The 72,089-nt window shown below is 38.6% G+C and overlaps 2 protein-coding genes across 2 annotated transcripts; both read left to right on the top strand.

The window, feature by feature from the left end:
- The first annotated feature begins 6,314 nt into the window (after nt 1-6,314).
- LOC128864415 (sodium-independent sulfate anion transporter) lies at nt 6,315-20,420 on the top strand. The gene is made up of 6 exons (XM_054104063.1): nt 6,315-7,477; nt 16,038-16,258; nt 16,330-16,651; nt 18,983-19,144; nt 19,216-19,502; nt 19,570-20,420. The coding sequence occupies exons 1-6, from the start codon at nt 6,979-6,981 to the stop codon at nt 19,990-19,992; spliced, it is 1,914 nt and encodes a 637-aa protein (XP_053960038.1). The 5' UTR covers nt 6,315-6,978; the 3' UTR covers nt 19,993-20,420.
- A 20,168-nt stretch (nt 20,421-40,588) lies between these two features.
- LOC128863965 (GATOR complex protein MIOS) lies at nt 40,589-45,004 on the top strand. Its single transcript, XM_054103405.1, has 13 exons — nt 40,589-40,779; nt 40,879-41,052; nt 41,109-41,249; nt 41,966-42,076; nt 42,137-42,326; nt 42,394-42,611; nt 42,687-43,170; nt 43,232-43,322; nt 43,402-43,683; nt 43,748-44,025; nt 44,087-44,279; nt 44,350-44,555; nt 44,636-45,004. The coding sequence occupies exons 1-13, from the start codon at nt 40,665-40,667 to the stop codon at nt 44,724-44,726; spliced, it is 2,574 nt and encodes an 857-aa protein (XP_053959380.1). The 5' UTR covers nt 40,589-40,664; the 3' UTR covers nt 44,727-45,004.
- The last annotated feature ends 27,085 nt before the right edge of the window (nt 45,005-72,089 follow it).

A 72,089-nucleotide genomic window follows, 5' to 3' on the forward strand; every position in this document is an offset into this window, starting at 1 on the left:
CCACTAGTAATTTTACTGATTTTCTAAAATATTATATTAGTTGAAACATAGTACGACCATCACAAAACGGGGTGTCACTTTTAGATTTTTTAAGAACACATAAAATATCAGCTGATCACAGTACTGCTGTTAGCCCCTATATTTAATAATATTTATAACCTACTCCGACTTTTCACTAAACACACAACTGCTTTCACCGAACACAAAACTATCAAAGAAATTTTTTAGAAACGTCACCTTCCAATCGGCACTTGGCAGGACGCGACGCAGTGTGCGAATATACCAAATACATACTTATATATACGTTAGCTCACTAAAGGCATCTGGCAAAAAACGAGCAGAAGTTTTTATTTCATTTAATAATAATTCATGTGAATGTGCACACAAATGGAATCTAGTGATTTGACTAGTTTGTAATAAAAAAAGTGTAAACACAGAGTAATTCAGCAATCATTTTTGACTAGACTATTGAAGTAAATGAGCGATATGTATCAGGTACTCGTATAAAAAACGTGTACAAAAATAACTACATATGTGAAGTTGTCAACTGCTAACTAACACGTACAGTGGGTGCTAGTGAAAATCGTACACCTGCTTACTTATTTTATTTTATTTTTTTTTTATTTGATTTTTTGCTATTATTATTATTATTTTCTTGCAATGTATTTAAAGTTGACAGTTTATCATCTAACAAAAACCACCCAACACCACATACTTACTTATTTAATTAGCCGTAACAACCACTTACCGAATTACATCCTTTCGAATAATGTCTCGCTAGGTGTCTCTGTTTTCGACACACCTTTTCCAATTTCTTAAGCCAAGATTTGTTCCTTCCACCCGACACGAAGATGTCCTGTTCGCCGTTGACGGCCAATTACCATCACAAACATCGCAAACGCAGTTCCAATATACGGACGACATGACCCAGCCACCTTCGTCGCTGCAGGGTGACTTGTTTGACTATGTCAATATTTCCGTAAAGCTCATACAGCTCGATCGAATGCGGGAACAGTCATCTACGTGAGCAGGGCCAAAGACCTTGCGAAGTACTTTCCTCTCGAAAAGACTATATGAATATATAGCAAAACCTAGTTAAATAATGGTTCCATTTTTTTTTTTAATTTTAAAAGTCCATCAAATTTCATCAAATTTCGAAACTTTAAAGTCAAATTTTCAGCAAGTCGCAAGTTTGGCGTAGCTTCTATTGGTAACAGTGAAGGTGTGGCCAATATCAGATCGTTAACCAGCTCTCAGTGAATTTTAAAGAATCAGCTGATTGACTGAGGTAACCGGGGTCATGACAGCGGTTTGTTCAAGAAAAAACTGGGATTGTGTTAGTGATATACGAAAAAATCAACACAGCCTTAAACTTCGTTGCCGTACGAACAACGATTGATAGAACGAGTGTCTGAATACGTATGAAATGAGCGGATAGAATTCTGATGACGAGTGCCCGATGACGAGGTTGCCAAAGTTTACTCGCTTAATTTCGTTTTTATGCATAGCTGAAAGTCCCAGGCTGGCAGATTTACCAAGTTTGGCCAAGGATGATAGAATACAAGGGTGTGTCCTCCAAATTCGTTTTATCGGCAGACTCCCATAAGTAAACACAAGGAAGGCAATTACTTGTTTGTGAAGAGGAAAAGTAAGCGAAAGCAATTGAAACTATCAAGCAAAAGAAATTATGCGCAGGCACACCCGCATACTTTTCACGGCGTCATCCGCATAAAAACGCAACCAAACTGCATTTGGAGACTTTATTTTCATTTATGCTTTCACAACTAATCGCGTGGCACCTTGTTATCATCAGTTTTTTTGTTCACAAACCACAATATTTACAAGCCATTTACTGAATTTTCACAAACATGTAATTTCTCTCTTTTTTGTTTGGATTGTTCGTTGGCTTTGTATAGGAAAGGAGCCTGACGTCAGAATTGTGAAAATCGCTGAAAACAAAGTAACTGTTTTGGGAGGACGCCACCTTCAGTATTCAATTCGCCTTGCTCATAGTTTTCTCGGCAGTCAAATTCTGCCTGCTCATTTCACAAACTCGTCCAATCAGTCATTGTTCAGAAGAGAGTAAAGTAACGTGGGCGTAGAATATGTTGATTTTTCTCCCTGTTATGTCAGCCCATCAGCTGATTCTGTCAAATTTGCTGAGAGCCGGTTAACGGTCAGATAAAATTACACTGGTTTTAGGAGAGATAAGTAAGGGACAAGTTCCCCATCACGATGGGCTATGAGCTTGAGTGTATCCCACAGTAGACAACCTGTTCAACCCAACCTCACCTGGTATTCATTGTCAGTTTCGGTGCTATAAAGTTTTTCACTGAATATTTCCCACCCGAGCACATTCATATAATTTTTTATTTTAATAATTTTCTATATAGAAAATGCGCAAAGCTGTCAGCCAAAAACAGAGCTGTGCGGTTTTCACTGGCACTTACTGTATATGTAAACTACATTCCTTTTTGTTGTTTTCTATTTTTTTTTTTTTTTTGCTCAGCTTACGATTTGTTTTGATTTTTCTACATCTTAATTAACGTTGTTTAATAGATATTCAAACGAGAAGAGAAACATGTTTGGTTTTTATTCTAAGTTTCTTTTGTTGTTGTTTATTTTTTAGCAAGTTTTCGGTGTGCTGATGTAGTTAATGTGGATTAGCTCCAATTTTAACGATTTTATTATTCACAATACAGTCACTATGCCAAAGTCACTCCAATTACTCAACACCCTAAATTGGTAGGAAAGGGCAGGTTTTACTCATGCCCCGAAATTATATTGAAATGAAATTTACTTTCAATTTTTAAGGCAACACAGAACCAAAGTTAGTATGACTTGACGAATCTATTCATAATCTCAGTGCGTATTTTTATAGAGGAAAGATCGTTCTAAGGTAGGTATAAAATAAAGTGAAAGTGATATACAAAAAAATGTATATAAATTAATCGAATCCGAATCAGTTGACATTTTTATAGCCGAATGCTTTTTCAAATTTTATTTAGCTTTTCATTCATTTGACTCCCATAGTTTCTTCTAGTTTTGATGACTCTACCCTTTCATGGACAAATCAGTTGACTAGAATAATAAATGGTGGTTAGGTTTCAAGGGCCGGTGTTGATTTTAAATAAAATACAATTTTTTTAGGAAATTATTATCATTTCTCTTTATTATGATAATATTGGTATGGCTCAAATTCGCATGGAACAAAATATCGGCCAAATGGCTGCCGCAGTCCCGGCGGCACACCTCCATCCGATGGTCTAAATTTTCGATGACGCTGAGCCATAATTGAGGTTCTATGCCGTTAATGTGCCGAATTATCTCATATTTTTGCTCTTAAATTGTTGCTGGCTTATCGACGTACACCCACTCAGACTTTAAGCCGAAATTGTTTTACGCAACGCCTTAAAATAGTTTTCTCAATGGTTGAATATTCGTGACCTTTTTGTTTTTTTATATTCCTTGATAGAGGTAGATGACATTCTCAATTGAAAATAAAAAACTGTTTAAGAAAAATGCCCTTAGCATGCCCCGAGGTTAGATTACCGCCTGACAGCCTCTATAGCATTTTTATTTTCTCGTTTTTTTTAAGTGCTGATTAGCTAACATCAAATTAGTTCGCTCATTGTGAATTTATTAGAAACGCCTTCACAAAAACTCCACCGTAAATATAGAAAAACAATATCGGCATTCTTTTTCAACCGACATGCAACCTTCGATATTGCTTATCATTTACATCAAAATATCCTACTTGAGTTGATATAACCAAATAAAGGGTGATCAAATTGGAGGTACTTTCTCCAATACTGTTTTTTTGACAGATCACGCGTGACCACTGTCAAACTAAATATATAATTTTTTCACTATTCATTGACATTTCATCATGGAAAGACGTCTCAGTAACGTTTACAAATCGCAGAATTGTATGAGTATTATGAAAATCGACGCTCTGTGAAAACTGGTAAGCCCGCGCTCAGATAAACTTATGATGTACTGCAATGAGGCCCATTGTTTTGCTTAATGAATAAGTAAACTGCCATATTTGGGCTGAAGATCAACCCGAAACTATTCAAGAACAGCCCATTGAAAACTACCGCTTGGTGCGACCTATGGACTGGAGGAATCATCTACACATAATTCTTCAAAGACGAGGTTGGCGCCAATGCAGGAGTAAATGGCGAACGCTATCGCGCCATGATAAACGACTTTAACATGCCAGAAATTGAAGCCCGTGAACTCCATAGCATTTGCTTCCAACAAGACGGCGCACTTGCCATACAGCCCGTGAAACAATGGAACAATAGACTTACTGAGTCGTCGTCTCGGTGAGCAATTTATCTCTTGCCCCTGGATTGACCACCAAGATCGTGTAATATCACAACACTTTTATGTATTTGTGGAGGGGTATGCAAAGTCTGAATGGTTTGTGAATAAACGAGCTTCGATTGAGGCATTGGAAGCAAAAGTACTAACGTTATTCAAGAGATACCGGCCGAAGTCCTCCAGCGAGTCATACCAAATTAGTGTTTACGGATGGCTGAATTATGGTGCACTTACGGCCAACATTTGAATGGGATTGTCTATAAAAAATAAATATAATTAATTATTCTATACAAAAATAATAAAGATTGCCCAATTAATTAGAATTTTCGTTGTTTTATTTTAATTTAAAATCCGATACCTCTAAATTGATCACCCTTTAGTGGTGTTGTAAAGTAAAAAACAGATAAAAAAACGATGAAAAAGATGATGAGCTCCTGGAAAGTATTTGGAAAACTCTTGCCTAACGTCAACCGAGGCGAGTTCAAATTAGGTAATAGCTTTATAATTTCCATTTGTGGAACAACATCAAGACGCACACCACAAATAGGAGGAGGAGCTCGGCCAAACACCCAAAAAGGGTGTACGCGCCACTTATATATATTTGGCCAGGTCGATTCGAAAATCGCCCATTGCTCTGTGAAAATCATATTCTAGGGATCAAAATAAGAAACTTTGCCGAAGGAACCATACCTTTAAAACGAATTCTGATGTCCCCCAAATTGGGTCGAACTTTTTAGTTTCTTTTCTGAAATTATTGTATGAGGAACCCCCCAGGGGACTTCCAGGGGGTGTGCCACTGGCATGGGTGGATCGGCCGTCCAAAGTTAGTGGGGGTCGGTCATACATTTGGACTCGATTGCAGCACTCTAAATGGGTCAAAATGGGATTTTTCGTTCGACCCAAATTGGGGGACATCAGAATTTGTTTTAAAGGTATGGTTCGTTCTTCAAAGTTTCTTATTTTGATCCCTAGAATACGATTTTTACAGAGCAATGAGCGATTTTTAAATCGACCCGCCCTAATACATATATATATATATATAATAGCAGTAGAATGGCTGATTTGTTTTTTTTCTGCGATTTGATGGCTTATATAATAAAGTACTCTGCGTTTTTGTTGTTTGTTGTTATTTTGATTGAAATATTGATACTCAAACTAATAAATTGCAATAATAAAGAATGTGCAAAAAAAAACTTCCGTACGACGTTTTCCCCTGTAGGAATTCCTCTAGCCCGTTATTATATCTGATGCGATGGATACTATTTTCTTCTCGTACTGAACCCAGTCTTCTCAGTATTATTCTTTCCAATATGCCTAATTGTGTGACTGTATCTGTTTTCAGTGTCCACGTTTCACATCCATGTGTTGTCACTCAGTGTTTTGTATATTTTGGCTTTCACTCAAGAGTTTGCTTTTTAAGAGTTTAACTAAACTTCATTCTTGTTATATTCACTCATGTCGCCGACAGTCGATCCATCTGATAAACATATCCCGAAGTTATCTGCTAGGTGGATGCCATTCAGGCATTGACCAAAAACACTTATCTGGCCAACTTCCGTTTAAGTGCTGTACTCAAAAATAAAAAATAAAATGAGTATGCGTACGTCCCCATACATTCGGGGGGTCAACAAAAATTGACAGTCATGCCCATCGAGTTGAACGTGCGTATCGATTATTTGCTTTTACCTTTGCTACTTTTTCCCCAAAACTTTTGACAAAGCGCAGTGATCCTCAATGAACGCAGAAGGATCGTGTGCGACAGCGTTTCAAAAATATTATCTCCTATATCAGAAGATAAATAATGATCAATGCTTTCATTAAGTTCATTAATTTAGGTATTCGGCTATCTAGGCAGTGACAATGTATTATTACGTGTACTAAGCGACCGTTATGTTAGCATGCGATCGCAAATTATCACTCTGTTAGTATAAAATTTGTGAGCATGCAGCGTTTTGGGTTATTGTTTACTCGACAACCATCGCATTGCCACCGACTACCGATAGCGCAGCGCGCGATTCTACTTTATTCTCTGTATTAAATAATAAAATTCACACTTGCAAGAACGTACGTACATACGAATAGGGATAGCGGGTGCAACAGCCAACGGTTGGCTACGCTGTTTTAAGCTTCCATTAACAAGCGATTATATTTAGAGTAAATACGACAATTCTCAAACCAGACAATAAAAAATCACAATGTAATAAGACGCGGCGAATGAGTATAAGAGCAGTAGCGTTTATTTGATGCAACAATCGGCTCGGCAGCCAAGTGAAATCGAGCGGCGGGAGCAGGTCAGACGACGCACATTTAGACGGTACGCGCACATCACATCAAAGTTCAAAAGCAAAACGACGCGTGATCAGAACGGAACTGTGCGGATTAACCAAAGGCGATTGGTCCAAAAGAAACAAAAACCAAAATTTTGATTTCAAGATATCATTTCACATTAGTATATGCATACATACATACATACATAAATACATATGCATGAGCGATAAATGCTTAAAAAGTGCAAAAGTTGAAATTTAGTGCGTAATAAAAAGCCACTGGAAAACATTTTCCAACAATAAACAATTGCTAATCATATACAAATTATTGTTATTAAAAAATTACTAGTATTATAAGAACTATTAAATTGCTTCGAAAAAAATGACGACCTTCGACAAGGGCGATAATGGTGCAAAGGCGCAAATGTTGCCGCAAGATGCCACAAAAATTATTATGGAATCGGCGAAACCTTTCACAAGCGATGCGCTGCGACGCAGTTCAACGCCACACACAGCCGTTGGAAAGGTGAAAAAGGCGCTGAGAAGTCGCCTGGAAATACTCAATTGGATCTGCGATTACAACACCGAATGGGCCATGAGCGATTTAATTGCTGGCATAACCCTTGGCTTGACCATAATACCGGAGAGTATTGCGTGCGCCCTACTTGCCGGACTACCCGCGCGCTATGGCCTCTGCTCGGCCTTTCTGGGCTCTTTTGTGTATTTGATATTCGGTTCGATTAACAAAGTAATCATCGGTCCCACCAGTCTAGTCGCCCTGGTCAGCTTGCAGTTCACTGTGGGCAAACCAATTGAATTTGCCATACTCCTCACCTTCCTGACGGGCGTTGTTGATTTGATAATGGGAATATTGCGCGTGGGTAAGTTGATTATGTGGTAATAGTTATAATTTAAGCCGTTGAATTAGCGTTGAGCTTCTTCTCGAGTGGAAGCTTAGTTGTTGCTGATAAAAATCCAGACTGTCAAGAGTGCAATACCAGTGAAAATTGTGCCCATAATTAGTCTGATAACAACCTGATTACACAATGAAAATCACATTTTTTTAAGGGAATAAATGCGCAACGCTTAGCACAGTTTTTTTATATTCTAAATACTAATAATTTTTTAAGAGATAATCAATAAATAATTATAATTAATTAAAAAAAAAAACTTGAACCGGTTTGGTCAAATTGCAGCATATGATAAACGGTTGAGTGTCACTTTTTATGAAGTAATCACAATGAAAAAGTAATTGATTGCGAGGTATTTATAAATGTAAAATTACTTGCTTGATTAAGTTTTTATTAAATAGCACACTTATTATCATATTTTACTTAGCGGTAATCGAATAGTAAGATATTTAGAAACTTTTATGTAATGAATACTATTTTTATACTAAAATATGTAATGATTACTATTTTTTTATTAAATAATCAGCCACTATGGCTGCATTTATCTGTTGAGATTGTCGCCTATAAAAATGAGCTGATTTTGAATAGCGATTACAATGCAATTGCCTGGTAGTAATTAATTAAAATAGTCATTGATTACATTAGTAATTGATTACAACATAATTGAAATGCTATTTTGGCCATGATTTAGGAGTGCAAATTTTGATTTCCTGCTAATCGCGACTAACTATTAAATAAGCACAATCATAAAGTAATCAATTAACAGTATTTAAAATATTAATCATTACTTTTTTGATTCAGTTTTGTGTAAAAATGTAGAATAAGTGCCAGTTAGTAAATAAAAATTTAGCTGTGATTTCCCAGATATACTGAGCGAATTATTCATAATTAAATCATTACTTTTTTACTTTTCCTTAAAACAGTTGAAAAGTAAAGGAATATTAATTAAAATTACAGTCGGTGTAAGTTTTTTATTCCGATTACAAACATGCGAAATATGTTTTTATTTATTTTTTTATCACTTTAATTGCAATGTGGAAATTTTGTAATTGAAGATCAATCATTATTAATACAATCACTCGCTGATAGGTTAACTAAAAGTATATTTTTTTAGCATCAAACAAAATATTTTGGTATAAAGTATATTAATTATCATAAAAAATAATCTGCCATTCGGAGGTGGCATATATATTAACTGAGAGTTCTTTAATTTCTTCTTTTTTTTTTTTTTGTTAAATGTTTGTGAATTTTGGAGGAGAAGCTCGGCCAAGTACGGGGAGTTGGAAAATTTGAAGTCCTTTTTTTAATTCGTTTAATTTTTGTGATTTTTTAATTTGGTAAATTTTTGTGAATTTTCTAGGAGGAGCTCTCGGCAAAGCACGAAAAGTTGGAAATTTTCATATTTTTGATAATTTTGGAGGAGAAGCTCGGCCAAACACAGAAAGTTGGAAATTTAGTTTTTTTTTCATTTTTTAAATTTCTGTGAATTTTGGAGGAGGAGCTTGGCCAAGCACTGAAAGTTGGATAGTTTGGATTTTTGTTTTTTTATTTGCTACATTTTTGTGATTTTTTAATTTGGTAGATTTGGTAGATGAGTTTTGGAGGAGCAGCTCTCGGAAAAGCACGAAAAGTTGGAAATTTTTATTCTTTTGTGAATTGTGGAGGGAGAAGCTTGACCAAACACGGAAAGTTAGAAATTTTGTTTCTTTTTCTTGAAATTTGTTTAATTTTTGTGAATTTTGGAGTAGGAGCTTCACCAAGCACGAAAAGTTGGGAATTTTGATTATTTTTTTAATTTATTAATTTTTTGTAAATTTTGGAGGAGGAGCTTGGCCAAACACGGAAAGTTGGGAATTTTTTTTTTTTTATTTATTAAATTTTTATGAATTTTTAGAAGTAGCTCGGCCTAGCACGGAAAGTGTGAAATTTAATTTTTTTTTTACGAAAAGTTGGGAATTTTGATTTTTTTTTCATTTATTAATTTTTTGTGAATTTTGAAGGAGGAGCTCGGCCAAGCACGAAAAGTTGCGGATTTTTTTTTTTTTTTTTTTTATTTATTAAGTTTTTGTAAATTTTGGAGGAGGAGCTTGGCCAAGCACTGAAAGTTGGATAGTTTGGATTTTTGTTTTTTTATTTGCTACATTTTTGTGATTTTTTAATTTGGTAGATTTGGTAGATGAGTTTTGGAGGAGCAGCTCTCGGAAAAGCACGAAAAGTTGGAAATTTTTATTCTTTTGTGAATTGTGGAGGGAGAAGCTTGACCAAACACGGAAAGTTAGAAATTTTGTTTCTTTTTCTTGAAATTTGTTTAATTTTTGTGAATTTTGGAGTAGGAGCTTCACCAAGCACGAAAAGTTGGGAATTTTGATTATTTTTTTAATTTATTAATTTTTTGTAAATTTTGGAGGAGGAGCTTGGCCAAACACGGAAAGTTGGGAATTTTTTTTTTTTTTTATTTATTAAATTTTTATGAATTTTTAGAAGTAGCTCGGCCTAGCACGGAAAGTGTGAAATTTAATTTTTTTTTTACGAAAAGTTGGGAATTTTGATTTTTTTTTCATTTATTAATTTTTTGTGAATTTTGAAGGAGGAGCTCGGCCAAGCACGAAAAGTTGCGGATTTTTATTTTTTTTTTTTTATTTATTAAGTTTTTGTAAATTTTGGAGGAGGAACTTGGCCAAGCACGGAATGTGTGAAATATTAATTTTTTTTTAATTTACTAGATTTTTGTGAATTTTGTAAAGTTGTTGTAGAAAAAAAATTAGAAAAAATAGGTAAAACTTGTTAATTCGTCGCGCTCCTATAATTGTGAAGACAGGTGAATCACTGTTTTTTTTTATTAAGATGTCCTATGATTCTTTTTTCTTTTTGTGTTTTTTTGTTTCTGTTTTAATTAATCGTTCTTACAAGTTGATATTCTTGAGAGTTAATTGTTGGTATTTTAATATTTTTGTTTTAATTGTAAAGCCATTACGGCCATACAATATAATAGTAGATCGAAAAGTTATCATTACTTGATGATTACGTTAGGCTTTAGTATAGTTTTTATTATTCTGTTTCCGAAATATTAAAAACCCATTTTTTTCGAAAGTAATTAAAAACTATTCATTTCTTAATTTTGATTCGAAAGTAAGTAAAATACAACTTCATTCTGATTTAGGAGAAATCCAAAAAATACAGTAATTATTTGTTATAAAGGGTGGTTAAATTTCAAGGGCCGATGTTGAATGTGAACCACACCTAAACGTCAACGACACCGTTGGACTCTTTCTTTGGGGTTATTTAAAAGAAAAGGTGTACGTCGATAATCCAGCAACAATTTATGAGCTAAAGGATGAGATAATTCGACACATTAACGGCATAGAACCTCAATTATGTCTCAGCGTTATCGAAAATTTAGACCATCGGATGGAGGTATGCCGCCAATATCATACCAATAGTATCACAATAAAGAGAAATGACAATAATTTTATAAAAAAAATTGTATTTATTTAAAATCAACACCGGCCCTTAAAACTTAACCACCCTTCATAAACAGAAATAAATGGTAGCTATTTCATTATGACCGCTCAAACATTCGTTCAATTGCAGCTTTTTTCATGGCAGAAATTCAGTCGGATGTTTACCATTGCCTGTCGAAGGGCGACCGCTATTAGAAACATTTTTTCATTTTTCTGTACCATGCATGGAGATTCGAACCTACGCACTCCCAAATGGGAGGCACGTACTAAGCCATTCGGCTACGGTGGTCGCTTCCTAGTTTGTGATTCTATTCAAAATTTATAATAAACGCAAATTGATTGATTAAATTTTGAGTAGTTTACAATGAATGATTACTGCGCATGATATTTAAAAATTTGGTTATTATTTGAGTATCAAAGTTTTCATTATTATAAATTTTTTTATTGCGAATTGCCCTATTACTTTTTTGATTTTGTTAGCTTATGGAAATAAGTAATTTTTTTTATCTAAAAGTAATTGATTCTTGAATTAAAATATTATTTTTTAGGTAATCATTTGTTTATTTATTACATTCTCTCTTATTTTTATTGTCCATTACCTAATTACAAATATTCAGGAAAGAAATCAATAAATTTTGATTACTTACAAGTTCACTTGTAACTGAAAAAGCACTGAAAATGTAGCTGAAGCATAATTAATTGCATAGAAACTATTTGCAAGTAATCAAATGTGATCATTACTTATTTGATTACAATTACATTACGTAGTGGTAGATATTTTCACTTTTTATTAAAACGCAATTCAAATGTAATCAAATAATTAAAATTTAATTACGACTAGAGCTAGTACTTAACTACTGGTATTTAAACGTAATCATTACATTATGTGGTGAAATTTTCACTTTTTATGTTATCAAACAATCAAAATTTAAAATACTAATACTCAAAACTAATGATTACATTCAAGTATTGTAATTAAATGTAATTATTACTTTTTTTGATTACATTTACTTTTTAAATCCCAACAGCCCCAATTGGTGCAGCAAAAACCCCCTAAAAAATTCGCAATCGCAATTGAGTAATCAAAATGTAATTATACATTTTTTAATTGCAATTGAATATAATCGTTATACTTTTTAGCATAATAACAAACTAATTTAGTACTTTATTTAGTACTATTTTTGGGTTAAAACAATATTTTTTCTTTCATGTTGTTTTAGCTGCTCCAACTGTTATTTTTGCGATCTTCTCGAGCACAGCCTTTACGCATTGCTAAGGGCAACAAACGTAAAACAATCGTTGAAATTCCTCTTAACACCTGTATCAATGAAATATTTCTACTTAACTCATAAATCCTCAGCCTAGGTCTAGGTTAAGCAGTGACGCCTGTAATATTCCGTTCATTGCCATCAACAATGCCAAAGATCTACTAATTATTACAGAATTTGACAAACATCAAGTCTCGCTTTTGCGTTCTGACAAACAGAACAACAAAACATGTGTACATATGTACAGATGTCGAACGCATGCATATCCAAAAAACCAAAACACACCGCTTTTTTGTATGGAAATGTGTTGCCAATATTTCTTACCCACATACGCAATACCAGTATTTTCAAATGCATCTACATACAAATGCAAATTTAATATATGGATATATGTATATTATGTATATGAATTTGTGGGTATGTATGTCTGTATGTATCGCTGAATCGCCTGAGGGTGGGCGAATGTACGCAGAACTTCAAAACCGGCTGTACAAACAGGCGCACTCTCGGCTCAATCGGTGGGCGCACACAGCAGTTGAAGGTCGGTGTGACGCGCGTCGTACAATTGACATAAATGCAGCACCGTTGACGTGCACAAAATTTGTGCAGCTCAACATAGCAAGTAATAGGTACTCGAATTTGATTTAAAGAAGCTTTGCGAATTAGATTTAAATGGCTTGTGGTTCAGCGGCGCACAAGAGTTTGGCGCTAAGCGTCGTTAGCAACAGCGACAACGTGTTTTGATTATATTTTTGATGGGAATAGCATTTTGAGGAAGGGAAGATTTCAAGACTTTTCTCTTTTTGTTTTGCTTTAATTAATTTGTCTTATATTGAGAACGAGCAAGCTTTCTGTGTAGGCAGGCAGTAGACCTACCGGCCGTCTTGCACACTGCCAACGCCAACGGCAATTACTGGGAATGATCACCCTTTCTCGTTTATAAGTATTTTGTGATATTAGTCATATCCAGCTTGCATTGCTAAGGTCAACAATTTTCGTTGTTGATTAGCTAAAAGCTGCTTTTTGCATACAAAATTTGTCCAGCTTCTAATAAAAATGGAAAGAGTGCAGCTATCGTTCACTTTTTTCGAACAAAGGGAATGAAACGGCGGAAATATCAGAAACTCAAATTTCATGCCTCTATCCTTATAAGCTCTTTTAAACCATACACAAATAGTATTTTAGACCGATTGCTCTTAATTAAACCTATTCATCTTATCTAACCCAAAGTTAGAATATTTAAAATATTTCTTTTGATGGCAGGTGCCAGCCATGAGTAAAATTAAGTGATCCTTTTTTGCTATGTACTGATTTCGATAAAACAAATCCAACAATATGTCCTAAGCAACGTGCAAAGTTACCCATGAAAACCCCGTGAAAATTCCTCTATCATCTAGGTATGTAGTTTTTGAGATTAAAGCGTTTAAGTAGATAGAAAACATTTCGGCAAACCTGTTTCTGATAGGTTCCAATATATACTCTTCCATTAAAGCTGACTATCACACACTATTGATGATCACACGACGAATCGTCACCGACTTGAGCTCTCTTGCACGACGATTCCTCGTCTAGTGCTCGTAATATCTACATTAAATCTCAAAAGAATAGTGATGCAACACAACCATCAATAATTTAGAAAATTTGTTCAATAAATCTAAATGTTCCGTTAACTCTCTAATGCTAATGAGAATTTAAAACATTACATAAATGGCTTCTACTGCCACAGCTAGAAGTATTTTCCCTTGGACTTGTAATTTTCAAGATAAATTTGCCTGTGCCATCAGGATCGTCCAAATACGAAGTTTTTCCTGTGTCATCATCATGAACTGTGACTAACTCCAGTATGTCATACCAGTGCTTAACAACATCGACTAAGTGTCTTGGAAATTAAGAATGATTTTTGGTCCAATAAGAATGGATGATGGTACCTATAGCATCCGGCACAACTCCGAGCTAAACGATTTCACTCAGAAGTAGACAGTTGTGCGTTTCGTTAAAGCGCAGCGCATAAGATGGCTAGGTCATGTTACCCGTATTCCTGCTGATTGTACCGTGAAGAAAGCCATGCCAGGAAATCTAATGGGCGTAAAGGCCAAAGGCAGATCGAGGATCGATGGATAGACGCAGTGGAAAACGATCTCAAGGACTGGGGAATACGTATCTAAGAAGCAAAAGTTCAAAATTGACCACTTTGGCGGAACTTTGTGAAGGATGCTTTGGCGCACCCCCTGTTGTAATGTTGTGAAAGAAGAAGAAGATTACCATGCATCCCGAGTTCGACCTAATATTTATTTGAAAATATATTGATTTGAGCAGCTCTTAGTAGCCCATTATTTTTGGCAAGGTATTTCTTTACCTGCCTTATATTTGTTTTAAATATAAGACCAAGAGAATGGTAAAACGGATTTTTAGAAATATGGCGGTGCCAAAACCATTCGCAGAGTAATCTTTTCGGTATAAAAAGTGGCTTATAATATATTCCAAGAACTCCTCCGCCTTCATCGCCTATCAGTGAAAATCCTCTCAACTTCGTTTCATCCGTCCCGCAGATTAGGGCATCCAGATAGATAGACTCTTTGTTTAAGTCTTCTTCTTGATTGGCGCGAGAAGCGCTCACGTGATTTTAGCCGTGTTTAACAAAGCACGTACGTGGTTTCTTTCTCGTGCTCATGGAAACTCTCCAAGTGAAGCCAAGTCCTTCTCCACCTGAACTTTCCAACGCAGAGGAGGCCGTCCTCTTCCTCTGCTACCACCAGATGGAACCGTATCAAATACTTTCAAGGCCGAAGCGTTTGCTTCCATTCGTACGACATTACCCTGCCTACGAAGCTGCAACGAAGTTCATTTAGCTCAGTGAGTAAAGCGAGCCATTACCTCTCGGAAACTCTTTGAACAATAATAACATTCCTATGTCCCAGAGCTGAAGAAAGAAGCTAAAGCTAGCCTATACTAGTATCTAGAGAGCTTTTTAGGAACTTACGTAAGACCAATAGTCAAGACTCAGAATTAACAATCAAGATGTAGTAGGAGTGGAACCGCATATAAAAAGAATCCATGTTTGTAGTTCTGAATTGGCTTTTAACAGATTTAGTACTCGAGTGTGGACTTGCAAAGCCATATCTACCTAAATCATCATCAACCTATTTTGTCTCGAATGGAACATAGAGCCTCAACGAAGTTGTAAGAGGATTTTAGAAATCTACGTGGTACACCCTAACGACCTAAGCAATCACGGCTTAAGAACTGTAACTCCAGCAGCATTCCCAGTATATGAATGGAGAATGCTTATGCTACTACAACAACAACAACGACGTATCCAATCCACGCGGGAGGCTTGATCAGGTCTAACGAGCTACTTTGACATATACAATTTAAAGTCCTTCCAAAGTTCGCAGTGTTTCTCTCAGAGCGAGCGGCTGCAAAAGGCGTCTGTTCTTCAGGTTAGAAGCGGTCTCATGCTATAGATTTTACGGTCACCTTACCCGTGGAGCTCACCAGATCTCCCTTAAGCTTGTAACTTATGGATGTACTCCACGTTTTTCGAGTTACAGACATAAACACATTAATTTAAACCCGTGAAGAATGCAATTTCTAAGGGGTGCCCACAGAATTGTGGAAATTCCACCTGCTACGGTCAGGTTTGGAAGTGCAGAATTTCCATATAAACAGGAAACCTCCATACCAGCCTCAATACCTTAAGTTATCAATCTCAACCCGTTTAATGCGCTATAATCCTTTGTGCATAATAAAATAATATTTACTTCTCAAATCATTGATTGCTTCTTTTCCTATCATTTGCAGGTGTTATATTCGAGTTCCTCTCGGTGCCAATAATTAAGGCTTTCTCCTCCGCCACCGCTATACTTGTCATCGAATCTCAGATAAAAGTAATGTTGGGCGTAAAGTACCTCGTGTCTGGCTTTATTGGTTCTGTTGCTGCGCTGGTGCCACGGCTGCACGAAACTAATTTCGGTGATCTTGGAATGGGTTTGTTTGCTGTTTTCTTTCTGATCGGACTTGCGGTAAGTAGTTTTATTCTACGTTCAACGTTGATTCACTTATGTAATATGCAAATGCATTCTTCTCTATATAGCAATTGGAAAAATTGGCTGAAAATCCAAAGATGAATCCAATAGTGCGAACCATCTTTCGTTATCTATCCTTCTCGCGCAATACGCTAATAGTCATAGTCACCGGCACTATTTCCTGCATTTGGCTTAGCCAAGAACACTCCGCACCTTTTACGCTGAGCAAGAATGCGCTCGCCGGTCTACCCAACTTTACAATTCCAGATTTTTCAGTAGAAACACCAAAAAAAACTTACACATTTGTCGAAATGTTAGCGGAATTGAATGTTGGCATTGTTGTTATACCCATCATTGGAATACTTACGAATATCTCGATTGGTAAACTGAGTAAGTACGGCAAGCACTTAAATGTGATAATTAAAAAGTAATATTTTAAGTAGCGGGGTATTACAGCTTCGTCTACATAATGGCATATGCAAGATAACTGTATAATGTCTCGATATTAAGTGGGGTATGGAAAGGGAAATAAACATTAAGCGCTAAGAAGTTTCTTTAAGTGGACAAAGCTTATTATTTTTCGACAGACCCTCTCTTCTTATCGAATTTTTTACTGTACTGCAAAAATTTTCAATTGGATTTAAATCCAGAATCACTTCAGTGCAGTAATCTATAGGAATTTTCTCAAAGCACTACTTTGAAGGTTGTAGTGAGTCGTTTTGAAAACCTGATCTAACCGGCGCATTATCTGCAGCGTATGGTGGCGTGGTATTCTGAAGAATTTCAACTTGAATTGAATGCAATGCAGTGATCCAACACCAACGTATAGTATGAAAGTGATAACCATGTCACTACCGCATTTAGTGAACCAAAGAGTATGCCACCACTTTTCTTTAGACCACAAACAATTTGTTATTCAAATCTTAATCTTTGTTACTAGTTAGTTAGCTTTGCCTCTTTTCTGGGGGCTCGGGTTTTCATATAATTTACTTATACCTGTAATTTATTTTTATTTATTTATATTCGATGAGATTTCTCCGCATTTTAGTGAATCCACATAAAAGTTTAGTTCAGTTGTAATTCATTCTGATCAGATAAATGTTTCTTCCTTTAAAAGTTTTACCATGCTATTTTTTCGCGGCTGCCGTAGCCGAATTGTTGGCGCATGGCTACCGTTCGGGAGTGCGTAGGTTCGCATCTCCATGCATAAACAACAAATAATGGAAAAAGTTTTTTCTAATAGCGGTCGCCCCTCGGTAGGCAATTTCAAACCTGCGAGTGTATTTCTGCCATGAAAAAGTTCCTCATAAAAAGCATTCCGTTTAAATTCGACTTAAAACTGTAGGTCCTCCCATTTGTGGAACAACATCAAGACGTACACTATAAATGGGAGGGGATGCTTGGGCAAAAAACTAACAGAAGTGCACGCGCCAATTATTTATTTATTTGTATGCTATTTTTTCTGTGTAGGTATAGGCGTCATTTTTGGATCTCGATCCATAATTAAATTAATAGGAACCCACGTTACTACATTTTCTACCATAGTTTTCAAAACTTCTCTCATCTCTGTGACTTTTTATAAGAATTCTCAGTTGTGGGTATATAAACCCTTGATATTCTACCAAGTCACTGGACTATTAGACCTGATCTAGAGAGAGAAAAAAACAATGTTCATGAATTTAAATTTTATTAAAAATACTAATTTTTACCTCTACTCTTTCAACGAAAAATTTCCTAATATTATCACTTTATCTAAATTCTGAAAAATCCCGCTTCCCTTATTATTTCGCATGATTCAACGCTGACCGTCTTGATCGGGTAGCAAAGTCTCACGAAATGTATATACAGACTGTGCCAGAAAAAAAGGAACTGCGATTATTCATGAAGTATAGAATATATATATTTAAAATTCTTTTTACATAAAAATATGTACAAAAGTACGAGTGGCGTCTGGAGACAGAGAAGGCCAGTTCAATACTGTAATGCCATATTCTTCTTTTGTTTTTTCTCAAAGTGTTTTCCTGAGAGCAGTGGTTTTAATGATGTGGTACGGTAGGATATGTTCGCCTCCTTCAGTCGACGTTCGATGGTGTTGATACCCTTGTCTGCAAGAACTGATTGTGTTTGGCGTAGTCACAAAGAAGCGTCCCGCTTAAAAAGTTGGGCAATCACTTTAACCTGCTTTTTTGTCTCACTTCAAGCCGCGATCAGAAAAGTTTTTGTATACCTTATACAACAAACAAACACAACAACAACAAACAAACACAACAAACTTTTATGATTAATTATTATTATTAATTACTTTTGCAGCCGCAGCGTAAGATAATTTCGGCCCTTTCGAATGGGTGCATAAAAATACCGCCTCAAAGCGCTTCGCGTACTTCTCACTCCTTTTTGTTTAGTTGCGTTTATCGGAAAGTTTCGAATGACACTAAGCACTGGCGTCGTAGCCCTTGAGTGGGACTATCACGCAGCAAACAGCAGAACGAAATATATCTTGAAGTTACAAGAAAACAACCGGTTCTTTTCTTCTGACACACTCTGTAAATACGAGTATTTACACATTTATTTATTTATTGGAAACAGGTTACCTTTCCTTAGTGGGCAAGTTCTGATTATTTGTATTGCTATTCTCATTAATTTTAACTCTACTGTATTCTCATAAATTTCCAGTGATGTTTACCTTAATTTTCCAACACTTTTTCTCTTTTTCCCATGTAGCTCCCAAAGGCATGGTTGATGCTAATAAGGAATTGATTACTGTCGGTCTATGCAATCTCGCCGGTTCCTGCGTGCAATCCATGCCTGTGTCAGGCGCCTTTTCACGTTATGCCATCAGCAATGCTTGCGGTCTCAAAACTCCAATGGCCAATTTGTATCTAGGTAATATTTTCACTTAGATTTAAACGCATACGAATTTTAATTAATCACTCCAAAAATCTCTCACCCAATAGGAGTCATTGTTTTACTGGCGCTGGGCTTTCTGAGTCCCTACTTCAACTACATACCCGAATCCACGCTAGCCGCCATTTTGATGTGCTCCATTGTAACTCTATTGGACTTCCAGCTGCCGCGTCGTTTATGGCGCGATGCCAAACGCGATTTCTGCATTTGGGTGTTATGCTTCACTGTGTGTATACTTTGTGGCGTCGAGGTGGGATTGCTGGTCAGCATTATAGTGACTGTATTGCATTTGCTGTTTCTATGGGCACATCCCGGCATCTCAGTACATGTGGAAGAGGTAAGAGTAAATGGGGATGGAAAAGTGAAATTTGTGCACTTTTATTTTCACACAAAATCTCTTGCAGATAAATGAGTTTCAATTCATACGTGTCACACCCACTGGCGTCATCTATTTCCCCGCCATCAATCATTTGCGTTCCAAAGTGCTGAAGGCGTGCGAACGGGTGAATTTTAGTCTACCTGTAGTTATGGATTGCCACAAGATCACAGGCCTCGATTTCACTGCAGCGCAAGGCATTTCAAAACTACCAGATGATCTGTGTCAATCGGAAACGAATAATGGGCCCCTCTTGATTATACACCGACTCGGTGCGGACAAACAGAAGCTAATTCAAACCACTGCCAAATTGATCTTTTGTGATGATGAGGAGAAATTGAATGAATGCATAACTCAAGAATCAGTGAAGAATGGAAATATGCCACTAAAAGAGCAAGTGATATCCACAAATGGGATACTTGGCGAAACCCAATTAAATTTGCATTATTAGAGCATAGCAGAAGGGGGAGAGACGCACTGCAAGTCAGTCTATGTGATATGTACGAAAATAAAATAAGTAATAATTGGGACAGACAAACACTTGCACACCTACACTCATACATACATACATAAATGTATACCGATATATATATATATGCATATATGTGTGTGTGTGTGAATATGAATGAACGCTTAGCATGTCCGAGTAATAGCCAGTAAGTGTTAGCTAGTTACTATGTACACATATAATGGATCATTGTTGTTATCGACGCCGTAGCCAGAGAGTATTGGAATGTTTGTGCGCGCATTGTGCAAATATTCACTTAGTTATAATTTCAATTTAACAATAGTAAATTTCTAATGTAAATAAATATGCATATGAATATAGGTATGTAGAAAGTATTAAGGAATATGAATGAAATAAATTAATACAATTGTTGTAAGTATAAATATTTGCACGCCTTTTATTGTCTACAGGTAATTTGGTGAGGAAATGGGAAATAATGGGTGTCTCATTAAGGGCGATCATTTTCAAATTTAAAAAATGTGTGTTGATATGAAGGTATTATATATACGTATATTTTATGCATGTATACCCAAATTAATGAGTAAATCAATTTAATGGGTGTTCCATTAAGGCTGCCAGCAAATTAAAAATAAAATTCCATGTAAATATGTATATACACATATTGCTTAGTCTATGAAAAAAATCGAAAAATCGTTATAATGGGTGTCTCATTAAGGCTGTCAGCATATTAAAACACAAAAAAAATGCCCTTTAAATATGTAGCTACACATTTTGTATTGATGTATAGGTAGTTTAGGGAAAAATCATTATAATGGGTGTCCCATTAAGGCTAACAGCAAATTGAAACAAATTGCACTTAAATAGGTATCTACAAATATTGTATTAGTCCATAAGTAGTTTGGTAAAAAACTCGTTATAACGGGTGTTCCATTAAGGCTGTCAGAAAATTAAAAAAAAACAAATTCCATGTAAAGGTGTATCTACGCATATTGTATTAGTCCATAGGTAGTTCACCGTATACCTTATTATAATGGGTGCCCTATTAAGGCTGACAGCAAATAAAAAGCTAAGAAAGGCCACGCAAATATGTATCTACACATATTGTTTAGTCTATAGGTAGTTTAGTTAAAAAAAAAAAAAATAATTGGCGCGTACACTTCTGTTAGGTGTTTGGCCGAGCTCCTCCTCCTATTTGTGGTGTGCGTCTTGATGTTGTTCCACAAATGGAGGGACCTACAGTTTCAAGCCGACTCCGAACGGCAGATATTTTTATGAGGAGCTTTTTCATGGCACAAATACTCTCGGAGGTTTGCCATTGCCTGCCGAGGGGCGACCGCTATTAGAAAAATGTTTTTTTAATTTTGCTTTCACCGAGATTCGAACCAACGACCTCTCTGTGAATTCCGAATGGTAATCACGCATCAACCCATTCGGCTACGGCGGCCGCCCAGTTAGTTAAATAATCGAAAAAATCATTATAATGGGTGTCTCATAAGAGCTGACAGCAAATTAAAAAACAAAAAAAATTCCAAGTAAATATGTATCTACAAATATTGCATTAGTATAGGTATATACGAGTATATGGGTAGTTTAGTGAAAAAATCATGCTAATGGGTGTCTCATTAAGTCGGGATATTTCGAAATGACGAAAAAAAAATAAAGTGTAGATATGGAGGTTACACATGGAAAGCAATATCCAATAAAATTACATTATGGGCTCAATTATATACCTTAATTGAGTGACAATTACGAGGGTAGCTAACTAAGTTTTGAGATTAAAAACTGAAAGTAAATAGTTTTGGTCAAAAGTCGCTAAACATTCGAAATCGAACGTGCAAAAAAAAGAATAAGGAAGTGGCTGCAAAATTTTTTAAAATATTTTCGATGAAGATCAATAAACTTTTGTTTGCGTTCTTCAAAGCTCGCGATGTACCATAACTCCTTTTTTTAGTTGAACGATTTTCAAATTATACGTTAGCCAACGTGAACAAGCCTGGAAAAAGCGGTGGCTGCAAATGTTTCTTACTAAAAATCGAGGCGAGTCAATCGGCACATTTTTGTTCGGTTAATCCACATCTGGAGTCGTAGGCAAATAAAAATAATATAGAAATGTTCACGATTCAATTCCCTTTTAGAATAAGCTTATTGCTTTAAGTAGTTTTAAATAATACAGATTTCAAACGTATGACGAGACGTTCTGATGACCATTAAAAATGTGAGCCCTGAGATGCCCTTATCACATTTTAATTCAAGAATTGTTTTTTAATTACTAAATATATAGTACAACTTTTCTTTCGAAAAAAGCTCAAAAGGGGAAATGTTGAAAGATTTTTACAGGTATAGCCAATATCAGACCGTTAACCGACCTTCAGCGAATTTGACAGAATCAGATGATGGGCTGACGTAGCAGGTGATATAAATCGGTTTGGTTATGAAAAAACTGAAAAATAGCCATTGACTTCGTTGCCGCCTGAACAACGACTAATTGGACGAGTGTGTGAAATGAGCGAGCAGAATTCGGGAGAAATGAAGGCAAAACTAAATATCTGAAGGTCTCCCGCAGGGAAGAAAGACGAAGTCCTGAAAACATCCAAATCGGCACATTAACCTTTGAAGGTGTTGAACACTTCAAATATTTGGGAGTGTTAATAAAAAATGGCAACAGTAGTTACGGCACAATACAAGACAGAATAATGGCAGCAAACAAAGCATATTACCCCCACACAAAATTGCTGAAGTCCAAACTGCTCACCCGTGAATGTTAACTCCGCCTCTACCAGTCAATAATACTACCAGTGCTGTCTTACGGCTACGAGTGCTGGACATTGACAAGCAAAGACGAAAGTAGCTTAAGAGTTTTCGAACGAAAAGTACTCCGAAGGGTGTTTGATCCCATACGCTGCAACTATGGAACGTACCGAATACGCTACAACGATGAGTTGCTAAACTTATGCCAGGGAGAAGACGTCGTGAAATACATTAGATCCCAAAGGCTCCGATGGTTAGGGCACACTGTGCGCATGGAAGACAACCGCCCCCACAAATCTTTTTTATCAACGAATTGTCTAGTGACCCCAGCCCGGGGACGTTCCAGGTTTACCTGGCTTGACCAAGCTATAGCCGACCTGAAAAGCTACGAGTTAGGAGCTGGAGATCTGTTGCTATGAACCGTGCAGATTGGAAGAGGATTGTGGATGAAGCTAAAGCTCACCCTGAGCTGTAATCGCTACCTGATGATGATGATGATGACTACAAACTGTTTGCCACCGAAACTGTTTCCCGTAACCTTTGTCCCCATAAACGTATAAAATCTTCACTTTGGGCATTACGTAAGCATCAAATTTTGTAACGTGAACAAAATCTACGACGAGCGGTTGCTTTGAAATATGCTTTGATTGCAAGCGCACGTTGCTTACCTTGCCCACTGCGACATCGTCACAAAATAATAGGCACGAATAACGAAACTAACGAAGCACTTCCCGCTCATACACTTAGGGAAAATCTTTAAATTTAAAACCTAACTTTGCCACCGAACACCCTGTATATAAGTGACTAAGCCTCATGAAAGAGAACGCTTCTCTCGGATCGTTGGAGTAAAATTCAACATTCGAAACTTTGTCGGCTCCACTGATTAGATACGATTTGTGGGGGCTTGGTCAAGTCCAAGCATTCAGTCAGGAAGACCTTTGTACTAAACCCGTATAGAATGCAATAGAAAGAATAGAGAGACTGGTTAGATACAATACGGATGATAAGACGAAAAAAATGGTTTGAGGTCACTCGTCTGCAAATCTTTTGGATTCATTGATGAATCTTAAGAGATTCGGAAGAGAAACTTTATCTCTACTTAGTACATTGCAACTTAACAGCCTGAGGCTGGTTCTAGAAAACGGCGGTCAGGTATAGAGAAAATGCTCTGCAGTATCCTCATTCTCAGTCATATGGTGACCACAGGCATTGTGGCTTGTGATTACACCCACCAGTACTCTCAGATCCTTCCTATAATACCATTGGCTTAGCACTGTGACATTAAATATAAATAAATAAATAACCAAATTAGGACGTTGAGTCTCTAAATCTAAATCTATTGTAAATCTCTTGACCAGCAACAACACTTCACAAGCATAAGAAACACGGGCAAACACACAGTTCAGCAACATTTCCCAAAAACGTGTGGAGAATATTTTACGGCCTTACAGTAAAAACAACCGCAAAATACCACAAAATATGGCTTACATTGAAAATAAGTGCTCTTAATGGTTTACCCTTTTTTTAATTATTGAGCTGCAGTTTCGTCTAATTACTACGCTAATAGTAATACTAATTAAACACAGAACTACTCGTATTAATAAGTAAATATTTGCTGTCGTTAGTGATTCATTAAACATATTTATGTTAATATAATAAATAAATAACAATAAATGGAATTAATTTACGAATTAGCGTTTTTGTCGATTCATTCGGAACTCTGTCTAGCCTGTCCTTTGTTGTTGCTATGAATTGCATTCGAATGGAAAACTACCACAATTATTTCTTATTGAATTTTAATAGATAATTATGTACATTGAATACAATTATGGACGCCTGCTTGGCATACCGGCCATAGGTGTTGAGCTCGATGTCCAACGCAGGCATTCGTAAAGCAACAAAAGCCGTTTTTCTGGCAAATAACAGGAACGATCTTTTTATAAGTGCCATCTGCCATTCTGAGATGGTAGCTCCATATCGCAGATCGTCAGTAAGACGCATACCAAAAAATGAAAGGCAAACTTGGCCTGAAAACCACTCACGAATATTTGTTTAAAGTTTATACAAAGAAAAAATAAAGGCAGAATAAATATGAATCGAGTACTACAATATAATTTGTATTATTCTAATGAGCTGAAGTTTGCTTTAAATTTTCTAATGAAAACTAGTGCTACCCAGCTCACACCAGTTAAACTGCTTCAACCCACCTTTCTATATACATATGTAAAAATGTGGATTGAACTATTTTACATTCAATTAAACCTGAAGTGCGTGAAATCAAACAATTTAAGACGCTATTCTCGATTCAGCTACACAGGTGTGGTTAATTGGTTGAGGTGGTGATTCATCCAGAATCCAACTGGCGCTTCCGCACCGTTTTATTGCCACATCCTCGTTACCAACTTGTTTAACGGTTATTTACAGTATGAATATATCCAGTATGTGCGGTTTAAGAATCGTTATTAGGTTGTTGACATCTAAGCCAGACAGTGGTTCGAGTGTCTCGAACAATGATTTGTCCAGAGTTCACATTCTTTCCTTCCAAAAGGGAGAGCATTCACAGAGGAAATCGAAAAACGTTTGCTTTTTCTCTGGTTCTTTACAACTGTGATAGTGTGTATGGTGAGGGATACCCATTTTGGCTGCATGTTCCCCAACAGACCAAACGCCAGTTATGACTGCCGTGAGTCTCCAAGCGTCCCGTCGTTTCATGTTTATCATTTATGGCGTTTGCTGGTGATTGTAGGTGGGCCATGACGTAATTCATTTGAGATCCCCCTCTTACCAGTTCATCTACGTTTTCGTTACCTTCAATGTTTCAATGTCTCGAGACCCAGATTAAAGTAACGTTGTGGTTTTCACTCAATGTGGTAAGGCGATTCCTACTTTGTTCCACCAGTTTAAAGGTTTTTGTAGCCGAATCCAGTGCCAGGATTGCTGCTTGGCTATCCGAAAGAATAGCGATATTGGCCTTAAAAGAGAAATCTGCCTACAAGCTTCCCGGATTGCCAGTACTTCCAGCTCGTAGACACTGCAAGCATTATCAGAATATATACGTGCTCCAACACCACAATTCATTTTAGTGTCATCTGTATAGGTTCCAAGTTAGTGTCGAACTTGTCAAGTGAGAATTCCTTACTCTATTTCTCCTGAGATGGAGAGGGAGTGCCAATATTCCTGTTGAATGTTACCCTCGGGATAATGTAATCAGTCCTCTCCTAGGTGTACTGAGTTTGTTGCAATAATAGACTGGCATGACTATAAATTTTTCCATCCAGCGCACCGCTTCATTTAACCTAAATACATACATGTTTGCCATCATCTTGATATGTAGAGCTACCGGAATAACGTATGTCAGTGTATTAGGAGCCACCCTGGGGCATGATCTGACTCCCTAGGACTCACGTGGATACAAACCGACAACTGAAGACAAGATAACTGAGCGCAAACGTACGATAGCAAAGTGCCAAATAGATGGAATCCCTCCTCCAAAGGCCGATGGACATATAAGATGATCCCCAAACTAAGTGAATTGATATGCAGAAGCGCAGTCTTTCTCGCGTACCCTCAGGGTTTTAGTGTAGCAAATAATTTGACCTGCCCTGTGTGCCACAGCGAAGATGAGAGTGCAGAGCAAGTGACTTTTCACTGCGCCAGATTTTATGAAGAGCGTTTCGAGCTCGCAAATGTCCTCGATGTCGTCCCCACACCAAATAACCTTCTAACGCAAATTTTGAACTCGAAAGAGAAATGGGTAGCAGTAAACAAATTTGCAGTGAGTATAGTAAAAAACAAAACGGAAGCACAGCGAATGCGACCCATCTAGAACACCCAACAGATGCGTAATCCAAAAAGGCCATTTTGAAACAGCTCTCCTGTGGGGGTGACTTGAACAGACGACAATTTGCAAAGCGTGAGGTAAAGCCTCAAGACGAACCCAACCAGACGACAAGTCGATATCAAGCAATGATACTGGAACTTTTCGATGCGCCGTCGGTCACAAAGTAATGGAGACTATTGTTGGCATATATCCTCCAATTAGGAGAGGAACCTGAACGCAGGTATCTGCTGTGTCTAAAAGGCATAAACACGGCTCCACCTTGATGAAACGCTCTTGGCAGTGCCGAGGAGGAATCAGCCAAAAGGGAAGGAATGTTATAGGGTTAGTAGGAGCATGCCAAACATACCACTGGTGCGACTTCACCTTTTAACCTCCCCTGAAATAAAGGGCATGATCTGATTGCATCGACCGTTATTGCACAGGTGTGAAGATCAGAATAAACTAATAAAAGGAAGATACTAACAACTATAGTATTCTACCCTATCCAGTCAGCCCTTATGCAAGCATTAGAAGAAGTTTTAAAACCAAAACTCGCCTTTCGTACTCATTTTCTATACCGAGGCATATCTTTACAATGAAATGAATATTTGTGCGCCAATTGGCAACTGATCATAATTTCTTCTGTTGCTTCTCTTCTTTTTTCTTCAGCTTCTTAGAACCTAGTGAGACAAACTAGCATTTCCGTATGAACGTGGGGGTCCCTTTTTAATGGCCCTATGTGTGAGTATGTATGTATGTATTAGTCTTTATCATGTTAATGAACACGCCTAAAAATCTCTTCAAGCACTTAAGTGTAAATACTTGTTAAACTTGGAGTTAATATTTCATTTGGATTGATGTATAAATATGTGCATATGTATTAACCGCATACCGTTATTGTGTACAAGGTGCAAATAGATATGTCACTTTTAATAGCAGAGCGGAAGATTCTCACGACTTTTCCACAGAGCAATATTTTGTAACAATAGCGATATTTAGCACATTTGCATTGAGTTGCTAACAGCCTACTCGTTAGCGAGTGTAAGTGATAATTTGAGGTAAACAAATAAAAAGGTTTAGGTCACGATTGAGGAAATTATAAACCGGAACAAGATACACTAAAATATTGAATTTTCAGTGTAAAAATGAAATGGAAATTTATGCAACAATTCTCTTTGCGCACGGAAAACCTTTGAACAATTTCAATACGTTCTGTGGTTAAATGTCAAGGTTAAGTAAGTATAGGGTTGTTCAATAGGTGCGCTTCAACTTTTTTCCGATAGGGAGGGCGAACGACGCAATATATTTTATTTTTCGCTTGTCGTTTGTAAACTTCATTAGTATACATTTCATCATGGAACGCTACACACTTGAGCAACGATTGCAAATCGTGCAAATTTTTTATGAAAATAATCGTTCTGTTGCTGTTACTTTAAGAGCATTACGGCCATTTTACGGTCCATTTAACAAGCCGTCCCGTTTTGGGGTTATATGAAGTCATTGGTCTACAGTAACAAGCCGGCGACGATTTGTGAGCTCAGAGCCAATATTGAACGCGAAATTGCAGGAATTTCGGCCGATTTATGCAAAAGAGTGGTCGAAAATTGAGTTCAATGATTGGACTTCGTAAAACGTGCACGCGGTGGTCATGCAAAAGAAATCGAATTTCATACTTAAATGCATATGTATGTTCAAACTCGATAATAAAAAAAAAAATTAGTTAAAAAAGTCAAACCGTTTGTGTTTTATTCAAAAAAGTTCAAAAGTTGAAGCGCTCTTACTGAAAAACCCTATATTAGTGTTAAATTTGACAGCCGTAACTGCGCCAAGATGGTGGCTATGCAATGCCAGGATGGTGACTATACCAGCCTAGTGCACCTATTGAAAGCTACTACGAGTTATATTTGGTGTATACAGCAAGATTTGACATATAGGAAATTTCGATTTTCTGTTTCTATTGAAAACAAAAAACGGCTGCTGATGCTCATCGAATGTTCTTGAATATTTACGGTGGGAATGTAATGGAAGAACGAGTTTTGGGTGATATGAATGGTTCAAAAGTGGTCATTTTGATAGCGAAGACCGGCTTAGCGGTGTAAGGCAAACATTTTTCGAAGATTCAGAGTTGGAAGCACTACATATTGACTTGACCTCATCCAACAACACAACACACTTTGTTACCAACTGGAGTGGAAAGAAATGAAAGTACGAATGAATGTGCAAGGAAAGGCTCTGAGCTTGACCACTGCGATTGACCTGAGCGTAATCGCGGCAACCAATAGAAGATGGTCTCTGACTACTAACTACAGGCTCTCCCAAAGCGCTCTGACCAAAACTGAATCTTAAAAGGACCATATAACAGGTGGCGCTAAAGTAATCCTCCTATCAGAAAATGCAATAAATTTTGCGATTGGCCCCTAATGTCAGTTCTGTTTTGACATTTGTGTAGTAAACACATGCGAAATACACGTTAATAAACAATGTTACGCTACACTGCTCCAGAATGCGGAATATTGCTGATTATTTATTTGGCCAATAATCGATCGGTGACTTTGGCACAACGTGAATTTCGTCGCAGATTTCCTCGCCGTCCAACGCCTACTGGTGAAACACTGCGTCGTTTAGCCCCTCGCCTCGAAGAGACTGGCACAACACGAGAAGCTGCCAGGCGTGGGAGGCCCCGGAGTAGCCGTTCTGCAGAGAATATTGCTGCTGTAGCCGAGGATGTCATGGAAGCGCCGTCGACATCGACCAAACGATGTGCCACGCAAATGGGTATCAGTCGACGGTCTTTACAGCAAATTTTGGTACAAGATTTGAAGATGTTTCCGTACAAAGTCCAGACGGTGCATCAGCTGTTAGCTGCTGACCGCCAATCGCGTCTAACATACGCTCAAGCCATCCTTAATCACCACCAAGAGGAAGATAATTTTTCATCAAAAATAATCATGAGTGATGAGGCCCATTTCCATCTTAGCGGGTACGTAACTAAGCAAAATTTACCCTTCTGGGGCACTGAAAATCCGCGTGTAACCCACGAAGAGCCATTACACCCGCTCAAAGTCACTGTATTGTGTGCTGTTTTCGCTGGAGGAGTCATCGGACCATTTTTCTTCGAAGACGTCGCGGGCCAAACGGTTACTGTGAATGGTGAGCGCTACAGAGCAATGATCAACGAGTTCTTTTTCCCGCAAATTGATGAATTGGGATTGGAAAACATGTGGTTCCAACAGGACGGTGCAACGGCACACACTGCACGTGCCACAACCGATATGCTGAAGGATTCATTTCCCGTTACCTTTGCGCCACCTGTTATCTGCTTAGATATCGTAGAAAAAATTCAGGATATCGTAATGGAAAATCGTTGGGTGGCTGAAGGCGATTTAGTGCTGTAGAAGACCTAGGCATCTCATTGGGCAACGTAAGCAATATTTTTACAAAGGTACTCCATTGTTAAGAAGCGAAATTTGCCACAAAACTGAGTATACTTTATGAGTATACAACGCATACGAGCAAAAGAAAAATAATGGCACTTTTTTCGCCGAATTTGTTCTCGCCGTATGCACAGCATTTATGTGGCAGGATTAAGTATTTATATATTTAATATATATATTTATACAATATATTTAACTTAGTTTTTTCAAAGGTAAATTTTTTACTTTTTTAATTCCTTTTCTATAAGGAGTGATTTTCTTTTAGAGCAATAAAGGCGGCCGTCGTAGCCGATGAACTAGTGCGTGACTACCATTCGTAATTCAGAGAGAACGTAGGTTCAAATCTCGGTGAAGAGCAAATGAAATTTTTTTTTCTAATAGCTGTCGCCCCTCGGCAGGTAATGGCAAACCTCCGAGTGTATTTCTGCTATGAAAAAGCTCCCCATGAAAAACCATTTGACGTGCGGAGTCGGCTTAAAACTGCAGGTTTGTGGAAAAACATCAAGATGCACGCCACAAATAGGAAGAGAAGCTCGGTCAAACACCCAAAAAGGATGCACGAGCCAATCAGATATATATATATGTACAAATTCCCAACTCGCTTTCTTTTAGAAGCCGACTTCTAGACCACTTTGCCATTATATCTAAAACAAAGCGAGTTGGCAATTTTTTTATGATTTGTATGATGAAATAATTAATTTTGATGGCGATGATAGTGTCCTGAACTTGTCATTATACGGTGTACACTTTCTTTTAGCATTGACTATATATGCGAAAAAGGATACGAACTACACACTGTTGGTTAAAAAATTGGGTCTTCAGCCAAAGTTATCCAACTGATCCTACACCGATAGCAACATATGCGCCACTAGTCTGGTGGCCCGCGATGGAAAAGAAATACAACCAAACCAAGCTTAGCAAGATACAAAGATCAGCATGTATCTTAAGCATAGGAGTGCTTAGCACCAGCCCTACTCACTGCAGACTTCACAATCCCCGACCTCAACTTCAAGAAAGAGTTTACGGCACGTTTTCCACCGAGAGCCGAATGGAGGAAAGGGAAAGTGATTGGTAGATTTGATGTTGAAATCTACACTGATGGTTCTAAGATGTACTGTGGTGCGCGAGCTGGCCTCCATTCGGCACCGCTCAACATATCCAAATCAATTCGACTTCCTGACCATGTCAGCGTGTTCCAAGCAAAACTATTAGCAATCAGGGAAGCTTGGGAATCACTGAAACACTAAAAATAAATTGGTGCAAGAGTAGCTATCTTTTCAGACAGTCAAGCAGCTATCAAGGTCTTAGACTCCAACTCCATTTTATCCAAACTATTTTCACCATGCAGAAATGAACTAGAACTGCTTTGTCATTGGCTTCAAATTACTCTGATATGGGTTCTCGGACAGGAATATAGGGGATAATGAGAAAGAAGGCGAGCTAGCAAGAAAAGGTTCGACACTAGACATAACAGAGGCGGCTGCTCACTACAATAAAAACATCCATTGCGTCACACTACTATGCTTTAGCCGAAAGAAGGTGGAAGCAATTTACTACATGCACTACAACAAGAAAAACAGGGCCGTCGTACAACACCAAGAGGACGAACTACTTTTAGGGTCTAGGGCATCGGTCAAACATTTCACGTATTACTGCAACCCTTACGGGTCACTGGAAGGTAGAGGATCACGCAGCCAGACTCAACCTTCCTTTCAATTCCATCTGCAGAAGCTGTCAAACGGAGGATGTGAAAGAAAGTCTTTTCCGCTATTTGTGCGCATGTGCGGGTTTAGCCAGAACAAGACTTCGCTCATTCGGAAAACATTTCCTACAGCAAATTATTGAAATCGCCGACTTAGAGATAAAAAATCTGCTGTTATATCTGGATCTCACGAAATGGATCTGACTTAAAAAACAAAACAAAGGACATCACACGAGAACAGAGGTAATAAAACGGTGCTAGTCGCTAATTAAAACTATTTAGTACAAATACTCAACAACAACAACACACTAGCGTAAATTTCACCCAATCACTTTTTTTTTATCTGCATAAATTCGGTGTGAACCAACTACTGAGGACTTACTGCATGAATTCGAAGAGAAAATCTATGTTGCTAAAATACAGCTAACGGTATATTTCCAGATGTTAAAAATAAGCAAACTTCAATTCATAAAATTCATTTTGTGGGATGACTCAGACCCCATTGTGTCTTCCGAAGGTTAATAATTCACAACACCTGAATGCGCGGAATTAACTCTTTTAGATTTTGCAAACGCCGAACTCGCCTGAGAACAACGAAATTATTTATTTACGCATTTAACTCATAGACTAGTTACAGTTATTACATACATACACACATATGTGCCTGTACTAATCATCCAAGTATCAGTAAAGTTACAAATTACATAGATTCATACTCTGACCTTAACGGTCCACTGGTTACATTTGAGAAACTATGCGCAATGAGCCGACGAGGTTTCAATGAACAGAATGCGACATAAAGCAATTGATTACATACCACACACGCACATATACATATACAGACACACATAAATGAACTCCTATGGACATTAATTTACAAGCTAAATTAGAAATCAATGGCTGCCTACGTGTAATGGTAATAATGCGGTGAAAGTAATGAACTTGCTAATAATCAGAATTAGCACTTGGGCTTGAATGTTTAACTGGAAGTTACTAAAGCAAGGAAGATAATGGAAACAGTGCTCTTTAAAGTGGTATAATCTGTCGACTTCTTAGGTACTCAGGCGCTTTGAAGCAATTGAAATGGGTGCGGTTGGCAAACTACCCATCTTCAGCCTCGTATGTGGCTCTAAAAGTAAAGCTGCTTTGGGGTGAGCACACCTTTATAGGATCAATTCGGCTCACCGCTTGAAAACGGCAATGGAATGTTGGATGAAGTAAAAAGTGTTGACCGTTTTGTGGTAGACGACTTTAATAAGACATATCCTGCGACTTTCGAGGTGTGTTCAAAAAGTATCGCGGATTTTGAATTTTCGCAGGTTACATATATTTGAATTTCGATTCTTTTGTGGCGATATGTTGGTACTCATGTTGGTATTCACTCATACCGACGAGTTCGGCCATTTTGAATGTTCAGTTAATTGTTGACAGCTGCTTTGCTTGCATGTGTTTCGGCTCGTCTTCAATTTTTACCTATCCAATAAGATGGACGAAAGATCCTGTATCAAATTTTGTGTGAAAAAACGAAATTAAGTGCGCGGATGCATTCCGAATATTGACTGTGTTATACGGAGAAGCTACTTTGGACCAAAACAACGTTTATCGATAGTACAAAATGTTCCCAGAAGGCCAAGAAGATGTGAACGACGAAAAGCGTGCCGGAGGCCCGAGCACTTCAACAACATACGAAAAAATTTACGAAGTGAAGGAAATGGTATTGGCCAATCGTCGAATCACCGTTAGCTCGTGCTCGTGCCATTCGATTTTTTTCTATGATTTGGGCATGAGACGGGTCGCCGCAAAATTCATACCAAAACTGCTTAATTTCGACCAAAAGCAGCATCGCATGAACATTGCTAATGAGATTTTGGACGCTATCCGCAACGACACAAATTTGCTCCAGAGGGTTATAGCTGGTGACGAATCGTGGGTTTATGGTTATGACGTGGAAACCAAAGCTCAATCATCTCACTGGAAGCTGACGCACGAACCAAGAGCGAAAAAAGTTCGAATGTAAAAGTTTTGCTTACCGTTTTCTTCGATTGCAGGGGCGTTGTGCATCTGAGTTCTTGCCCTTTCTAGATGTTTGGCCGAGCTCCTCCTCCTTTTTGTGACGTGCGTCTTGATGTTGTTCCACAAATGGAGGGTCCTACAGTTTCCAGCCGGCTCCGAAAGGCAGATATTTTTATGAGGAAATACACCACTTATGGCAGAAATACACTCGGAGGTTTGCCATTGCCTGCCGAGGGGCGATTGCTATTAGAAAAATTTCTTAATTTTGGTGTTTCACCAAAATTCGAACCTACGTTCTCTCTGTAAATTCCAAATGGTAGTCACGCACCAACCCATTCGGCTACTCTGCCGACGAAATTGTTTCATGGACTAAAAATTGGAATATAAAATTTATTCAAACGAAATCAGTTCAGGTGAATTTCACTAACAAGAAAGTTTTATATAAACCTGTATTTATTCTGTCAGCGATAGTGTCATATGGCAATAGGGCCAAGTATCTAAACATGACTTTGGATGCAAAGCTCAAGTGGAATCAAAATCAAAGCTGTTGAGCTCAATTCAAAAATGCAAACTCTTCGATGGTTAAGTGGTGGAAACTCTGAGCTATCAACTCCTCATTTATAATCCAGTGCTAAAACCGGTGTGGGCATACGGCCTTAATGACGTAGTCGGGTCATATACTCATTTTTCAAAATCCGCCATTTTCTTATTTTTCAAAAAAATGTTTTCATTGTCACACCTGCCAGAATGACAAGCCTACAGAATAATAATCAGTTTAACTTTTTCGTTTCGAATGTCCTGAAGAACCAAAAACCTATTGACAACCCACCTATCTTTTTTTTTAAGACGCTTACTTTGGTGCCACCCTACTATTTACAAAAAAATATGTCAAAAAAACAAAATTGTTTTGGTATACTATTTGATGTCAATAGTATTGTACTATAAAATCAAAACGATCGCACTTAATTTTCTAAAAAAAAATCCCTAAAACTTAATATGTCCTTAAACTATGGGGTGTACCGCGAAGACCCACAGTGATGTTATAAAGGGTGGTTAGGTTTCAAAGGCCGGTGTTGATTTTGAATAAAATACAATTTTTTTAGGAAATTATTATCATTTCTCCTTATTATGATAATATTAGTATGGCTCAATTTTGCATGGAACACAATATCGGTCAAATGGCCGCCGCGGCCCCGGCAGCACAGCTCCATCCGATGGTCCAAATCTTCGATGACGCTGAGGCATAATTGAGGTTCTATGCCGTTAATGTGCCGAATTATCTCATCCTTTAGCTCTTGAATTGTTGCTGTCTTATCGACGTAGACCTTTTCTTTCAAATAACCCCAAAGAAAGAAGTCCAACGGTGTCAAATCACATGATCTTGGCGGCTAATTGACATCGCCGCGACGTGAAATTATTCGGCCATGAAATTTTTCGCGCAAAAGAGCCATTGTTTCGTTAGCTGTGTGACAAGTGGCACCGTCCTGTTGAAACCACATATCGTCCACATCCATATCTTCCAATTCGGGCCATAAAAAGTTCATTAATATCTCACGATAGCGAACACTATTCACAGTAACTGCCTGACCGGCCTCATTTTGGAAAAAATACGGACCAATGATGCCGCCGGCTCATAGACCGCACCAAACAGTCACTCTTTGTGGATGCATTGGTTTTTCGGTAATCACTCTCGGATTATCATTCACCCAAATGCGACAATTCTGCTTATTGACGAATCCACTGAGGTGAAAATGAAAATCACGAAGTGCGCGATATGCATTTTGATTTGAACGCCCGTTTTCATAAGAAGCCTGGATAACTTTAACGCGTTGGTCGAGTGTGTATCTTTCCATAGTTCAAATTCAATTAATCTGAAATTGAAAAATATTAAATGAAATGCAGAAAAGAACTTGACGTTTAGGTGTGGTTCACATTCAACATCGGCCCTTGTAATTTAACCATCCTTTACAACGTTTCCAAACAAAGCAACCAGGAGAATCGTTAAAGCTCCTTTTCAAGTGCGTAATAAAGATCTGCCAAGGATTTAGCTATAAAAGTTGCAATGTTATGGATGTTAGTTATAGCAGCATTGTAGTATTTTAGTAAATAAATAAAAAAATGAAAAATTCTTCATCCAACATTAGTCATAAAAACTACTCGAGCCTCTCATTCACTAGTCAACATAAATTCAATATTTGGTATGTAAATCGTTTCACATAACTCTCATGTAGTTACCAGTGCATATATGTATGTATGTAGATACAATTTTCGGTGTTTTAACTAATCTTGAGTACTTGCGGATATCGCAAAGAAAATGTATTTATATGCCATCGGTCATCGATCACATCTAATCTTGTATATAACCGCCTTACGTTCTTTTCTGCATGTTTGCTGTCAGCGTTTAATTGACAGAGATGAAAGATATTTCACCAAATGAAAAAAGGAAACCATTTATTTATATACCATTTGCTGTTTGGCAGCGGACACAATCGCCTATTTGCCATCTATTAATTGAAACTTAATGTATTTAGTATTGATAAAGCTTTACGAAATTCTCAAGAAAAACTGTCAGCTGATGTTTTAAAAAGCGCAGTAGCTCACGAAAAGAATAAAGATAGTGTTAAGAAATCAAATAAAAAAATATTAAGAAAAATATCTAACGTCTTCGTGTAAAAATGTTTGAAAGCGCATAAGAGGCATATTAACCAATTAAAATTCGTCGCATATTTTTTGTGCTCTACAGTTCCAGGATAGAGTTTTTACTTTATATTCTAAGTAGTGCGCAACTAATATCCCGCTGTTTGTCAATAGATGCCGCCAGCAGTGTGTGCTAGTCGATTCTAACATAACCTAAACGTCATAAACCAGGCTTAGCCATATGGTAAACAAACTGCTTTGACATATTAGTGATTTTGTTTTGGTATCATATACTTTTGGTTTTAAGAAAATATCTGATTTTGTGCCGAATAATCGTAATTTGCGGGGAGTGTTGATTTTCCTCTTTCATTCGAATAAAACGGCGGCTGAAGCGCATCGAGAGCTATAAAAAGTTTATGGAGAAGCTGATTTAAGTGAAACAACGTGCCGAGATTGGTTCCGTCACTTCAAAGACGATGATTTTAATGTTGACGTCCGTCCGCGTGAAGGAAGGCCAAAAACCTTCAAAGGCGCGAATTGCAGGCCTTGCTCAATGAGGATCCGTGTGAAACGCAAGAACGGTTCAGTATTAGGAGTTACCCGTCAATCCATTTCCAAGCGATTGCATGCTTTGGGAATGATTCAGAAACAGGGGACTTGGATTCCTTATGAGTTAAAACCAAGAGATGCTGAACGTCGTTTTTTCGCCTGTCGCGTGTGAACAACTGCTCCAGCGGCAAAACAGGAAGGGGTTTTCTTCATCGCACCGTGACGGGTAATGAAAAATGGATTCATTACAGTAATCCAAAGAAAAGAAAGTCATGGTGATTGTCCGGTCATGCTTCTATGTCGTCGCCTCGGCCGAATATTCACACTGCGAAGGTTATGCTAAACATCACTGGAAATCGGTATCGACTTCCAATGATGCGATTGAGCCGAGCACTGCGCGAGAAGCGGCCGCAATACGCGGAGTGGCATGAAAAAGTGATTCTACAGCATGACAACGCTCGGCCTGACGTTGCCAAACCCGTTAAAACCTACATGGAAACCCGATATATTCGACAGATATTGCGCCGTCCGATTATCACCTGCTCCGATCGATGGCACCAGCAGTTCAATTCATATGAAGACATCAAAAAATGGCTTGATCCGTGGATAGCCTCAAAAGATGATCGGTTTTACCGCGGCGGTATAAGAGATCTACCAGAAAAATGGGAAAAAGTAGTAGCCAGCAATGGTCAATACTTTCAATGATTCACTTGTAACCATTTTTTCAGAATAAAGTTGTATTTTCATCAAAAAAAACAGCAAGAACTTAGTTGCACACCAATACCTCCTAGTTAGTGCATAAGGCGTAAACAACTTCTCTTGGCCATCCAACACGATTCCTGTGCAAGGGCTCTAAGTTCATTCTAAGTCTTATTCAAATATCTTATTTCCGCCTCCATTGAATGGTGCCAGGTGGTCATGGTCTGCCTACATTTCGTCCTGTCTGTTGGAAGCAGTTCGATAGCAGTGCTTGTTTGTCGCTGTTGTCATCGCTCTTCCTCAGGGTGCGGTCGATCCATTGCCATTTCCTTGTGCGCATTTCAGTCGCCACATCGGATTCATTAGCCTTCCTCAGGTGATAGATACAGTTCGAGACCACAAAATTCGCAATATGTGGCGCAAGCAGCGTTTAATGAACATTTAGAGACGCCTTGTGATGGTTGCGATAATGAAGCTGGCTGCTTAATAATGCCCCAAATTCTCTATCGCTTTTTTAATTAAGTGTAATACACAATTGACTCCACCAAATGCAAAGCGTAAAATGTTGTGCATACCTAAAGTGTATAGATTATCTATATTCATTAAGAAGTAGGATCATTAATATCGGTTCCTGCTTCTGGCTAGAGCGGGGCATGTGCAAAAAAATATTGAATTGTTTCCAACTCTTCCTCATTTCTACAGCTACGACAGAAATCATGCATGTAAACACCTAATCTAATTGCGTGGTTTTCTATGAATCAATGTCCTGTGAGAGCTCCTACTTAGATCCTAAATTGAAGTATACTCAGTTTTATAATATTCTTGGATAGACGTAAATTTATCCTTGGACATGTTTGCTCAGCGATTTCACATGTTTGATTAGAGCGACAATAACAAGGAGCTTAAAAGTTGCTAGAGGTACCCGCTTAAAATTATTCATGTTTGGCATACAGGTACCTTTTTTTGTAAGTTGGTCAGCGCTACAGTTCTCTGGTATATCCCTGTGGCCTGGAATCCAGCATAAGATAATACGATACTATTTAAGCATCTCATTAAGAGATTGGCGACAATGTAAGAAACTCATTAATGTTATTTGGAATGCATGCAGGGGCAGCTTGGCTGACTGATAGAATGAAGATATCTTTTGATGGTATCCTGTTTATCTCTAACCATCTTAATACTATACAGGCTCAGAAAATATTGCTGCTGTTCGCGATAGTGTGGTTGAAGAGCCGTCCACCTCAACTCGTCGCCGTGCCCAACAATTGCACCTCTCACGCTCGCCGTTGATGAACATTATGCATAAAGACTTGCATTTACACGCTTACAGGGTGCAATTGACTCGAGAACTAAAGCCTCTTAACCATTTCAAGCGTCGTCAATGGTCAGAAAAGTGGCAGGAAATGGCAACAGTGATTGACCAATTTTAGAACAAACTCATCTTCAGTGATGAGGCACATTTTCACCTCAGTGGATTCGTCAATAAGCAGAATTGTCGCATTTGGGCGAATGATAATCCAAGAGTGATTGCCGAAAAACCAATGCACCCACAGAGAGTGGCTGTTTGGTGCGGTTCATGGGCCGGCGGCATCATTGGGCCGTATTTTTTCCAAAATGAGGCCGGTCAGGCAGTTACTGTGAATGGTGTTCGCTACCGTGAGATGATAACGAACTTTTTATGGCCCGAAACGGAAGATATGGATGTGGACGATATGTGGTTTCAACAGGACGGTGCCACTTGTCACACAGTTAACGAAACAATGGCGCTTTTGCGCGAAAAATTTGATGGCGAATAATCTCACGTTGCGGCGATGTCAATTGGCCGCCAAGACCATATGATTTGATACTGTTGGACTTCTTTCTTTGAGGTTATTTGAAAGAAAAGGTGTACGTCGATAAGTCAGCAACAATTCAAGAGCTAAAGGATGAGATAATTCGGCACAGTAACGGCATAGAACCTCAATTATGCCTCAGCGTCATCGAAATTTGGACCATCGGATGGAGGTGTGCTGCCGAGGCCGCAGCGGCCATTTGGCCGATATTTTGTTCCATGCATAATTGAGCCATACCATCAACACCGGCCCTTTAATCTAAGACGTTCGTGTCCGGCCAATTCCTTGAGAAATCATGATTTTTTTATGAAACTACTGCACGGTGCATGTTTCATACCATTTGTTTATGATAAAATATTAAAATACAATTTTTTGAAAAAATCTCTTCGGATATGTTTAGTTAAAGCTTAGGAGATACCTTATGATTTTTTTTCTAATTTTCTGTTTGATATTCCATTCATTACTTCGTGAGTTATTCCGCTAAGAGTGACACTACTTTAGTTATTTTCAAAACTATGAATCAAAAAGAGCTTCGAGTTTCGAGCGAAGCAATGGCTTGAAAAGTATTATAGGGTCTTCATTCTACTAGCACTTGCTTTTCATATCACTGACAAATACGAGATTTAAGGGAAGCGCATTCTAGGAAACCTTGTCTCTGCGTATTCGCTACGTCACATTCCCGCCAATGAGCGCTCCACTTTAAACACTTTTTAACAGGTAATTGCACATTGTTTATAAAATAAATTGAAAGAACCGCCTGCAATGGCAAAAGATATAATTTTTCACTTCTTCCGCTTTATTGGGCGTTATTTGCAGATGCTGCTATCTAGCGAGTAATAGGTAAATATATTCCGAGAGGATTTTATTGTGTTTTGCGTCACCCTGTGCCGAGGCTAGAGGTTAGGTGAGAGAATACTTTAATTGCATATCTGCTGCTTTATTACTTGAATAAGGACAATTATTAAAAATGTTAGAGATAATTTGGTTTATATTCTCTTACAACTAAGAACAAATATTTTTCTATAACTAAACACTGATTTAATAAAAATAACGTAAATGAAATTTCGCTAACATTTTAGCTAATTTTTAATTAATCGCCGTGCATTCCGTATGGCAACTCTCGACTTTCTTGCATTCAGGCAACTCCTCAGCTGATCCGCTGATAAGGTGAAAAATGTATAAACAACTAAAAATTTAAAACGCACAGCCAAAAAGTAATCATGAATGCTACAATTCATGGATTAAGCTGGTTTCCACAATTTCCCGATAAGTTTGTAACCTGGGGACAAGAAATAAAGCTATACGAGTACACGCAACATGATGATAATCGAAGAAGTAAGTGCAATCCCAAACAGTGTTGGCTATGGACACCGCTACAATTGGTCTATATTTCCTTGAATTTATTGTAAATAATTTATTTTGCTCACATTTCAGGTGCATTACCAAATATTTCCTCTAATTTTTTGGCCACCGAGACGCGTTATCAATATGCGCGCTGTGTGCAACCCTCGTATCACAAGAGCCGCCCTATTATCGCGGTTGGTTTGGGTGATGGAAAAGTTGGCGTATGCGATTTCCACGAAGCTGTCGATGGGAGCTGGGAGTTCAGTGAGTATAAAAAATGAGTGTAGAGATGCGCTTACTAATACAAATGCACATTGCAGCCCCACGTCAACAGCGGATGTGCCTTTGTCTAGCTTGGAATGAATTAGATCACAACGTGTTGGCCATAGGACATGATCGACATCGCTCGGACTCGTGTATTGCAATTTGGGATATAGAACGTGGCGTGCCAAAAGATGCAGGTGAGTTTTCCAATATGTAGCTGTTATAACACAATAAAAAAGATGCCCATGCATTTTTGGCGAATGGTGCTGATTGATATTCTTCTTTGTTGTTGTTGTAGCAGCATAATCATTTCCCATACCTATATGGGGAATGTTGCTGAAGTGACAGTCCTTGGCTGGATATAAATCCGGGTTGTTCCGGTACCGTATAACCGACTTCTTCTTCTTGATTGGTGCGATATCTGCTAACGCGATTTTAGCGGAGTTTAGCAAAGCTGAAGTGATACTGCTTATCCATATATTAATCTGGTTCGTTCCAATATTGCATAACCGACAGTAGGAACATACCGCTCATTGACGTTTCCAGCTCAGTCAGTTCCAATTAACAGGAACGACCCGGATTTACATCCGGCCAAAGACTGTCACTTCAGCAGCATTTCACGTATATGTATGGGGAATGTTTATGCTGCTACAACAACAACAACCGCTCATTGATGTGGGGCATAAGCAAAGGTCGCAAAGAAAAACCTGCATACTGCTGTCCTCGTAAACTATAGACTGGGTTTGCTGTAGCACTTTGAAGAAATTACTTGATGCAAATGTCCACCTTTCGTTGTAGAAGGTTGAAAACCCTTACATAATATCCCGTATATATTTTTATATTTGTATATATAGATATATATATTATTTTTAATGGCTTGTCCTTTAACAATATTTAATTTTTGATCTTACAGTCAGTTTCTTCGGTCACTCAGAATCTGCGCATTCCTTGTGCTGGGACAAGAATCATCGTGTGCTCATTGCAGGCGTGAGCCAGAAGCAAATAAAGCTTTTCGATTTGAAACGTAAGTAAGAAGAAACCTTGATTTTTAAATTATATATATATTTTTTTTAACTCTCCACAGAGGGCAATACTACCTGCCAATCTGTACAAACAAAAATGGTGCATGGTCTGGCTGTCGCGCCAAATGGCAATTACCTTTGCTCCTATTTGGATTCGGTTATCATGTTATGGGACTTACGTGTGCTCGATCATCCGCTTAAGACCATACAATCGGGCAAAAATCATTTGCAACTCAGTTGGTGTCCAACGCGGTAAGGGGAATTGGCAAATATTTAGTGAAACACACCAGAAATCATAACCAACTTTGTGTATTTATAGCACCAGCTTACTTACCTCACTTCAGCGTGAGTCGCCCTTCATCACCCTCTACGATATACGCAGCGTAGATGCAGAGAGCAGTCGTGAGGTATACCACGTGAAACGTCAGCTACAGCCATTCCAATCGAAACACTATGCCTCAAATAAGCCGCCCACACTCACCTTCCTTTCCTGGCACAATACGGAGTATGAACGCGCATTGCTGCTATCCGAACAAGGTACGATTGGAATGTTATTGAAAAATGCAAAATTGTGCTTTGCTAACTTTTCTTGATTTCTCGGTTTCACGCCAGGCAACATTTTGGAACTACGCTTACCACTTTCCCTAATTACTACCTATAGCAATCACAAAAAATTGCCACTTCTGCCACAGCGCCCACTGTCTATAGCAAATTCGCCAATACGTCCGCCAAATATCAACCAAATTACTTCATCTTTCATATCCACATCCACACTGAACTCGTCGCTTAATTTTGAGATACTCGACCAAAGCGTTCCAAAAGAAGAGCTGGTAGAGGAAACCTATCAGCGTGCATTGAGCGATTATGGTTTGAAGACTGATATGTACATCGATGGCTTGCCTTTGACACCCTATTTGAAGAGTGTCTGGCTGACATTGGGTAATTTGTATAGAGAGGAACGCTTGTCGGGCCTTAAAACGGTATTGGGCATTAGTCTGGGTCACACATCGGAAGCGTTGATGGCCTCGTCGCGCATTGAGTCACGTGTTATGCAATGGCCAGATTTTATAAATTCCAGCAATTTGGTGTGCTATAGGTGAAGTGTAGCTAAAATCGCGTTTACTTGATTACCCTAAAATATAAATGTATATTCACAGGAGCGAACAGCGCGATGTTGCGTTGAAACTCTGTGGCTGGGTATTTGAGCAGGATCTGGAGCGTTTTGTTAATAGTCTCTGTGATAATAAGGTCTGTCAGTTGTTGCAATAAAGCAATCAATTAAATGTTTTAAAACTATCGGCGATCTTCATACGCTGTATTTCCACAGGAATTCAGTCGCGCTGCCATGATTTGCGTTTTTCATCTGAAAATCGTCGTTGCTTGCGATATACTCTCGAAGGCTGCCGACCTCTCGCGCAATTCCAAGGATCCGCACGATGCCAGTATGTTTCGCATTGCCGCTATTGCCTTGTCCAGCTTCAATGCGGATCGTTGCAATTCGACTTGGCGCAATCAACGCTCGAATGCAAATAAACAAATACAGGATGCGCATTTGCGTGCGATTTTCTCGTTTCTCACCACCGAAAATGATAACTTCGATGCGGTGTTGGTGTGTTCAAGAGAAATACAAATGCCGATATTTCAAAAATTTATAAATATTTTTGCTCTTACAGACCGAGGAAGGCATCTCGCTCGCCGATCGCGTTGCTTTCGCCTGCAAATACTTATCGGAAAGCAAGCTTTCGGATTATGTTAAGCAATTGATACAAAAATCTATTGAAAGTGGTGACTTAAATGGCTTGCTGCTGACAGGCGAATCGCTAGATGGCATCAATATACTGCAAGCCTACTTGGATTTGGCTTGTGATGTACAAACCGTTGCGTTAATTGCTATTAACTATTTTCATCGTGAACATTTCACTGACAATCGCATACAATATTGGATCAGCAGGTTGTAGCAGTGAATTTAATTTCTATGATTTATAGTAAACTAAGTAATCTATCGTACGCAGTTATTTGGATGTCTTAAATTCATGGGGCCTTTGGGAAAAACGCGCTGAATTGGATATAAAAATCGAAAACTTGCGTACTGGCACGCGCACCACACGCAGCGTTTTTCTCTCATGCAACTTCTGCGGCAAATCGGTGTCGAATGCACTACAGGAGGATGCGCGCATGCGCACTGCCTCTTCAAATGTGAATAAGGTAAGCAAGAAAATATCGAACTGGAATTATATTGTATGTATATAAATTTACTTTCTTTAATTTCACGTAGCTCTCCTCCTGTCCCAGCTGCCGCAAACCTTTGCCACGTTGTTCTCTCTGTTTGTTGCACATGGGCACCACTCTGAATATTTCGCTGCCCAGCGATGCTACGCATGAAAGTCTGGGCTGGCAGTCGAAACCATTTTCAAAGTGGTTCTCCTGGTGTCAGACTTGTCGTCATGGTGGCCATACCGAACATATGATGCAGTGGTTCAAGTCAGTCTTGCTAATGCATTTTAACTATTTGATATGCCTTATTTATTCAATATTTCGTATTTTTCCTATGTATTGCGCAGACAAAACTCCGAATGCCCTGTGAGCTCCTGCACTTGTCGATGCTTCGATTTGGACGGCACCATGCCCAATGACATACCCGACTATTCATAGCTTTAATGTTGAATGATAAAAGCTTAGACTTAATTAGCACTTGGTAGTGCTAGGCAGACTTTAACTAGTTTTAAATTTATACTACATTATAATAAAAATTCGAAATATTTACGCTGGGCGCGAAATGTGGTATGTATTTAATATGAAATATGGCCTGCTTGAATGAAGCGAACCATAGCATCCGAGGCCACCAGTAGTGCGATTCACTAAGACATTTCAACGATATTCGCATTGTTGTCTTTCCTTAAGGGGTTATATTCCCTTATTACCCCTTTTTAATTTCAGAGGATCTAGTTCGGAGATATAGTGGTCACCGCAAAACGCCCCAGAGATCAGCTGTATCTCCTTTCCAAATAAATATTTTGGCCCCTATTATGAGTTGCATTCGATCTTCGATATTCGTTGGTTGTCGAAGATCGAAAATCGAATGTCAATTTGGTATTATGAGCGGTGCAACGCTGTCGAAATTTTCGTTGTATACCGAATTTAGAGTCGAATGCAATTTTGCTTTCGATCGTGTAGCGTATAGTGGGAAAACTTGTTAAAGTGTAAGTTGTTTGCGATTATTTATGGTTTTATAGTAACCAAATATTAAATATATACTAATTTTGTTAACATTATGTAGGGCGAAAGTCGTGAGTACCAAACAACAATTAGAAAGGCGAATCCACAATTCGCAAAAGGGATTTGCACCAAACTTCAAGCAGCAAAAAAATGGGAGGAATTTACAACGGAGCTGAATTGCTTGGGACCACCAGTGAGAACGGCAGCAAAATGGATTAAGCTTAATAATGGTTTTTTTTGTGATGTTTATAGAAATACATTTTCATATTTTTTTTCGAATGACGAATAATTGAATAAAGAAAATTTATAACAAAAATAAAACAGAAAGTGTGGTGTAAAGGTTTCTATTTAATACTTTTTAGATTTTTCTATAATATTCTCAAAATTTCATTTCTTATGTTTTCTAATTCTCCATTATTTGACTCCACTTCAATATCTTCAGCATCATCGTACACATTGGGTTGAGCAAGTCCTAGCATACCTTCATTACCAATACTCAATTGGTACGATCCCTGAGCACAAACTCGCAGAACTGTGGCTAGCTTTAAAATATTTGGAATCAATTTGGCTCGGGTGCACTGCTGCAACTGGTTTTCTGTACTGGACAGTAGGTTCACAAACGGCTCTTTAGATAACCTAAAGTTCTTTAAAAATCTATAAGGAAATTTCTGTAATATTAAGTACGTCAACACATTTTGAAAGCTCTAAATTTACTCAGTGGAAGCCATTTCTAGGTGGTTGGATGCGTCCCTCAACTGTTTCCTACTTCTAGCTAGTTCCACTAATCTTTTATCGTCCGATGAATCGTCGAACCACAACTCCGTTGTACTCATTTTCACAAAAAATACTTTTTTTACCTTTTAAAAATAATGTTAGCAAAGAATTTCAACACAATCGGTTTTTCTTTTATTTTGATTTGCTGTATCAGCTGAGAAAAAATTATCTATTGTAAATGCGTCGAACGATCGAAATTCACAATAGTCCTATTCTTCAACGAATGAGCACCATAATACCAAATGAAAATTCGTTCGATCAGCACTTTCGACTACAGTCGAAGATCGAATGTTGCTCATAATAGGGGCCTTAAGTCTTAAAATACAGTTAAAAGATGGCATATGTGTACAAATTTTTAGATCAGTCAATCAGAAAACTTTTAGCCCCAGAAAAAATGATTGAAAATTCCCTTTTTTCGGCCTTCTAAATGTGTTATATACAATTTACTTACCCTTAATTTACTTTAACAAAACCTTATTAAAAAAACGCGAATATGTCATTTGAGTATTTGTCGTATGACTTATCACGTGTAGAAAAGGTAGTGAGCCCTCAAACAATGGATCGATGTTTGCTCCGGGATGTGGACAATCCTTTCCATTTGGATGCATGGGAGTTCCAAAAACTATTCCGGTTAACTCCAGACTTGACCCAGGTCCTAATTTCTCAGCTTGAGAGTCATCGTAGAGGTTCAAGAATAACAAAGATTTCGACTGGAAAACAGGGAAATCTAGTAACTTCGAGTTAATTCAATTCTAAATTAGGTAGGTTCTATGTGACTTCACTGCATTTTTTTTTTAACTGAATGCTATCAACGACTCGTAGGTGAGCAATGGGGAATATCCATGAGCCAGTCGTCCATTAGCCGAAGCATACATAGTCTAACAGATGCAATCAACCGTTCCATGTTTTGCGCAACGGTGAGGTTTCCTATGACCCAAGTGGAGCGGCAAGTGGCAAAATAAACTTTTGATTGAGTTTCCCGACAATCGCGCGGCTTCTCTTAGGAGCTGTCGATGATATCTTAAACCAAAATATATGCAAAAAGTACTAAGTAAATCTTAATTTGGAGTAAGGTGTGATTTTATTTTACTTACTTTGTATAAATATAATTGAAACAAATACTCAAAATTGAATTTAACAGCTTGGCTGGTATGCATTTTTTTATTCTTCCTTGCATTATTCGCTCATTTTGATATTTAATTGGACAAGGATGCCACTCTCTAACAGTTTGAACAAATAGAAAAAGACAGCTTTTGAGTGTTAGTTATCATAAGTTTGTGAATAGCAAAATCGTTAGTGCAAGCGGCAAATACTATAGACAAAAATAACAATTGTCGAATTGTTAAAAGTTAGTGAGTCGCAATACAGGTGCCTAGCCTCTCTCATATCAAGACAGTAGTGCGCGATGAGGGATTGCATCCTACACAAAGTCATCCTGGTTTTATAGAACTCTCTGGACCCGGAGGGCTCTAATCCAGTTATCATGTATTTCTGTGCCCACTGGAGCATAACGGATACTAGTCCACCTTTTCGGGAGTAACGGTGGACTTGTTGCGGCATGGGGCTCCGCCGTCGTCGACCGTTCCCTCTCCCTTTACTATTACTTCTCATCACCGAAAGTGGGTGGCTAACGAAACCAACCTAGGCGTGCTATCGTTGGCTCTTCCGAAGTTCTAGAGGCTGACGATCTCAAAGAGCTCCCCTGTTGCTTCAGAACCCTTGAAATACGCATATCTCTGTAAAGGCTTTGAGATGTACCGAAAGAAATGTTGGAGCTTATACGATTTGGCAACGAAAGTCTATCCACCGATGACTGAAGGCTAGTTCGAATTGGCGAAGTCAAGAAAAAGCTACACTACGTAGGTTTTGTGAACTGTTCGTTGGAATTACATCTCACCGTGTCAGCACGCATATTCTAAAAGTAAGTCTGTAGACACAGCTCGACATGGACAATTCAAGGAATTTTCACTTGGTGAGGTTCAGCGCACTAAACAGGTCTAGTCTCAGGATGTCTCCTCTACAACACCTTCACAACCGGGATTTCTATACTCCCTATTGTTAAGGGGCTCAGCAAAAAGCTCAACAAGCAATTTACGCTGTGGTGTTTCCTTAGAAATTACCCCTGTTGACATTTGCTGGAGCCTGAGCCACCTCCCTGACGAGTTAAGAGAAATCTCTTCCACTAAAGCGACGAGATCCCGCACCAAACACAACTGCGACTACTGCACCGGACAGTATATAGACATACTTTAAACGATATTTATCGGGAGACTCACCACCTTTCTAAACTGACAACCCCCAAATGCCGTTATTGAGGTCCAACCACACATTGCAAACGAAGAGCTTTAGAGGTTACTAACCACCTATTCATATGTCCTATCAAACCCACCCATCTAACACCTCACTCCCTCTGGACATAACCTGTCGAAACAGCAAGTTTCCTGAGCCTACCGTTAGACGATGATGAAACGGCATTGGCAAGGTCTAGTGAACTGCTACAACAACACCTGGTATCTTTCTTAGTATAGAAGATGCTTTCAACAACCTCCATCATCCCCGGACTTTGCCTAATGGGAACGCAGAGAACGCGTATGGGATTTCCCACTAATCACTTCTGCCGCAACTACAGAAACGAGAAGGGAGTGGAGAGTATTGAACAAACTTTTCCCAGGCCGCGCCACTGCTGTCCAAATTATTACTTCTTTGAATATCTCGCAGAATTGGGATCTGCAACCAGCCACAATATTTTAAAGTTGTTCAGAGAGGCGAAGTGGTTTTACCAGATCGCGGATTATATGGGGAGACCTTTGCCAAAACAAGTGGTAACACAAAGAATCCACAGACCTAAGCCCTTTATGCATCCTCATCGAGAGTGGCAACCACCGTAACCTAATCTAGCCTAACTCAAGATCCACCTGCCCTTATTCGTATGCACACTAAAGCTCATTAAGCTTCATTACCTTGATTTAATTAACATTTTCTTGTTTATATTCCTTATCTTTTTCGTTTATAGATGCCTTTTTCAGCCTCACTTTTACATTTAACCAAAGTATGCGCCGGTTTTAAGATGAATTGCCGTAAAAAATGTAATAAATTGCATTTCCACTTTTAAGTAGCTTACCCACTTATTGCATCTATTAGATATTGCGGCTACCCTGCCGTTGGTCAGTGTGTGCGTGTATTCGTTTTTTTTTTTTTGCTCACTCCAAAGCAAGTTCCTTACGTTCCAGCCTTTGGCGGCTACCGCTCCTTAGCTTGGCTCTCAGCTGTGAAAGCACATAAATGAAAACCAATTTGCTTTGTTTTTTCTTTAGCTGTATTTTTCTTTACCGCATTTAGCGCCAAATTATGAAATACTCGCCGTTAAACGTTTTTCAGCTCGCTTTCTTCTATTTTGTAGGCAGCGCCCAATTTTTGGATTCAGCAAATAGACTTGGAAGTTTTGTTGATTTGCCCTTTTTAATGGCGTCGAAGGTTTATGAAGATCGTAAATGAGGGACTATTAGTTTTTGTTTTTATAAAATTTAAATCCACACTTTGTAACTTAAACAGGGAAGGAAATATGCTGAGCTCGTGTTTGAGGTGTGAATTGGAATATAATTTTTTTTGTTAGATTTATATATGGCCTTATTTTAAACTAATATAAAAACAAGAAAATGATATAATATATATATTCATATATATACAGTTTGTCAGGAATATCTTTGAATAGTGAAGAAAAATTTAAAATTTTAGCTTTGATCGAGAATTCCAACAACAAATAAAAAAGCAAACAAAAAATGTATGCACACATTCCATTACTGTACTCAGTGGCGGCGCTAGACCAAATGTGTACGTCGGCGACATCAACTTCGCGAGGCCTCTTTACTTCGCAGTGAAAGAAAACGAAAAATTAAGGGAACCAAATTATAAAATAATTTATGAGTATACGGAGTTTTATTGTTAATAAAATGATGACAAAAAATTATTACACACAGAAATTAAAATAGTCGAAGTTTTCGTCTTTTAGCCTCACTTAATTTTTTCAGGATTGTGTCGTAGTTAAGTCTTGCCGCTATTTCAGCTTCGATTGACAGAACTGATAACGCGGGTAGTCTGTCTTGGCTCATTGTGCTTCTCAAATGGGTTTTTATCAATTTCAACTTTGAGAAGCTTCTCTCAGCGGAAGCTGTGCTGACCGAAACTGTGAGCATGATTCTAATTGTAATATAAACATTTGGATATATCTCCTCTAAATTATTTTCTAAAATGTATTGGATGAGTTGTTTTGCGTCGTTGATAGAGTCTAGTGAATTAGTTTTAAAAAGCTAAAGTTCTTCATATAGTTCGAAAGGCTGTATGTCACTGTTTTCGCCTTCCCGAAGTCTTGTACCTAAATCAGTACAATGTTTGAGAAGATCCTCTTTTGGCATAGATTTCAAATAATTGATATCATAAATAAAACCAAATTGTTCAAAATATTCATTGAGCGCTGTAAATCGACATTCGGTATAGACTATTATAGCATATTATACCATTGCGTTAAAATAAATAACTCTGAACTGTATTTCAGGAGATTCAACTGGTTCATCAGTATGTTCGTAACTAAGCATTCGTTTTTTCCTGGCTATTCTTTTTTCCTTAAATTGAGACTGAATTTCATAAGTACTTTTCTCCACAAATAATCTAGCTTCTGTTACGCTTTTTTCAAATCCTGTATTTTGGAATTCGTGAATCCAGCTACAAAATGAGCGGAAAGTATCAATAGCAAGTTGACTTGAACCGATTGCCATAGTTTACTTATAATATATTGTTTACACGTAGCAAAACCTCATACCACACGTGTAATGCAACAATAAACTCAAAAGTTAGCATTTCCTTAAGACTGCTTCACTGTCGCTTAGAGTTTTGGAATCATCAGTTTTATTTTTCAGTTCATTCACATATTCGATGACATCATCAAGTTGTAAAAATATTGCTTTTACTGCTCCGATTCTACTCTCCCATCTCGTTTCAGACAGAGTTTGTAAAGTCAATTTTAATTTATTTTTTACTATCTCCCAACGCTTGCTTGACTTTGAAAACAGCACATAGATTTTATTGATACGAGTAAAGCCGAAAAATGTTTTGGCTGTCGTTGAAGAGTTTGCTGCATCTATCAATAGTAAATTCCGACTGTGGCATCCGCATGGTGTAAATAATGTTCTTGGATTTATATTGAGTATTCTTGTTCTGATACCTTTGTTAATTCCGACCATATTGGCGCCATTATCATATCCCTATCCTCGACAGTTTTGGATATCTAGATCATTTCTTTCCAGTTCTTGTAATATTGATTTTGTTAAAATAATAATAATGTTATTTTATTAACAATTTTCTTTTTCGGAGTTATTGATATGCGCCCCGACCAGTAAATACCCCGGCTACGTCTCGGCGCCGCCCCCTCCCTTTGACTTTAAAGTCGTTAAAAATTTGAAGTTAAAAGTTGGCTTACCTGAACATTAGGTATGAAATTAATAACAAATAACGTAAAACTTTTATCCACTAGAACTGTGCACTAGAACGTCGGGGTGATAACTTTACAATACAATAAAAAGAAACTTTGCGTTTGCGAGTCTGCAAGTTGCCGTATGAAAAAAATTACTCTCACAGACAAATGAAATATAGATAAATAAATTAAACAACACGGGGATTCCCCGTCCAGAGTCTCGTGCGCCGTGCGCGAAATCGAACGTTTTTGCACTACCCGATTATACGATATTGGTATCGGACGCTCATAATGAAGAGCACACACACACATTATGTTTCTATATATGCTAAATTAAGATCTTTTGCACATAAAACTAATTTATTTATTGCATTCATAGGTTTTCCTACTCCCATGAATTCAATAAATAAATAAATGATAAATGCCACACACATTACTTACATTCATTTTCACCCAATACAGATATCGTGTCGGGCAGTGTGTGTGAGAACGCTCATTAGGGCGAAGCCAGGATGATTGGCGAAACGAAAATAAATAGGTAATTCGTTTTTCTGCGAGGCCCCCTCAGACGCGAGGCCGTCGGCGGTGGCCGACGTCGCCGACGCCTAGCGCCGCCACTGACTGTACTTGTCTACGACTATTAGGCGCCAACAGTTATTAAATAAACACACACTTTAACAACAACACAAAAACAAAAACAACAAATGTTGTCAAAAAAATCTTTGCATAACTGATGAAAACAACAAAAAATGCAGTCTTTTGGGGTTAATATTTTGTATGTCCTCCTTGGGCATCAATTACCGCTTGAAGACGACTTCGCATTGATTTAATTAGTTTCGGAATATCATATTCCAATGGTATTTTTTCCCACTCTTCTCTGATGAATCTTATTAAATCAGTTTTATTAGTTGGCGATCTTTTTCCTACTTTTGTTTTTAAATGAACCCACAAATTTTCGATTGGGTTAAGGTCGGAACTTTGGGCGGGAGTATCAATAACTTTGGTGCAGTTGTAGAGTAACTAGGACCTGCATAAATAAGATTTATTTTTGGGATCATTATCTTGATAGTATTTGTATTTAAATTTGTTCGAATTTTCCAGGTCAAAAAAGCCGAATTTTCTAATACTGGAAGTCAATTCGTTATTAAAATATCAAGATATACTTCCTTGGACATTATTTCGTCCAAAATTTTTATTTCACCCACTCCCATTGTTGATATACAACCCCAAACCGTTACTGACAGTTTTCCAAACATTATGGTAGGTAGTACCGTGCTGTGTAGTGCTGTGAGAGGCTTACGCCAAACTCTCTGGGGTCCATCATGGTAGTAGAGCATCATTTTCGTCTCATCTGAGAAAATAATGTCATCCCAGTTCTCTGTGGGAAGTGATATGTGCTCGGTGGCAAATCGCAATCTTTTATCAACGTTTAGTGCTGATAACAGGGGTTTTTTCCTAAACACTCTTCAAGAATATTTGTGTTTTTGCAACACTTTTCGAACAGTTTCATGAGAAACTCTTAACCCGTAGTCTTTTTCCACTTGAAGAGCTAATCCTCTTGCACTGCTTTGCGGGCTATTATAAATAGTTTTAATAATTTTACGTTCAACTCGCTGTGTCACTTTTTTGCCTGCCTGTAGACCCTTTTAACTCGAGTTTTTCTTCATTTTCAGCACGGCTTATTATATTATATACAGTTACAATTTTGAGGAAGAACATATTGGCGATTTCTCCGGCTAACTTGCCTTTGTAGTGATTGAAATACAATAATCCAATAATATTTTTTTAAATTCGTTTTCCTGACATTTTTTTTATTCAAATCTGACATCACTTGTAGCACTGAAGACAATCACTTTATAACTAAATAATTCCTTACCCCTTTCACATTCCATACCATTTGCAAAAAAAACCCAAGTGAATGAAATTCGCGGAAAATAACTGCATTTTTTGTGGTTTTCATCAGTTATGCAAAGATTTTTTTGATACTTTTTAAATAGATTAGACATCTTTTGTTTTTGTAATGTGTGTGTTTATTTAATAACTGTAGGCGCCTAATAGTCGTAGACAAGTACAGTAATGGAATGGTATAAATTTTTTGCTTGCTTTTTTATTTGTTGTTGGAATTCTCGATCAAAGCTAAAATTTTAATTTTTTCTTCACTATGCTAAGATATTCCTGACAAACTGTATATGTATGTATAATTGGCGCGTATACCCTTTTTGGGTGTTTGGGTGGATGTTGTTCCGCAAACAGAAGGACCTACAGTTTTAAGCCGACTCCGAACGGCAGATATTTTTTTATGAGGAGCTTTTCCATGGCAGAAATACACTCGGAGGTTTACCATTGCCTGTCGAGGGGCGCCCGCTATTAGAAAAAACTTTTTCTTCATTTTGATCTTTCACCGAGATTCGAACCTACGTTCTCTCTGAAATCCGAATAGTAATCACGCACCAACCCATTCAGCTACGGCGGGCGTTGTGTTAGAATTAAGTTTAAATTTGTATCCGGTGATTTTTAGCTTCTTGAGAACTATCGATATCGATAAATATGGTTTGACAGCTGAGAAAGGCAAACTGTATTTACATTTCTGTTCAGTAAGGTTTGGACTGCGAACAACCATACTTTTGAAATTGTCAAGGAATTTATACATCTTGGCCTCGCTGTCACAACAACAAATGATGTCAGCTTGGAGATAAACCGACGAATCACGCCTGCTAATAGTAAGCAAATATGTAGCGGAGATCTCTCTCGCCTGACAAAACTAACACTCTACAAGACACTCATCTTACCCATGATACTCTATGGCTCTGAAGCATGGGTTGTGTTGCAGACTGATGCAGGCGCTCTTGAGGTAGTCGAGAGAAAGATAACTCGGAAAATCTTCCGCCCTCGTCGTGTTGGCGATAACTACTACCGCCGAATGAACCACGAGCTGTGTGAGCTCTACGCCGATGTGAGCATAGTTAAGCTCATCAATATTCAATGCTTGCGCTGGCTGCACCACGTCATGCGTATGGATGCAGAAGTTCCAGCAAAGAAAGTGTTCAGTTAGAGGATAACGACGTAGGGAAAGACCATGCCGCCGATGGAAGGACCATGTCGAAGGAACCCTCTCATCGCTTGGTGTAACAAATTGGAGAAGAGACGCCTGGCGCGACTTGTTGCAGTCGGCTTTAATTCGGTAACGGGTTGTGATCCTTGATCAGGCCATGTAAGTCAGTCAAATTTGTCAATGTGCCGCCAGCTGGTCTCGCCAATTTGAAAACGTGGATATGGCTGGCTGTTACGATATTTTTAATAATGGGCAACATTGCAGCGAATAGTTGGAAAGATTCGATAAAAAAATTCAAGAATTGTGGAATGCCAAGATAGAGACAGATATATTTTTGGGAGTTGAAAAATTTTAGTTAAGAGTTGAGTACTTAAAGAAGTGATTTTATTAAGATGCATTTCTATTGTCACATTTACTGGCTCGTTTAAACGTCCGTACAAGAATTAAAACTTATTCACTGTTTGGGGTAAACCTTTTCTAAACTTTGTCGAACGCTGTTATAAAGGGTGGTTAAGGGCCGGTGTTGAATTTGAATAAAATACAATTTTTTTAGGAAATTATTTTCATTTCTCTTTATTATGATAATACTGGTATAGCTCATTTACGTATAGAACAAAATATTGACCAAATGACCGCCGCGGCCTCGGCGGCGCACCTCCATCCGATGGTCCAAAATTTCGATGACGCTGAGGCATAATTGAGGTTCTATGCCGTTTATGTGCCGAATTATCTCATCCTTTAGCTCTTGAATTGTTGCTGGCTTATAGACGTACACCTTTTCTTTCACTCTTGGATTATCATTCGCCCAAATGTGCCAATTCTGTTTATTCACGAATCCTTTGAGGTGAAAATGTGCCTCATCACTGAAGATGAAGTGCGCGATATGCATTTTGATTTGAACGCCCGTTTTCATAATAAGCCTGAATAACTTTAACGCGTTGCTCAAATGTGTATTTTTCCATGGCTCTAATTGAGTTTGTCTGAAATTGAAAAATGTCAAATGAAATGCAAAAAAAAACTTGACGTTTAGGTGTGGTTCACATTCAACATCGGCCCTTGAAATTTAACCACCCTTTAGTTTGTTGAACCCTGCCGAATAATAGAATTAGTCCAAGTGTGAAAAATATCCATTCGTTGCTGCAACCAGTTATTCCTTTGAATAAAATCTATCTTCCCCCACTCATTTCTTCAAATTGAGAATCAAATAGTAGTCCGAGGTTGTCAAATCTGAATAATATTGGGATATGAAACTAGTTTGAACCCTATTTCCATTAATTTTGCAACCACAACTGCTGAGGTTGGTGCGTTGTCGTGACAGAAAACGAAAAATGGCTCAACTTCCTCGAATCAAACGAATCTGGCCGAAACTTGGTGTGTATGCCTCCAAGGGATGCCTAGATATACGCCAGTAGTGCCATCTCTCGGACTCGCACGAACTTTTCAAACGACCTTTGTAGGTCAATATCTGTGTAAAACATGTGCCATTTAGTAGATACACATAATTTTTCATGCAGCGGAAAATGGGAACTGATACAGGGTTTGATTGAAAAGTAATGAGCCTTCCCGCGCGGAGCGTCTGCCAAGCGATCAATCGAATCGGGTGGTGGGGCAAAATGATCGTTAAACCTTCCCCTTCCACTAGGAACCGGTCCCAATTCGCTGGCAACAGCGGTGCAGTCAACATTTTAAAAGTGTGTTAGGATTTTGCAGTGGCAAAAATGCAGCGATCGTTGGAGTAACGTTACTCGATCAAATTTTGCGTAAAGCTAAACAAAACGAGCACCGAAACCATTGGGCTATTCAAGGAGGCTTACGGGGACCAATCTCTGTCCAGTGCCCAGGTAAAACGGTGGCACAAGTCGTTCAAGGAAGGCCGGGAGGACGTCGAAGACGAACAGCGATCCGGAAGGCCTTCGAAGACGCAAACAGACGAAGATGGGAACCGGGTTCGTGAATTTTTGAACATTGACCGTCGTGCTAGTCTACGTGAGATCAGTGAAGAGTTAAATTTAACTTATTACAATTAGTTATTACCTCGTCAACAATTGGACCCTTCATCACGAGAATGCGCCAGCTCACACTGCCTTCCTCTGCACCTCTGCATTGGCCAAGATGGGGGTTCCGGTGCTTCCCCACCCTCCCTACAGCCCAAACCTGTCCCCTCCGGACTTCTTCTTGTTCCCGCGCCTGAAAAAAAAGCTTAAGGGGAGGCGTTTCGACCCCACCGAAGCGATCGGTGACAGCCGAATTGAACGCGATTCCGGCGGATGAGTTTAAAAAATGTTTCCTGCAGTGGAAGGACCGCTACCAGCGGTGTATTGTCGTTCAAGAGTCCTATTTTGAAGAATATTAGTTGTATAAGCCAAAAGATTTAATAAAATTGCTTAAAAAAAATAAGGCTCATTACTTTTCAATCAAACCCTGTACTGTTTTGACAGAGTAAACTCTGCGGTTTGCGTCGCCGAGTGGGCTGGTGCGTGACTACCGTTTGGAAGTGCACAGGTTCGAAGCAGTGTGCACGAAACACCAAACGATAGAAAAAGCTTTTGCTAAAAGCGGAGTCTTGTGAAGAAAATACAAAATTCACTGTACACAAAAGTTAATTACGAATGGATATTTTGAAGTTGTAGGAAAATCAGGTACAACAATCAATAAATTCAACAACCAGAAAAATATGATAAGTAAATATGTAAATAAAGAGCACGCATTAGGGAAATATGTAAAACAAAAAACGAACTAACACACACATGTACATAAATACATTCACTTATTAAAAAAATGGTTTACTCTTTTTTGATGTCGCCATATTTGGGTCGGCTCGAATTGATAGAAAACTACATACCAGTAGTGAGAGATATCTTAATTAAAACTCCAACAAGTGTAGAAAAAGCGATAACATAGATTTTGTTTTGTTTCTAACTGATATCTTAAATTTTTATTTAGATAAAGGGTGCTTTTTCAGAAGATCTATCAATTGAAGTAAAAAGTAATAGTGTGGGGAAATAAGATTTTTTTATTTATTAATCAACAAACACAATACAAAAAAGACCATATGCAAGAGTCTTATAAGAAACTTCTTAAAAGTGGACCTAGAGGAAGAAAAATAAGCATTAAATTGAGCGATCGCCCTCCTAGCAGCGGGAACAAGGAGCATTCATTCCATAAACAGTTTTAGCAAAACCCACAAAAAACAATTCATTCCAACGCAAATGCGTGAGGAAACATTAAAATTAATTTTATTAAGCTGATACGGAAGATCTATAGAGGCGGCACAAATATCAAAGACAAAACACATCGGCAACAGAGCGCGTCTACACTATAAGGACATGAGATTTATTAATAATCAACGAGAGCGATAAGACAGAATGGTATCAACAAATTTCATCGAGCACAAAGCAAAACGCACCAAAGCTCTCTGAACAAACTCTAATCTATTAATATACAAGTAGACTGCATGAAACGGTGTCCAAACAAAAGCTGCGTATTCTAACCTGAGCCGCACTTCGGACGAGTACAAAAGTTTGAGAGTACAGGGGTTGAAATTGAAATTTGAAAAGGTCAAGCGAAGGAGCACCAGGAGATTTGGTGGCTCCTAACACACTCAGGCTAAAAAGCCTATTGTATTTAAAGCTCTGGAAAGGGGGTAGATAGTCAAGGCGGGAAGGAGAAAAGTATCAGAGAAAGAGATAGGAAAGAATAGAGACAGAGATAGAGATAGTTAGTCCTGTGAGAATTTTCCAGATTCTTTGGCAAATCTGTTAATATCCTCCAGTTTTATAGAAAGAATATTACGCATTCTCACGACATCGGAACCCAATACTCGTAGTCGCGCTCTAGCAAAGGCAGGACACTCACAGAGAAAGTGCTCAGTGCTATCCGCCTCCTCCAAGCACGACAGGTACATTGAGTCCTCAATGATTCCAATGGTGGTAATATGCTGACCCCATGGGTTGTGTCCTCTAATAATAATATCGACCATCAACCGAACGTCTTTCCTTCCAGGCTTCAGTAGAAAGTTTGACAGTTTTTTGTTCGGACTTCTCACAAAACACTTTGCAGTTTCACAGCATTCTAGACCAAATCATCGCTCTTTATTTAAATTGCATACAACATCACTGATCCAATTCATGATTCCTGCCGAACTGATTCCGATTATTCGTTCTGGCCCTTGTGGGGGAACCGCTTGGCCTATTTATCGACAATTTCGTTTCCTTGAACACCGGAGTGCCCTGGAACCCATATACAATCTTTGAGGTTTGTTTTGCGTTCTCCAGGGCCTTCAGTACAGCCTGACTGTCACTGAAAACTCCAATCTGTTTCCCGCTCCATCTCCTCTCGATTATCCATTCGGCTACTTTCAGGATGGCAAAAACTTTCGTTTGGAAAACAGTTGCCATTTCCCCCATAGTATAGTGATACTTATTACTATCGTTTAAGTACCATCCGGCTCCAGACGCTATTTCGTTCTTGGAACCATCGGTAAAGAAAATATCCGTCAAACCTTTCTGCATGCATTCTGGATTGCCCTATTGCTCACACAATGGAAATTTGACATGAAATTTCCTTCCAAACGAAACTGTGGGTATCAGGTCGTCTTTAGGTGCCAAAAACAGTGGATACTGCTCAGATAGCAACTTAAAGACTTCGCACCAGGAACCATATTTATGGAGTCTAAACATTGCGCTGAAACAAGACTATGGTTGTTTTGTTCGGATTAACGGAAAGACCTTGTCTCATGCACCAGTCATCGATTTTGTCAAGAATCCTCTGCACTTTCGTGAAAAGCCTCCTTAGGGATTTATCCGATGTTAGCGCACAGACATCGTCCGCATATGCTTGGGCATGAAAACCGAGTTCCTACATCTCCGATAGTAGAGAGTCTACGACCAAGCACCACAGCAGTGGAGAAAGGACACCCCCTTGGTGTGATTGCATTAATTTGGTTGGAAAATCACAACCAGCGATTGTTCGTGAGCTCGAGTACCTTAAAATAAATAAAGATTTTGCTTATCGCACCATTACTCGTTACAGTGGGGCTGGTAGCATCGGGAAACGTCATGGAAGTGGTCATCAAAAGACTGAAACGTCACGTGAAATGGTTCAAAAAGAGAAGAATCGACTTGAGCGAAATCCCCGACGAAGTGCCAACCAAATGGCGAAAGAACTAAAAATATCTGACCGTAGCATCCGCCGCAAATACTGAAAAATGATCTCAAAGTCAAGCCTTACAAAATCAAAATGGCGCATGATCTCACACCAAAGCAGCAACAAGTCAGAATTGAAAGAGCGAAGGAGTTACTTCGTTTGGCCGAAAGCGGTCAATTTCCGAACATTGCGTTTTCTGAAACTGAAAAGCCATTGTCCGCTAGTGAGCCAAAATACCTGCAAATCACATACGGGCAGCTTGCGATTCGTTTCTGAACCGTCTCAAAGCAAAAGTCCTATGGAGCAAAAGTAAATTGATTCTGAATTTTGTACTATTTTCACACATTTTTTACTGTGAATTGAATGAAAGTAATTTTCCAAATTAAATTTATGGCCTTTTTAATTGGTTACACTTCGAGTGCCGGACACTGTAGTTAGTAATTGGCTTGCGACCAAGCTTTGCTTTATTTGCTAAATTTCCATAGGTTTCCTTCTTTTGTATTAAATTGTTAACGCTTTTTCGTGAAATTCGGCTAGCATATTGCCAGATCTTAAGCCGAAATACCATTCTTAAATTTAGTAACGATTTCCACCCGTATTTGAATACTCAGCTCCATTGTTTTAACCATTCAATAATTTAATTTTGAGAATAAATTGTTTTTCTCACTAATAATCCGACAGCAACACACAGGCCCTTATTATGAGCAACATTCGATCTTCGACTGTGAAATTGCGGATCGAACGGATTTTCATTTGGTATTATGGTACTCATTCGCTGAAGAATAGGACTATTGTGAATTTCGATCGCTTGACGCATTTACAATGGATAACTTTTTCTCAGCTGATACAGCAAATCAATATAAAAGAAAAAGCGATAGCATTGAAATTCTTTGTTAACAACATTTTTAAAAGTTAAAAAAAGTATTTTTTGTGAAAATGAGTACAACGGAGTTGTGGTTCGACGATTCATCGGACGATGAAAGATTAATGGAACTACATAGCTAGAAGTAGAAAACGGTTGAGGGACCCACCCAACCCCCTACAAATGGTTTCCACTGAGTAGAATTTTTAAAATGTGTTCACGTACTCAGTACTACAGAAATTTGCTTACCGATTTTTAAAGAACTTTAGATGATCTAAAGAGGCGTTTATGAACCTACTGTCCAGTACAGAAAACCAGTTGCAGCACGGCACCCGAGCCAAATCCATTCAAAATATTTAAAAGCTAGCAACAGTTCTGCGATTTGTGCTCAGGGATGGTACCAATTGAGCATTGGTAATGAAGGTATGCTAGGACTTGCTCAAACCACTGTGTCTGTTGTGCTATCGGAAGTAATAGATGTCCTGGAAAATTATATTTGTTAGGGCCTCCACCTGTTGCTCGGAAATCAGCTTTGTTTTGCAACATTTTTTCTTCCCTTTTGACTTCATGTCAGCCCATAGCTGCCAAGGGAAAATAAAAATGTATTTCTACAAACATCACAAAAAACCATTATTAACCAATCCATTTTACTGCCGTTCTAACCAGTGGTCCCAAGCGATTCAGCTCCGTTGTAAACTCCTCCTATTTTTTTGCTGCTTAAACTTTGGTGCATATCCCTTTTGCGAATTATGGGATCTCTTCCATTAATGCAACCCTTCTAATTGCTGTTTGGTACTCACGACTTTCGACCTGCGTAAAATTAACAAAATTAGTATATGTTTATACAATTTACAACTTACATTTTAACAAATTTTCCCACAATACGCTACACAGTCGAAATCTAAATTCGGTATACAATGAAAATTTCGACAGGGTTGCACCGCTCATAATACTAAATTGACATTCGATTTTCTTTCTTCGACAACCAGCGAATATCGAAGATCGAATCCAACTCATAATCATCATCATAAAGTAGCGATTACAGCTCAGGGTGAGCTTTAGCTTCATCCACAATCCTCTTCCAATCTGCACGGTTCATAACAACAGATATCCAGCTCCTAACTCGTAGCTTTTTCAGGTCGGCTGTGGCTTGGTCAAGCCAGGTTAACCTTGGACGTCCTTGGACCAACATCCAACTCATAATGGAGGCCATATAATCATAACTAGCACTTTTTTCAGTTTTGTGTAAATACTTTTAACCATGGCTATACATCTGTAAAACAAAAAGTACCTAGCAAAGCTAATTGATTTCTCCTTTCTACGAGCATTTCCCTTATTTATTAAACAACTTTTCTTATCATTCGTTCATTTAGTTAATTAGCAACTTTCCTGTTTGTGTTAATTCGTTGTGGGTGTTCCTTTCAACCAATCTTTAAAGATGATTTGCGCATTTTCATTTATAAATTAATTAAATCATTGGAAAAAAAATCCAAATACTAACGATGTTTTAATGCAGCGAACACGCACACTCGCACACACACAAATAGACTTGAAGCACTTGTGCGCCTGCGCAAAAGCGCATGTAAAGTCACCAACGCTCGAACTACTCAGAGTGCTTGTAGAGTAGTAGGACAACGCGCTTGAATGTGTGTGATGTGTATGAGTTCTCTGCGTACGTCTGAGCTACTTTTAATTTAAACTCCATGTGATGAGGCAATTTTTCATCGCCACTAAACGAATGCAGGAATTGCGGCGCATACGTGAAGCGAGCAACGCAAATATGTAAGTGTATGTATGAATGTTGTTGGAGGTGTGCGCTTGTCTGTCCGCTTATGAATTTTTGATAAACCTGTTCACAAATTAAATTTAGCTTCCAATGGTTGAAAAGTGCAAAGTAGTTAGTTTGTGAAGCAGACTGAAGTTACTTCAGCAGCCAGCCGCTGGCTGGGGAAACCTTAAATATGCGTGTGTGTATATGTGTGGGTGCTTACATACCTAGATGCCTTCACACTAGTCTTGTGCATTTTAACTTTTCCTACACGCCGCTCAAGCGAGTCAGTTATCCGTCCATTCATCCACACCTTCTCCACAACTGCCACCGACCATCAAAGGTTGCCTATCGCTCGGCTCGTCCGTCATTTAGCCGCTTGTTGGCTGGGTATATCAACAAATTGCGCAGTTTATTAAATTCATCGTGGTAATTCATCTTTGCTCATCAAGCTGATTTGCTGATCGCGACGATGAGATCACGGCGATGGCCAACAACAGATCGTCAGCTATGCTGATCATATTTAATGAGGTGAAAGCGGACAACTAACTGGTCTTTAGTCTTCTCTGTGGCTGATTGCGACTGGATGCGTTCTTAACTGTGGTTGTAGTAGTAGTGGTTGTGGTCGAAAGACCGCCAAAGACGTTAGGCACACAAATATTACAATGCAAAGTCCAACCCAGCTAACAAGAGGGAGACAGTTTGGTGTTGCGAAAAGTATATTAGCGCAAAACAAAGTGATGAGGTTCGATTTGTGCTCACGTGGGTCACGGCGAGTTCATGGGTTATGTAAAGCCTGCGAAATGCAGTCTGTGCACGTGTATGGGAACTAGAGACTAGGTGGACAGATCATATTAGTGGCGTTCCTCAGCTCTTTCCAGTTCTAGACCAGTTCGGGACAACTAGCAAGTACAGCACTCATGTTGTCTGAGTCCATTGTATTGCACTCGGGTTCCCTGAGTAGATCTTGTGGTGGCAAGGAGCCACATCAGTGCCAAAGACCTCAAACCTGATTCGAACGAAGGCCGAGCAGATGCACAGAAAGTGGTCCGTCGTCTCATCCTCGTCTCCACATGTTGGGCAGAGTGCAGTGTCTGAGATGCCTATCTCTTCCATGTGCTTCGCCCATAGAAAGTGGCCCATCATCAGTCCAACCAGCTTTCTACAATCCCTGCTGCTTAATGACAGGATGATCTGCGACAGTCCGCCGGGCATGGCAGGAACCATCAGTTTTGTACATCTGCAACTTTTCTCAGCTCGCCGAGCTTGCTTGTGGGTTGAACTAACTGGCTGCAGAGGGGAGTGACAGAGCACCAACATTGCTGATCCACAGTCGAAACTCACTTAGGTCTTCCGATCATTTTGACAGCAATTCAACTACCATTGTCGCTATTTGCGTTCTTTGATACACTAGATTTAGGTATTTCTTAGCCGCTTTTGTACTCGGTTAAAATTTGTATTTATTAGTTAAATAGGGACTCTGCCTAACAAGGCAAGTCTGGCAAGAATTTGATTCATCCGAACTAATGAAAATCCATTTATTTCAATAATTTTAACGATGTCCTCAATGTATAAGCATATCCATCTTCGTTGTCCAAAATGTCAAGATAAATATTAATGAAAGTTATTATTATCAGGTCATAGTGCCTTGCAGTCTCTAATGTAACCTATTGTCCTTGCTCGGCAGTCTATAATTGGAGGCTTCTAATAATTTGAACGTTTTCTCAGGCCGTTTGTTCCATATCACCAAAGGATTTAGGGTCACACCACTTAAGTGTGTGAGCCTGTCCCTTTCGAGAGCTACACATTGGCATAGGAGATGTCCTGCTGCTTTATCGTTCAGTACGCAAAAACGGCAGACGCTTGTTTTTGCTAATTCCAGTTTTCTTACTTGATAAAGAAGAAAACAATGTCACATATAGGGAAATTTCGTAAGCCACTTCTATATAGATTTAGTAGACTTTTTGATGATCTTCTAGAAAGAAAGATAAATTGTTTTTCCTGCCTCTGCCCGGAATTCTTCATCCATTCATTCCTTGTCTTCCCACTTGACGACTTTCTTTATGTGGGTTTTGGAAAGCAGGCAAAAGAATTTAATTCCGTTAGGCAGTCTTCCAGCTTGCTGCCGTCATGACTTTAATGTACTGGTACCCAGCCTAGCAAGATGGCGTCATTTGCTCCAGTTTATTGATTATTATTATTAATATTTGCTGCTGTCGCGCGGATTAAAGGCGCATAGTGCCGAGATAAAAGATTATTATAGTCGATTATTCGCGTTTGCCTTTATAAGGGACCAGGTTTTTGTCGACTCCTAAAAACTCGTCAAAAAGGCTACGCCGCCTTTATCCTTTAGAATGTCTCTTGCAGCGATGCCCTTGAGGCTTCTAGTCTAACACCGTTCTGCTTATTTCGTTAGCTTGTTTGTGGATAATGTTTTCAATCTATCTCCATTTACGTTCCCATATTTCAATAGCAATGGGTTTTGTCTGCTTCTTGTGAGGAGTTGTTCGTTCGATCTCCAGTTGTCAGGCCACCTTATGAGCAGGATTGTTCTGCGACAAAGGTTAACAAATGATTGTGAGCTTTGTGTGGTAGATGCTGATACGAGCCAAGTTTCACAACCGTAGACAAGAACTGATTTTATATTCAAATTAAAAATCTTTACTTTTGTGCACTTTGCCAGTTGTTTTGAGTACCATATCTTTTTCAGGCTAACGAATGCCGCTTTGCCTTTTTTAATTTTTGCACTTATAACAGTCATCGTTCTGCCATCTGGTGGCTTCCTAGGTAGGTAAATCTGACAGTAAAGAGTTCTTCAACGTGTTTATATATTTTTACTTGGGACCGCAGTGCACATACGCCGGCTACCTGGCTGAGTGGCAAAATGCAGATGCGCTTCAAAATTGTACCTCTTCAAAGGCACAAATTTCTATCTGCCACAAATTTCTATGCCATTAATTTTAGCTTGAAAGACTGTTGGATAATCGCATATTGGCCTCGAGCTTTTCAAGTTCGGCCCAAAGACACTCACGTCAGTCCTAACCTCCGCTTGTGCACCACATTACCGAGTCAGGTTCAATAAATGAATTACCTGCCTCCCTGATCGGACCCTTAATCTAAAATAGATATCATGAAATTTCTAGTCATGTTTAAGGTACAAATTATTGCAATATGCATTCGATCTAGAAGGGCCTTGCCTTATATAAAGAAATCTGTTTTTTAATAAACAATTAGAAAGAACACTGAAATCATTCAATTCTTTGCTTTGAAACTTTTCTCTCTTATTTAAAGGGAAATATTTTATATATTTGCATAATCACTGCAATTCTCAACGGGCTTACTAAACCTTAGATATTGACCTAGTGCACCTACAAATTCTACTTTTGCTCCTTCCGAAGGAGGATGGTTCCATATGTAGAAGTCCACGCAAGTGGGGAAAGTTACTGATTCATTTCCATTCACTTGGGAGTGGCCAGGACGATTCTTCTGCATATGGTTCTAGCAGCTCACAACTCCCGGGATTAGCCCAAGTATCCTCTGGGTACCTTCCGAACACCCGTTCGGGAGTGTGCTAACGTGAGAAGGTGAAACATTCCAGGATAGCTGGTTGGGCGCTGGGTTTGGGACCCGCCACTTGATATCGACATCATCGGCTTTAACAACAGCGCTGTTAGTTCTAACTTCTCCAAACGGGATAAAGAAGCAAAGCGAATGGGTCTAGTGGTGAACGAGGACAAAACGAAGTACCTCCTGTCATCAAACAATCAGTCGGCGCACACGCGTATCGGCACCCACGTCACTGTTGACAGTTATGATTTCGAAGTTGCAAAAGACTTCGTATACTTAGGAACCAACATTAACGACGATAAGAATGTCAGCCTGGAAATTCATCGTAGAATCTCTCTTGCCAACAAGTGCTGCTTTGAACTAAGTAGGCAATTGAGTAGTAAAGTCCTCTCTCGACGAACAAAACTAACACTCTACAAGACTCTCATCATGCCCGTCCTAACGTATGGCGCAGAAGCTTGGACGATGACAACATCCGATGAAGCGACGCTTGGACTGTTTGAGAGAAAGATTCTGCGCAAGATTTTTGGACCTTTGCACGTTGGCAATGGCGAATATCGCAGACGATGGAACGATGAGCTGTATGAGCTTTACGACGACATAGACATAGCGCAGCGAATAAAGCTCCAGCGGCTACGATGGCTGGATCATGTCGTCCGAATGGATACAAACGCACCAGCTGGTGGTAGCAGAGGAAGAGGAAGGCCTCCTCTGCGTTGGAAAGATCAGGTGGAGAAGGACTTGGCTTCACTTGGTGTGTCCAATTGGCGCCGGTTAGCACGAGAAAGAAACGACTGGCGCGCTTTGTTCAACTCGGCCAAAATCGCGTAAGCGGCCATCGCGCCAATTAAGAAGAAAAAGGATTTCATGGGCAAGGCAGTGAACTGCTTATACTTTTTTCCTTGTTCAGTCCTCGCGGGAGCATAGGGCTTCGACAAGACTTGTCTTGCGTTGGTTTCGTTAATCTATTTGAGCTGCTTACATACAATAATATTATTTTTAAAGCAGAATTCTAAAAATTTCTGAACCAACGAATCCCAATACACAAACCGAGTTTTGCCAAAAATTTTCAGCCAGTAATATTTTACACCTACCTTGGGTCTTCTGGTAACTAAATCTCAATTGTTTGTTGGGCTTCAATACACACAGCTATGTACGTATGTAAATATTTTACGACCATGCGTTGTGCAGAAGCCAGTTTTTTGCCGGTTAATGAAATTTATTGCCCTCACAGCGTTTAAAATACGAGCAAAAGTTCTGCTGTTTGTAGCTGCTCCAAAGCGTGGAATAAAGTACTTACTTAGGACCGCCGGTAAGTCCATCAGCATTGGATGCATGTCACGCATATCACACCGTCGCTGCTCATCGCTTGTCCTTCCTATTGCCTATCTCGCTCTTTGCCACTGCAACACACGACACTCACCTACACACCTGAATGTGCCCACGGAAATAACGGGTGCTTTTTTTCACTCAATTCACGATACACTCGCTTTTAGCTCAGTAAAGGGCTCCTTTTTTTGGGAAACGCTAATTCATTGGCCCATGTTGATAACCTACATACAGTAGATACGCTTAAGGTTCAGAAAGCAAACAGAGGCCGATTCTGCTAGAAGAACTGATAAAAAATTAAATCGGTCGGTTGCACTTCATGTGCTTGAAATTAATTATTGGGGGTTTTCAATAGGGGCATAACATTGCAGAGGACCCTGTGACGTGGTAGTCGAAGTTGCTCACGCAATCTTGGTTTCACCAAAGTTAGTGACCAATCCTGGTAAATCTAAATATCATTCTTAAGTGTAAGTCACCGAGGATATGGCAACAGAATTCTGCCCGCTCATTTCACACGTACTCACACACTCGTGCAATCAGTCATTGTATACGGGCAACGAAGTAACGTGACCGTGGACTCCATTGAGTTTTTTCGTATATCACCAAAACAATCTCAGTTTGTTCTTAAACAAACCGCTGTTATGACCCCGGTTACTTCAGCCCATCAGCTCATTCTTTCAAATTCGTTGAGAGCCGGTTAATGGTCAGGATGGAGAGAGTCATGAGGTAGTGCCTATCGGAGTACCGTTACTTTGCTCTCAGCGAATTTGGCAATGTTAACTGATTTTCATGACTTCGCGCTAGGGCAATTGGTGATCAGGGTGACCAGATAAATAACTTGATTTAGTTTTTGTTTTTTGTTATTTACCCTCGGCGTTTTTGTTCTTGCTTTCCTAAATTTTTTTAAACTCTTTTAAGTAAAATGTAATTTTTTTTAATTAGTTCAGTAATTCACTCAGTTCTATTTAGCTTTACTTTCTTTTTATCATCTGGTCACATTGTCAGCGATTCCGATTATTGTTGGTGTTGGTGACTATTTGTGTGTGTCACATCTCTTCACTTTATTAAAATTTGTTTCCTAGCTCGTTCTTTTTCCTCTCTTTCAAGCAGTTAATTTTCTGGCAACTGCAGTATTGCCCAGTTTTGGATATAGAAAAGCACTGAAATGCACATTTAAAGAATAAAAAATACGAATTTTTTTTTTAACTTATTAAAAAACTTTGTATGCGTGACAAATTGTCTTTACTGTGTGCGTTTTTTTAAATAAATGTGTTAAGGTTATGCACCATAGACTGCTTTGGAAAACAGAGCTTTAAAAATTCATCCTTGTATTGAAAACTTATTTCTTCTATACCTATGTTGAATTTCTTTAAAAAAGGCCGAAAAAAACTTGTTTGCTATATTTGACGTTATGTAACAAAACAAGGTACTCCTTTTTCAAAAAGCTCATTGTGGTGTCTTCAGTATTATCTGGCATTTTTTTATACTTTGAATACACCTATACGACTTTAGTTCGCATTCAGTAATTACAAAGGCTTTTAAAAAAATTATAAAAAGATTTTGAAGGTTAAAAAGAGTTGAGAGTAGAAGATCCAATATTTTTGTATAACCTTAAAAGGAGCAAAAAATGAGGTTTGCTCTTTCAGAACATACATTTTTTTAAGCATCAACAAGTGTTCAAAACACTGAAAACTTCCCAGCATATAGGGCGGGACGATTTAAAAATCGCTCATTGCTCTGTGAAAATCGTATTCTAGGGATCAAAATAAGAAACTTTGCCGAAGGAGTCATACTTCTAAAACGAATTCTGATGTCCCCCAATTTAGGTCGAACGAAAAATCCCACTTTGACCCATTTAGAGTGTTCCAATCGAGTCCAAATGTATGACCGACCCCCACTAACTTTGGACCGCCGATCCACCCATGCCAGTGGCACACCCCCTGGAACTCCCCTGGGGGGTTCCCCATACAATCATTTCAAAATATCACCATTTTTGGCCTTTACATGAAAAAATCAGCTAAATGGCTATGTTTTTTCTTTATTTTTATTTATTTATAATAATATTTATTATTTATTTATAATAATACCTATTTTTTCTCTTAAGAAATTTATTTAGTCAAAACATATGTAAATAAAAAAATTAATTTAAGTGAGTTATAGAAAAGAAACTAAAAAGTACGACCCAAATTGGGGGACATCAGAATTCGTTTTAGAGGTATGGTTCCTTCGGCAAAGTTTCTTATTTTGGTCCCTAGAATATGATTTTCACAGAGCAATGGGCGACTTTTTGCCTCCCCACAAATCGATCCGGCCTAATATATATATATATAATTGGCGCGTACACCCTTTTTTGGGTGCTTGGTGTTGTTCTACAAATGGAGGAACCTACAGTTTCAAGCCGACTCCGAACGGCAGATATTTTTTTATGAGGAGCTTTTTCATGGCAGAAATACACTCGGAGGTTTGCCATTGCCTGTCGAGGGGCGACCACTATTAGAAAAATCTTTTTCTTCATTTTGGTATTTCATCAAGATTCGAACCGACGTTCTTGCATTCCATAATTTCTGAGAAAATTCTGCATCTCTAGAAATAACCACCCGTTACACGCAACTTAAATGAATACCTTCACTGACGCCTTTGTGCCACTCTCTGGCGACCCCGCGCTCTTTTTTGCTCTTTCGTTCTACCACACGCTTTCATGCATTCCATTTTCGGCCAGCCTTCCCGAGCGTGTATTAAATTTACATTCATTATGTTGTAATTAATCTTTCTTCGTATGCCGGCTTCGTCTCCACATGACTTAGCCGAGTATCGTTTTATGCTACCGTCGGTTGAGGCAACTGCCTTCACGACTTTGAATCTGTACGTGAAAAAAGTAGGAAATTTATCTGCTATTTTTTAACTAATTACAAAGCGTAATTGATTTTCAGCAAAAGTCTAAACTCCATTTTCCTGCGCCCGAAACACCACTCCGTTGCGCCAAAGAGGTGCATACCCGTAGTACTTTTGCGCCTGCGCCAACGTCGCCTACTTCTAATACTTTGTAGGTCGTTATGTGGAAAAAAGCGGTGTATTCTAAACAAACCACTACACCAGCATTTTCTTACGAACATAAATTGAGACCATATTGGTAAATATTTGTTTTTCTTCATGCCGTGATGGTATGCAGCGCCAATAGATTGAAATTTATTATAATTGGCAAAGTGATATTTTATAAATGACTTCCAGCATGAGCTGCTGCGGGAGAAGCAGCTAGCACTGGCCGCCAACTGTCTGTTTAAATTACATATGCACATACATACTTACATGCATATATTTTTCGCTTTTTATATGTTTCGTTATGCTGATGAATCATAAACGTTTGTTAATAAGCATTCAATGGCGCTGGAAAATTTACTTCTGCAACAGTTTAAGACAAATTAAGCTTAGCTTCACGGAGCTTAATTACTACTGTACTTATTTGTAGTTGGTTTTTGTTTGAATTGTAAAGCAAACAGTCGTTTGTAGTTGGAATATCTGTTTGAAAGGTTTATTAGATACTCGCATACACACACAATCCACACGAGAAGGTATTTCCAGTAATTAAAGTAGGCGTATGAAAGTTCAGAACGGCCGCTATTGTGCGGAGCGCCAGTCAAAGTAATGCTGCGGCATTTAATTTAAAGAGAGGAGAGGCAGTGGCAATGGTGGTCGATCTAAGCTGCTGAGGGAGGTCGTGATTTTATGTATTTGTACATTTGGGCTCTTTGACTGAAATTTTAGAAGCTGGAATGGAAAAGCGTACATCCTATGAACAATTAAAAATAGTTTTATGTCAGCCTATTCTGTAACTCGATTCGAAATTCTGTTACCGATGTCGTCAAGGGTATTATGAAGCTCAAGTCTACAACGAAAACAGATTCGGATGGCCTTTCGGGCATTTTGCTGAAAAACTGCTTAAGTCTCGCTGAGCCTCTTACAATTATATTTAATAAATCGTTATCCTCCGGTATCTTTGTTGACGACTGGAAATTTACTTCCGTTACGCCTATATTTAAGAGTGGAAATAAAAACGATGTTAGCAATTACAGACCGATTTCGAAGCTTTCGTCTGTCTCAAAACTTTTTGAGATAACAGTAAATGATAAGTTATATTTTGCTGTCAAAGGCCTAATATCTACCAACCAGCATGGTTTCGTTGCAAGTCGCTCCACTGTCACTAATTTATCTATTTTCAATGGTTACTGCATTTCAGCCTTCCAGAACAGATCCTAAGTTGATACAATTTATACAGACTTCTCTAAAGCGTTTGACAAAGTATCGCACCGAATACTCTTGTCGAAGCTTGCATCATTGGGTATACACTCCACGTTTTTGTCGTGGATCAAATCATATTTGTCCAACAGGCACTGCGTTGTAGCCGTTGATAATACGACATCTCGTGCATTTATTGCGTCCTCTGGTGTCCCACAGGGAAGTATTCTAGGACCCCTTCTCTTCATACTTTTTATTAACGATATTGGTTCTTGCTTTTCGTTTGCAGAACACTTGTTGTATGCTGATGATCTAAAAATATTTGCGGTGATTAACAGTCTTAGTGACTCTGAAAAGTTGCAAGCTGACTTGCACAATGTTCGGAATTGGTGCTATTTAAACCGTTTGTCACTAAATATTAGCAAATGCTTTCACGTAAAATATGCTAAATCAAACAATACTTTGCATACTTCGTATAGTATTGCTGGCTTCCCTTTGCAATCCGTTGAGGAAATTAAAGACTTAGGCGTTATTTTCGACTCTAAGCTGAATTTCACCAGCCATGTTAACCACGTCATAAGACGATCATATGCGATGCTAGC

Source organism: Anastrepha ludens, chromosome 5 (genome assembly GCF_028408465.1).
Source record: "Anastrepha ludens isolate Willacy chromosome 5, idAnaLude1.1, whole genome shotgun sequence".
Classification (NCBI taxonomy): Eukaryota; Metazoa; Arthropoda; class Insecta; order Diptera; family Tephritidae; genus Anastrepha; species Anastrepha ludens.

What these genes read in the sequence shown, in the direction of transcription:
- LOC128864415 (XM_054104063.1), top strand. Translation starts at nt 6,979, where the DNA reads ATGACGACCTTCGACAAGGGCGATAATGGTGCAAAGGCGCAAATGTTG. An exon ending in AATGGGAATATTGCGCGTGG is followed by an intron (nt 7,478 to 16,037) that starts GTAAGTTGATTA and finishes TATCATTTGCAG; the next exon opens with GTGTTATATTCGAGTTCCTC. An exon ending in TCTTTCTGATCGGACTTGCG is followed by an intron (nt 16,259 to 16,329) that starts GTAAGTAGTTTT and finishes TTCTCTATATAG; the next exon opens with CAATTGGAAAAATTGGCTGA.
- LOC128863965 (XM_054103405.1), top strand. Translation starts at nt 40,665, where the DNA reads ATGAATGCTACAATTCATGGATTAAGCTGGTTTCCACAATTTCCCGAT. An exon ending in AAAGCTTTTCGATTTGAAAC is followed by an intron (nt 42,077 to 42,136) that starts GTAAGTAAGAAG and finishes AACTCTCCACAG; the next exon opens with AGGGCAATACTACCTGCCAA. An exon ending in ATAGTCTCTGTGATAATAAG is followed by an intron (nt 43,323 to 43,401) that starts GTCTGTCAGTTG and finishes GTATTTCCACAG; the next exon opens with GAATTCAGTCGCGCTGCCAT.